Genomic DNA, 67853 nt, shown 5'->3' with positions numbered 1-67853 from the left:
GCCCTGCCACCTGCGGGGTGAGGATACACCGATGGCCATCGCGGCTCTGCCAGGATGGGGACACCGAGGGGAGACCCCTCACGATGTCCCCACCGCGGCCACGGCGAGGTGTGAGAGTCCCCCCCACGTACCCACGTGTCTGGGGGTGGCGGCGGTGGAAAGGCTCGTTGATGACACCCAGCACGGGGCGACCGCTGCTGCGTTCATAGGCACCGATGAGCACCAGCGCCGAGCAGAGCCCCGACGGCGCGATGCCATCCTGGGGGACAACATCCTCCCGCCCCACGATGTACTCGTTGGTGGAATCTGCACACACAGCGCCGTCACCATCACCGCACAGCCGCGGCGTGCAGGGGGATCGCAGCCCGACTCGGTGCCCCCTCACCGATGGGATCGATCCAGACGGCCACATCCCCGGGGTCGATGCTGACGGTGACGCCATCCAGCGCCGCGTCCCCGACTGCCACCTCCCGGTGCGCCGCGGCCGCCAGCAGCTCCGCCGCCTCCCGTTCGGGGTGCAGCACGGAGCCCAGCAGCGCTGCCGTTTCACTCACCGTGCCGCACACCCGCACCGCCACCGTGTCCCCTGAACGGCACCGTGCTGTCAGCGCCATCCCCGAGACCGGGGGGGGGAAGGGCTCCGTGCCCACCTCCTCCCCACGCCCCCCAGCCTCACTCACCGTTGGCGTTGGTGAACTCGTTGGACTCTTCGCCGCCGATGTGGCCGCGCAGCTCAGGGAACTGCAGGGACGGCATCGCTCAGCAGTGCTCCCCAAATTCGGGGACAGCTCTTAGAGCAGAGACCCCCAAATTTGGGCTCCTTTACCCCCAGCCAACCCTCACCTTGGCGCCCAGGTCGTGCCGGATGACCTCCTGGATGAGGACATCTGCCAGAGTCTTGAAGTCGTGGGAGAAGCGCTGGTTCCGATCCGCTCCGGTTTTCTCAGCCACCAGCAGTCGGAAGAGCGGCTCTGCGTCCCGGCACAGCCGTGCGATCTCAGCTGCCTTCTCCGAGGCGCCCAGAACGGCCTTCAGCAGCGCGGCCATGGCTGGAGACACTGCTCAGTATCGCCCCGGAGCCCCCGGCCCCTCACTGCAGGGTGTGTGGGGATGAGAGCGGCCCGGCCCCATTGTGCGTCCCTGGGGTGGGGGGTGGGGTGGGGGGTGCAAGCAGCAGGGACGGCCCAGATGTGGGAACAGAGATGGCCCAGATGTGGGGAGGGGGATGGCATAGCAATGGGAATAGGAACAGCCCAGATGTGGGGATAGGAATGGTCTAGATGTGGGAACAAATCTGGCCCAGATGTGGGGATGGGGAGGCACAGATATGGGGATAGGGATGGTCAAGACGTGAGGACAGGAGCAGCCCAGATGTGGGGATAGGAAAGGTACAGATGTGAGGACAGAGATGGTCCAGATGTGGGGATGGGGAGGCACAGGTATAGGGATAGGAATGGTCCAGGTGTGGGGAAAGGAACAACTCAGATGTGGGGACAGGAATGGTCTAGTGTGGGTACAGAGACAGCATAGATTTGGGGACAGAGATTGCCCAGATGTGGGGATAGGGATGGTCCAGATGTGGGGACTGGGATGGCCCAGATGTGGGGATGGGGATGGTCCAGATGTAGGGACAGAAATGGCACAGGTATGGAGATGGGGATGCTCCAGGTGTGGGAACAGAGACAGCACAGACATTGGGACAGGGATGGCCTAGGTATGGGGATGGGGTCTGTTCAGATGTGGGGACAGGGATGGCCAAAATGTGAGTAGAGGGATGGCCCAGATGTGGGGACAGAGATGGGGTCAGGGATGGGGCTGGAGATGCAAATGGATGTGAATGAAAACATGGCCATGAATGGGAAGAGGGACGGGGCTGGGGACAAGGAAAGGGACGTGAATGGGGACGTGGCCACGGACGGGGGCAAGAATGTAGGTAGGGACAGGGATGTGGATATGGGGAGGGACACGAGGGGGTGTAGCTTTAGATAACAGGGAGGCGGACAAGGATGTGAATGAGGCCGTGGCCACGGACGGGGATGAGGACACGCGTGGGGACAGTGCTGGGGATGGGGACGCAAATGGGGCCACGGTGATGGATGAGGACAGTGCTGGGGACGTGGACAGGAACGCGAGCAGGGACAGGAATGGGGACGTGGCCGTGGACGTGGCTGGGGACGTGGCCGGGGGCTTTTCTCCTCCCACCACATCCACGCTGCCCCACGGCCGCGGGCTGAGCTCAGCCCCCCCTCATCCAGCACAGCAAACCCCGGGATCCCCGCTGGGGGGGCACCGGGACACCCCCCGACCCCCTCAGACCCCTCAGCCACCTCCCCCTCTCCCCCTCCCCCCCCACAACCAACCCCGGAGTCTCCCTTGGGGGGCTCAACACCACCCTCCCCAACCCAGGCCCCACGGGCGCCGTCCCACCGCCGTTACCGGGCTCGGGGCCGCTCACACCTTCGCGGGAGGGGGGGGCTCCGCTCGGCGGCGCCGCGGGGCGGGGCGGAGCCACCGGGATACGTCACGGCGGAGCTTTAACCCCCGCCTCCCCGCGCCGCTCCCGGAGCCGGAGGGGTCCGCTGCCTCCTACCCCCCTCTGTCCGCCCCCCGCCCCCCCCCCCCCCGCGGTGCTTCACCTCCCGCTGCTCTTCCGCTCCTACCGGACGATGGCGTCACGCGTGACGTCACCACCTCGGGGAAAACCCCGGGTTCGTCTCCCCGGTTCGGTAATAACGGAATTCCCCGGGACGCCCCCCGGAAAGCCGCGGTTCCCCCCCGGAGCCGCGCGGTGGCACTCTGCGCTCAGATCTGAGAATCGCTCCGGTATTACCGGCGCCGATGTAAACGCGGTCGCTTCGGAGCGACTCCGCCGCGCCCTCTGCTGGGGTCCGCCCGCACCGCTGTGGGATCTCTCCCGGGGCCGGGACCGAACCCCGGTGCGGCGCAGCGCGGGGGCAGCGCGGGGGGGGGAACGGATCTGCCACCCCGTTCCCTCTCCATGGTTCTGATGGGGGCGGCAGCGGCGCCGGACCCCCCCCCGCTCCCCCCCTTCCGAGGGGTCCCGCTGCCACCGGGTGGGGAGAAACCGACCGGGAACGGCCGCCCCGCACCGTCGGTGCCCTCTCGAGGTGGGACGCGGCACCGGGAATGGGACCCCGGGGGGGCGGCTGAGGACACAGAGCGGGCGGGGCTGCCCCGGGGGTGCTCCCAACTCCCGCACGTGGGTACGGCGGGGCCGGGCGGGGCGGCACCGTGAGCGGTGCGGGCGGTGTGCGGGGCCGTGCCCGGTGCGCGGAGGGCCGGCGGCGGCGGCTCGCTGGTGCCAAGCCCCTGCCAGAACCTCTTTTGTGCGCCCGCAGCCAATCAAGGCCGCTGACGACACACTTCACTTGGGATATAAAACCCCGGGGCCGCCGCCGACGCTTTTTCCCCCCCCCCCCCCATCCCCGGCCCCTCTCCGCCCGCCCCGCTCCGCGCCCCGCAGCCTCCACCGCCGCTCCCCGCTCCGTTCCCCGCGCGTCGCCGGGGTGGGGGCCGGCGGGGGAAGGCCCCCGGGATGGCCCCGGTGCTGCTGTGGCTGTTGGCTTTGGTGGCGGGGGGCCCGGCGGGAGCTCAACCCCCCCTCCCCGCCGCTTCGGAGCCCGCGTGCCCCGTGTGCGTGTGGCGGAGGCACAGCAAAGAGCTGCGGCTGGAGAGCATCAAGTCGCAGATCCTCAGCAAGCTGCGGCTGAAGGAAGCGCCCAACATCACCCGCGAGGTGGTGAAGCAGCTGCTGCCCAAAGCGCCGCCGCTGCAGCAGATCCTCGACCTGCACGACTTCCAGGGGGACTCGCTGCAGCACGACGAGTACCTGGAGGAGGACGAGTACCACGCCACCACCGAGACCGTCATCAGCATGGCCCAGGAAAGTCAGTGCCGCCTTTGTTCCGGACGCAAAGTTCGCCCTCTCCCTCCCCCGAGCCCTTCCCGGTCCCCGGGTCCGATGGCCGCGGTCGCAACTTTCCCTTCTCGGGGCTCCCCCGGGCTCCTCGCCTTCCCTCGGTTCCTCCCGGTGCTCCCCCCTCTTTCCCCCCCGCCCTCGACCTCCCGTTCCTCCGCGTTTCCCTTCGGTCCCCGCACTCCCGGTCCCCCGCGGTCGCGCACGGTGCCTCGCGGGGCAGCTCTAAACGGAGCTTCGGGTATCGACCCACGGCCCCCGGCCCACCGGGACCGGCACCGGGACTGGGACTGGGACCGGGCAGCTTTGCGCTAAACCCGGAGGGGACGCGGTGCTCTGCACCGTGGGGAGATCTGGGGACGGGGGATGTGGGGACTTGGAGACATCATAGGGACGTGGGGACCCGGAAACATCGGGATCCAGGGACACAGGGACACGGGGATACAGGTATATGGGGACGGGACAGTGCAGCCCGCGGCTGGTTCAAGGCACCAGCACCGGGATCAGAGGTTGGGAACAGCCGTGGAGCACTGGGACTCTGCACTGAGCGCTGGTGCTGAGAGTGAGTTCTGGGTGCTGGGAACGGACGCTGGATTCTGTGAGCTGCTCTGGACAGGGCACAGGGAACGGCTGTAGGGCGCTGGGAGCGGGCGCTGTGTGCTGGGAGCCAGCAGTGACACCAGTGTGTCGTGAGATTGGGCACCGGGTGCCGGCAGCAGGTCCCAGGACCCAACGCTGAGACCAGCACTTGGTACTGGGAGCCAGAACTGGGACCCAGCAGCGGCTACTGGGAGCTGTCAGAGGGCTCTGGGAATGAGCACTGGGTTCTGGGACCTGGCTGTGTTGTGGGACTGGGCAATGAGTGCTGGCAGCATGTCCTAGGACCCAGCAGTGGCATCAGCACTGAGTACTGGGACAATAATGGGACGTGGGATGTGGCACTGGGACCCAATACTTGGTACTGGGCCGTGGCGCCGGGCACCAGTGCATAGTGCTGAGACCAGTGCTGGTGCAGGGACTGTCCTCAGGGCATTGGGGACAGGATGATGTGGTCCCTCCCCGGGGACACCCCCAGTGCCTGCTGTCCCCATTGCCAGCAGTGACACGGTGACATCCCACCCCGCAGGTCCTGCAGGGCTCTGGGTGCCAGCAGCATCCTTCTTGCCTCAGTATGTGACAGCAGGGTGACGGCAGGGCGTGCTGATGGCACTGAGGGGTCCCCACGGTGCCCTGGGGACAGGACGGGGTGCGGGGGGGGCTCTGCTTCGCCATGACATTGCTCCATCCGTCCGTATGTCCCCGTGTCCGTGCGTCCACCCACAGGGCTGCGGGTCGAATGGGACGCATTGAGAGGGGCTCTCGTCCTCTCTCCACCTGCTGATACCACCTGGGACCCCCAGGCCCCCCCTTCCCATCCCTGGGTTGGGGTGTGAAGGCCGAGCGGAAGGGCTGGAAGTGTGAGGCGCTCCCCCTCCTTCCCTCCCCCTCCCTGACGAATTTCCTTCCCGGGCATTAATAGACTTCGGGCGGCTTTGAAATTTTATTACCCATAAAATTGACGACACGCTGAGGTTTTCCTCCCTGCGCTGCCTTCACGCTCATTGCTTCCCCCCCCCCCCCCCCCCCAGCAGCCCCCCCCCTCCCTTCCTCCCCATTCCCACCTCGGGGGCCCCCAAAATAAGTGCTGGAGCCCCGAGCCCCCCTCGTGGTGCCGTGCAGAGGGGTCCCATCCCACAGCCGGATGCGCCGCAGGGGCTGCCCTGCTCTGCCTGCTGCCCCCCCCACCCCCCTCACCCCCCCAGGCCCTCAGTGCTGCTCTGTTATTATTATGATTTTTTTTTTCCCTCCCCATGGCAATTGTGTGGGTTTTTATGGTTCCTGAACAGAAGGAGGGAAAAGGGCTTTATAGGCGGCAGAGCCATAAAGCTCTCGGGTTCCTCTCACTGCCCCCCCCTCCGTGTTTAATCCAAAGCCTCCACACCCCTCACACACCCCCCCCATTTTTTTTTTTTTTTTTTTTTTAACCCGGGAAGGTTAATTGGGTCCTAAAACCATTTATGGGCTACCCCTGACCCCCGCGACCTTTGGGGTGGAGGTGGTTTAATGAGGGGTGGGGGGGCGGGGGGGGGGGCAGGGGGGAGCACAGGGGTGGATTGGTAGAGGGTGGAGGACATGGGGGGGGGGGAGGAGGGGGGTCCGCGGCACCTCTGCTGCGCTCAAGGTCAGTGGGGAGCGTGGGATGTGGGATGGGGACACGGAGGCCACGGGGTGCCCTGCAGCAGGCAAAGGGTTAATGGGACAAACCGGGGAGCCCCGAATTCAACCGGGTTCCTCCACTATGGGAACAAAGCAGAGATCGGAGGGGTTGGAGATGGGGGGGTGGGGGGGGGGTCGGAGCCGCCCCCCTCCTGGCACATACTCAGCTGTGACCGATGTCCCGGTAACCTTTATCCCCCGTTGCCACAGCGACGGGCCGAGCATCCTGGCACCGCCGAGCCCCGTGCCAGGAGCAGCGCCGCGTGGCAGAGCCGGCACCGCGCCCCCTTTGGGCTCCGTGGGTTCCGGCGGTGCCCCTCACCTGCAAACCCCACACAAATAACTCCATCCGACCCTGTAAATCCATCGGGGCGTCAGCGAGGGGACACTGAGCCCGTCGGGGTGGTGCGTTGGGGGGGGACGACGTGGCACAGCGTGGGGACGGCGTGGCAAAGGAAGGGCAAGGGGTTGATTGGGGGGGGGGGGGGGGGAGGGAAAGAGCTCGGGGTTGGTCCCAGTGGAGCGTGGGTTTAATAGGGGGCTTGTGCACAGCAAATTGCTGGGAGGGGTCTGGGCGGCCCCCTCCAGCCGCTGTCACTTTGGTTTATGTGTGGCTCGGCGGAGGGTGGGGGGGGGGGAGCCCGCAGACCACATGGTGGATGGATGGATGGATGGATGGATGGATGGATGGATGGATGGATGGATGGCATTCCCGGGGCTGCGGCCGGTGTCGTGACCCCGATGTGTTCGGGGAGGGCCCCGTGTGCAGCAAATGGCCCCGTGCTGCAGCTGGGTGCTATTAAACCTGACCGGTGCGTGGCAGGAGGAGGGGGGCTCGCGGGGATGAGGGGGGGGTTGTGGAGGGGGGGGGGGGGGGGGGACATTCCCAGCTCAATTTGACACAGATGTGTGTGAGAGCAGGGAGGGCTGCACAGGGCCAGGTGCTGCCATAGGGCTGGGGGAGGGCGGGTGCATCTTTGGGGTGTAGAGGATCGGGGGGTACCCTTGGATGGGGGTACTCATGGGTGGGGGTCCCCAGGGCGGCCTCCCCACTGCATCACCCCAGGGTGAAGCGGCCTCACCCACAGCTCCAGGGTGCCAGCACTACATTTAGGGGGAGCTCAGCACTGTGCACCCTTCCCAGTGCTCTGCTGCGTGCTGTCTGTGGGAGGGGGCATGCGGTGGGGCGGGGGGCTGCTGGGGGTCTCCGTGCAGGGGATGCGTTTGGCCAGGGACGATGCAGGTCTCCACCCCCGGGGTCGCTCCCTGTATCTGGTTGAAAATGCTGAAGGTCTCCATGCAGGGGTTGCTGTGGGTCTCCAGTTGAGGATGCTGTGGGTCTCTGTCTGGGAAATACACCGGGCCTCTGGTTGGGAACGCTGTGGGTCTCCACCCAAGAGATGCTGTGGGTCCCCGGCTGCAGGCAGCGGGAGGGTGAGGGCTGCCCCATCCCAACCACGCGCTCTGCAGGTGCTCTGGCCCCGCTCCCCCATCCCTGCAGCCCTGCAGGGGATCATGAATCCGCGGTGACACGGGGTCAGGGGGCAGCACCCGGACCTTATTGTGGACGGAGGGGCGATGACCCCTGGGACGGCCTCTGCCCCGACCTTCACCTCCTAACGATCGAGGAGGAGCGTTGTGCAAGAGATGGGGGGCACGGGGATTCCTGGTGGGGTGCAGCCCCTAACTCATCCTTCCTTCCACAGCCGATCCCGTGGTGCAGATCGAGGGCAACCCCCACTGCTGCTTCTTCAACTTCAGCCCCAAGATCATGTTCACCAAAGTGGTGAAGGCTCAGCTGTGGGTGTACCTGCGCCCGGTGCAGCACACCTCCACCGTCTACCTGCAAATCCTCCGCCTCAAGCCGGTGACGGAGGAAGGCAGCCGTCACATCCGCATCCGCTCGCTCAAAATCGACCTCAACTCCCGCATCGGGCACTGGCAGAGCATCGACTTCAAGCACGTGTTGCAGAACTGGTTCAAGCAACCTCAGAACAACTGGGGCATCGAGATCAACGCCTTCGACCCAAACGGCAACGACCTGGCGGTCACTTCGTTGGGACCCGGAGCTGAAGGGCTGGTGGGTGCCCGGGGGGGAGTAGGGAAGGGGAGTGTAGGTGGGAAGGGCAGCTCTATGGGATGGGGGTGGGGATGAGGATAGCTCTGTGGGACTGGTGATAGAGTGATGGAGGTGATGGGAGCTCCGTAGGGCTGGTTCTGAATCCAGAGGATTGGTCCCAAATCCATGGGGATGGTTCTGGATCCGGGGGATTGCCCTGGATCCGTAGGGAGATGATTCTGGCTCCATGGGGATGGCTCTGGATCCATAGGATAGGTCCTGGATCCATGGGGATGGTTCTGCACCCACAGAGAAACGGTTCTGGCTCCATGGGGATGATTCTAGATCCATGGGGATGGTTCTGAATCCATGGATGACAGCTCCTTGGAAGAGCTTAGCCCATTACTGCAGCTATGTGAGCAGTCTCTATGGGACCAGTGACGATCTCATGGGGTTGGTCCTGGTTCATGGGGACAGCAACAGTAGCACAGGGACAAGTACAGCACCGTGGGGTTCAGTGGGATCCAGGCAATAGGAGCAGTGAGGTCCAGAGCCATAGGGGGCTGTGGAGGGCCATGGAGGGCCATGAGATGCCATGGAAGGGCATGGAGTGCCATGAGGGGCCATGGAAGGCCATGGGGAGCTATGGTGGGCCATGAGGGGCCATGGAAAGCTATGGGGCGGCCATGGGGGGACATGGAGGATCATGAAAGTCCGTGGGGGGCCATGGAGGGCCATGGAGGATAATGGAAGGCCATGGAGAGTCATGGCGAGCCATGGAGGTCCATGGAGGGCCATAGGGGGCTGTGGGGGGCCATGGGAGGCCATGGAAGGCCATGGGGAGCCATGGTGGGCCATGAGGGCCTATGGGGAGCCATGAGGAGCCATGGAAAACTATGGGGGAACATGAGTGGCCGTGGAGGATCATGGAGGTCCATGGGGGGCCATGGAGGGCCATAGAGGATAATGGAAGGCCATGGAGAGACATGGCGAGCCATGGAGGCCCATGGAGGGCCATAGGGGGCTGTGGGGAGCCATTGAGGGCCATGGAGGGCCATGAGGGGCCATGCAAGGCCATGGGAAGCCATAGGGAGCCATGGAGATCCATGGAGAGCCATAGGGGGCCGTGGGGGGCCATTGAGAACCATGGAGGTCCATGGAGGGCCATGGGGGGCTATGGGGGGCCATGAGGTGTCATGGGGGGCCATAGAAGGCCATGGGAAGCCATAGGGAGCCATGGAGGTGCATGGAGAGCCATGGGGGGGGTCATTGAGGTCCATGGAGGTCCGTGCAGGGCCATGGGGGGCTGTGGGGGAGCCATGAGGGGTCATGGGGGGCCGTGTAAGGCCATGGAAAGCTATTGGAAGCCATAGGGAGCCATGGATGCCCATGGAGAGCCATGTGGAGCTGTGGGGGGCCATTGAGGGCCATGGAGATCCATGGAAGGTCATGGGGGGCTGTGGGGGGCCATGAGGGGTCATGGAGGTCCACGGAAGGCCATGGGGGGGCTGTGGGGGCCATGAGGGATCATAGGGGGCCATGGAACGTCATGGAAGGCTATTGGAAGCCATAGGGAGCCATGGAGGTCCAGGGAGAGCCATGGGGGCTGTGGGGGGCCATGGAGATCCACGGAAGGCCATGGGGGGCTGTGGGGGGCCATCGAGGGCCATGGAGGTCCACGGAAGGCCATGGGGGGGCTGTGGGGGTCCATGAGGGATCATAGGGGGCCATGGAAGGCCATGAAAAGCTATTGGAAGCCATAGGGAGCCATGGAGGTCCAGGGAGAGCCATGGGGGCTGTGGGGGCCATCGGGGGCCATGGAGATCCATGGGGCTGTGGGGGGTGGTGGGCCCATGGGTGCATTGCTGACGCTGCTCTCCCCCCCTCCAGCACCCCTTCATGGAGCTGCGGGTGCTGGAGAACAACAAACGCTCGCGGAGGAACCTGGGCTTGGACTGCGACGAACATTCCACCGAATCGCGCTGCTGCCGCTACCCGCTGACCGTCGACTTCGAGGCGTTCGGGTGGGACTGGATCATCGCCCCCAAGAGGTACAAAGCCAACTACTGCTCGGGGCAGTGCGAGTATATGTTCATGCAGAAATACCCGCACACCCATCTGGTGCAGCAAGCAAACCCACGCGGCTCGGCCGGGCCGTGCTGCACGCCCACCAAGATGTCCCCCATCAACATGCTCTACTTCAACGACAAGCAGCAGATCATCTACGGCAAGATCCCGGGCATGGTGGTGGATCGCTGCGGCTGCTCGTAGAGCTGTGCCTCCGCCTGAAGGACGGATTCCTCCTCTGCTATTTTTTTTTCTTTTTCTTTTTTGGTTGTCGTTTTTTTTTTTTTTTTTTTTTCCTGATTTTTTTTCGATTTTTTTTTTTTTTTTTTTTTTTTTTTTTTTGGGTGGGGGGGTGGGGGGGAGGTTGGGGTGGGGAAGGGAAGAAAAAAAGATTACCAAGAACGAGCGTCGAAATGCCGATGAATGTTGGGGAAGGAGAGAATGACAAAAAAAAAAACCGCAAAAAAAAAAAAAAAAAAACAAACAAAAAACCACACACACACAAAAAAAAAACCCACAAAAAAAGGAAAAATCCTGCACCGAAACCCCGCGCTTCGACACGCATTGTGCAATAAGCGGACGGACGGAGGAGGGAGCGGCGGCCACCGGCACCGAACCGGCACCGCGTCGGCACCGAAGCGGCCCCCAAGCGACGCCACGCAGCGCCCCCCCCCCCACACACCGAACCCCCCTCCAACCCTGGGGAAGGCAGTGGTGATCGGGACGGTGATGCTCAATGCCAACGGTGCCCATCCCGGAGCAAAGACTGCAGGATCTCATCCCCGGGACCACCCTGGACCCCCCCCCTTCCCCCCCCCCACCCCGGGGACCCCATGGGCGCAGGTGGGGCAGGCCCGGCCTGGAGGAACCCGGCTCCCTCCTTTAATTTATTTATTTATTACGGACCCTCCCGGCTGGCGCGTGCCTCCACCGCAGCCCTGGCGGTTTCCCCCCCCCCCCTCGGCTCCGTGTCCCCCCCACCCCCAGAGCAGATCTGTCCCCTGTGGGTCAGCCCCAGTCTGGGGTTATCCGGAGGCGGTGGCGGTCAGAGTGGGACGGACGGAGGCTCCGGCAGGGGAGAAATTCTGCTTATGTGGCACATCTGCCTCCCCCCCCCCCCCCCCCACCCCTTTCCCCACCCCCCCATCCCAATGTTTGGATTATTTTTTTGCATGAGAACGGGATCCGGCATTCTCCAGAGTTCATCTGCTCCGCCGTGATGCAACCAACCCCGGCGCCAGGCGGTCGCCGGCCCCACACAGCTCCCCCCCCCCAACCCCAACCCCAATGTGCTCCATGCGCTCCCCAGACCCTCAAAACCTCCGGACAACCCCATGTCCCCGGACCCCCACATCCCCCAGACTTGGGGGGTGCACACAGAAGACCCCGTCCCCAGTCCCTAGCACTTATCTGCAGCACTTAGGGACAGCGAGGACGGAGCGGGGGGATGCATGGGATACGTAGCACTTCTCCCCCCCTCTCCAAGCGCTCACCAGGACAAGATCCCTCCCAACCCCGGAGCCTCCCCCCCCCAGCACTTAGGGCCCAGCAGCACGAGGGGGGGACGCGGCCCCGCAGCCCTTCTCCTGCTCTTCAGTGCCTTTTGGGGGCTGCTGCCGCCTCTGGAGCCGGTGGGGAGGGCAGTGTCCTGCTTGGTGTGTGTGTATGGGGGGGGGACTGCGTGGGGCTCATCCCGGAGGTGCCACTCTCCTGTTGTGATGTCCCTGTCGCGGTGGTCCCCATTGTGTCGCTCCCCATCGCAGTGGCCATCCGTGCAGAACACCTCTGGATGCTGCCATCCATCCACCCATCCGTCCATCCATCCGTCCATCCATCCATCCAACCATCCTTTTGTCCATCCCTCCCTCCCTCCCTCCCTCCCTCCCTCCACCCCTTCTTCCATCCATCCATCCATCCCTCCATCCATCCATCCGTCCATCCATCTCTTTTCCATCCATCCATCTCTTCTCCTTCCATCCTTCCATCCATCCATCGATCCATCCATCCATCCATCCATCCCTCCATCCATCCATCCCTCCATCCATCCATCCATCCATCCATCCGTTTGTCCACCCACCCATCCACCCACCCGTGCTTTTGTCCGTCCTTCCATCCCTCCACCCATCCCCCACCCATCCATCCCTTTGTCCACCCCCTCACCCACCCACCCACCCGCCGGGGATGCGTTGGGGCAGAGACCAGCGGCACCCAGTAGAAACACAAAGGCACCCGAATCCAACGGGGGAGCGCATTGGGATGGGCTCCGTGTGGCTCTGCACGGCCACGTGGCGCCATCGCCTCCGGTGACCAAACCCTGTGCCATGGGTGGGGGCCAGGACCCAAAACCCACCCCGATCCCGAGAAGAAGGGATGGGGACAGCGTTGGGCGCCGGGAGCGGAGAGCTGTGACTGACACTGTGCACGTCCCCGTGTTCCGTCCGAGGCTATGTCTGTTTGTTCGTCGTTTTCATTCTGTTTTTTAATTGGGGACGGGGGGGGGACGGTGGCTCAGGACCACGGGGAGGGATTGGGGGAGTGGAGGGAGGGAGTGTGTGGGGGGGGGGGGGGTCAGCATCGCGTCACCCGAAGGCCATCGGTTTGTGGTTGGTTTTGGGATGAGGGGGTTGGTTGGGGAGGGGGGGGGTTGTGTTTTTTTTTTTGTTGTTGTTGTTGTTGTTTGTTTGTTTGTTTGTTTGAATCCAATGGACCAAACACAGCACTTGAACATCGGAGAAAAAAAAAAAAAAAAAAAGGTTAAAAAAAAAAAAAAGGAAAAAAAAAGAAAAATAAATTAAAAATAAATTTTAAAATATTTAAAAGAGGAAAGCGATATCCGAGTGCTCCGTGCTTTCTGCTGCCATCCCACCCCATCCTCATCCTCATCCTCATCCTCATCCCCATCCCCATCCCCATCCCCATTCCTATTCCCATCCCCATCCCATCCCCATTCCATCCCATCTCATCCCCATTCCCATCCCATCCCCATCCCATCTCCATCCCATCCCCATCCCATCCCATCCCATCCCATCCCATCCCATCCCATCCCATCCTGTGCTGAGGGTCCCAACCCCACACTTGGGGGTCACTGCTGTGTCCCCAGCACCCAACCCATGGGCTCCCCACAGCCACAGCCCCATTTGCACTATGGAAGGGTGAAGAAATATCAGAGCGGGACCCCCTGTGCCACAGAGCTCAGGTCTCCAAAGGGATCCATCCCATGGCTGTGCTCCTGCATGTCCCCATGTCACCAAATGCCCCGGAATGGGGACAGCATGGACCCCCCCCCCCAGTAGCACCACAGGGATTTGGGGCACGGCACCCCTTTGCCGTGTGGCTCATTGCTCACAGCCTCATCTGGGGGCTCCTGATGGGGCGATGCTCCATCCCTGCTCTGGGAGAAGCACAACAGAACAGAGCACAGGAGCTCTTTGGGATGGGAAAAGGAGCTCAGAGACGGCCTCCCTTCTGTGCTGCACAAACCACGCTGCCTCCGTACCGCATCCACCCCCTGCCTGCATCCCTGCCACATCCTTTGCAGCCCCTTCTGCCCCTCTTCCATCCTTCTTTTCTCTTTTTTTCTTTTGCACTTTTTGTGGGGTACAATGAACTCCATCACCAAAGAAAGAAAAAAAAAAAAAAAAAAAAAAGGGGGGGGGGGGGGAAAGGGGGAAAAAGGGGAGAAAAAAAAAAAGCACTGATGGACTTTTGGTTCGAGCTGCCGTCCTGCCAGCTCCCATGCTGTGTCCCTGCGTCACCGCGGCCCCAAGGCCATCCCAAAGGGCTGCAGCTCTTGGAAACACTTCCTCTCATCCTCTCATTTTTCCCACGCTCCCTTCCCTCTGCTGGGGACCAAATCCCCCCCCCGCTGCCTGCACCGCTCTCCTTGGGCCGCCCCGAATCTCTGCTTTGGATCTTAGGATCCGGTACCCAAAGATGTGCCAAGAAGCAGAGCAGGGCAACGTCACCCCAAACGTTGTGGCACCTCCCCGTGACCATCCCCATCCCCACTCCTCAGTGCCTTCGCCCCATGGAGGGATGCAACCCCAAGGGGATGCAGAGCGCATGGGCACAGGGATGGGAAACCCAACGCAATGGGGCAAAACCACCCGAAAAGATGCCCAGAACCAACAGGACCGGCCCAGGCCGCCCCCATCGCCTCCCCGCTCCTCAGTGGCTCCGCCCCACGGAGGGGAACAGCCGATGTTGAGGGACCCCAACCCTCACCCCGCACCGCAACACTGGGATTTACACGCGGCTGGAGGAGCCAAGCGGGGCAGCCTTTATGGAGCCTCATTAGGGGCTGCAGAATGCCGGGAATGCCGTAGCTAATTACAGCGGGGCTCAGGGGACGGGGCCACGCGGACGGGGAGCTCAGGGGTCGCTGCCCGCAGGGTCGGATTGGAGCTGTGGGATTTTTGGCACGAGCGGAGCAGGGCGCGAGGGATCGGATCCAGCACAGCAGTGGGGTCATACGGTTCCCGGCCCTCCTGTGCTGCGTCCCGGAGCTGAGGTCCCATCCCCAGGGCCCCACTGTGCGCCCCGACCTCCACGCTGCTCCGTTTTGGCTCTGCTCAGCGACTCCTGAACTCGGCTTTGGAGCAGCAGCTCTGAGGCTGTGGCTGCTCTGCATGCGGCTTTCCCTCAGTGAAGCTCCCATAGGGCTCCAGTGTCTGCATGATGGCAGCTGGACCAAAGCAGAACCTGCGGCACGGCACTGCATGGCACAAAATGGCATGGCACAGCATGGCACAGCATGGCACAGCATGGCATCACACAGCATGGCATCACACAGCATGGCATCACACAGCATGGCACAGCATGGCACAAAATGGCATGGCACAGCATGGCATAACACAGCATAACACAGCATGGCACCACACAGCATGGCACAGCATGGCACAAAATGGCATGGCACAGCATGGCACAGCATGGCACAGCATGGCACACAATGGCATCACACTGCATGGCATCACACAGCATGGCACAGCTCAACACGACATGGCATGGCCTGATGTGGCACAGCACAGATTTCAATGGCACTGCATGGCATGGCATGGCACAGCGTGACATAACATGGCAAGGTCTGATGTGGCACAGCACAGATTTTAAAGGCACAGCACAGTGTGGCATGGCATGACATGGCAAATCCTGACGTGACAAGGCATGCTCTGATATGGCACAGTATGGATTCCGATGGCACAGCACAGATTTGGGTGGCACAGCACAGGTTTTGGTGGCACAGCACAGGTTCTGGTGGCACAGCACAGATTTGGGTGGCACAGCACAGATTCTGATGGCACAGCACAGGTTTTGGTGGCACAGTACAGATTTGGGTGGCACAGCACAGATTCTGATGGCACAGCACAGGTTTTGGTGGCACAGTACAGATTTGGGTGGCACAGCACAGATTCTGATGGCACAGCACAGGTTTTGGTGGCACAGCACAGATTCTGATGGCACAGCACAGGTTCTGGTGGCACAGCACAGATTCTGATGGCACAGCACAGGTTCTGGTGGCACAGCACAGGTTTTGGTGGCACAGCACAGCACGGCCCGGCACTGCTGGACATGCTATGGTGTAGCACAGCACGGTGTGATGCGGCACAGCATGGCCCGGCACGCTCCGTCCCCTCACTGCAGGGCTGATATCAGTTCTGTGAGAGCAGACATTGTCCTGCTCACATCTCCCGGCCGCACCCCACGACGTCCCAGTCCCCCATTGACCTAATTCTGAAACCCAGGGCAGGACGGGCGGGAGGGGGACAAATTAGGACAGGGATCGACCACCCACGGTCGCACCATGACATAATATGGCTCCGTCCTTCCCCTCCGCTGCCTAACGAGTGCCCCAGTGGTAATTAAAGCACCAACAGGAGCTCGGCTGGGATCCACAGCCTCGCCGCGTCCCGTTGCTGCCTGGGTGCCACAGAGTCGTCAGCCCCATGGTGTTTGGGGATGGCACTGCGGCACCTCCGTGTGCAGGGAGTTGATGCACCTCTGGAGCTGCTCGGCTGCAGGGAGAACCTGGAGGGCAACAGCCAGCCCACCTCTGGCCAAAGGATGGAGGAACCTTCAGGGAAGGGCAGCGCTGGGGTTCCTTGGACACGGTGAGTTTGGAGAGGGCTTTGCACGGGATGGGATCCGGATCTCCCTTCACCCGATGCCACATCCAACAGCAGCCATGGGTGGCGATGGTCCCGGCGCTCGGCCTCACGCACATCCAAGGCTCTGCTCTCCTGTCTCCTTTCCCCCCCTTCAAACCGACGTCCTTCCCATCCCACCCAGGGGCGACCGTGGGGGGCCGGCACCGCTCCCCCCAAACCCGCTGTGCCCCCCATCACCCCCTCTACCCCCCGTCTCCTCCCCACCCCCTCATCTTGACCTCATCCTGCTCACATTTGCAGCCCAAGCGTTGGCTGTGAAAGGTGCCTTCATGCTGAATTTGGGCGCTGCGCAGCGTTAGCAGCTCTCACGCCGCACTCCCCGGCCCTCCTTTTCTTTCGCTCTCTTTCCCACACTTTCCCCCGCTCATTGTGCTCCCGCTGCTTTTTTTCTTCTCCTATTCAACCCAAATTAGTCACGAGCAGCCCCCGGCTCGGAGAGGAAAAATAAATTAGGTGGTGTTTGAAACGCAGAGCCATCGGAACGGTTCTCCCCTGCGCCCAGGAGGGGAAGGCCGCAGGGTGGAGGATGAGGAGCCGCTCTGCGGGTGGGTCCGTGGGCTGGGGCCACGAGGGGAGCGCAGCCCCAAAGGGGAGGGGGTGACGGGGAGAAGGCAACAGGGAGGAGGCAATGGGAGGAGGGGGACGCAGCCCCAGGGTGTGGGAAGGAGCAGGGCGCAGGGCTGGGGGCTGCCCCACATCCCACTCTGCCTCTGGAAGGGGAGGCACCGGGAGCCCCGGGCTCAGTCCTCAGCTGGAGAAGGGACAGGAGATGAGACCGCAGGTGCTGAGGCTCAGCTTTCCCTGAGCGCCACTGGAGATGTGCGGCACGGAGCAGCCCGACCTTCCTCCCCATCCCGAGGGCTCAGGATCCGACCACCTCCAGCCCGCGGCTCCCGGAGCAGCAGCAGCGCTGTGACGTTCAACCCATCCCAGCAGCAGCTGAAAGGCAGCAAAAACAGCCACGAAGCTTCAGGTACCGAAAGCATCCGTCCTTCCCCATCGGCTCCCCTGGGGCCCACGAGGAGAGCTGGCAGCACTGTGAGGGAGCCACCAGCCACCCCAGGAGCTGCGGGGCCACGGAGGGACGGGCGACAGCGGGGCCAAAGCTGCAGGGCGTGCAGTCGTCCCCGAGGCCGTCGGCCCTGCGCCGTGCCAGGGCTCCATCTGCTGCGGCCCCGGCCCTGAGCTGCTCCATACATCAAAGTGACAGAGCCTGGGTTTTTGCCTTGGAGGAGCACTTTTTATTATGAAACCGAGAATGAAATGCAGCGTTCGCCCTGGCGCACTACAAAACGTTCCAAGCGAAGAACCGGCAAGAAGGAGCACGAGGCGAATAGAAAATACGTCTTACAAAATCCCACATACAAAAAAAAACCAACCATTAATAACAATAATCCGAGTACGGTTATTACACGAAACCAGGAAAGCGTGGGGCAGCGTCGGTTCATTTGGACATCGCTCGCCCCACAGAGGCCGGAGCTGTGGGTCACAGCCGCCCTGCGGGGTGGGGATGGACGTCACAGGTATTGCTCAGAGCTGCGGACGGCGCTGTGGAATGGGAGCAGTTTGAGGAGGCTGGTATGAAACTGTAGACACGTATTGCTTACTGAGGGCCGAGCGCGGCCTCTGCAAAGCTCCGCGTGTGCGCGTCCGCGGGACCCGAAGGAACCGAGCGAGGGTGGTGTCACCAGCTTTGTGATGAAAGAAATACAAATCCCGCACCTTCAGCGGGCCGCCAGGCAGCACGAGGACTTCAGGCATGGGACGGAGCTGCGCTGAGTGCAGCAGGAGCGGATTGCTGCGGGGAGCAGGGCGGCAGGCAGAGCTCACGGTTGGCCCGGCTCCCTTTGGAGCAGAGGCGCCTCTGCAGCGCCGAGCTGGGCAGCAGCCGGTTCCGAAGCACAGAGGGGGCAACGTGAAGCCCAGAGCACACGGCTGGGAGGAGCAGCTGTGTTTCAGGAGAGAAACGCGCTGCCGACCTGAAGGAAGGGCTGTGCAGGACCTAAAGGAGCCACGGCAATGGGCTCCGTTTGCGAACGCACGGCTACTTTTTGCTCCTCGTTTTAGGACACCGATCTTGATTTAAGGTTAATTGGCAATTCTGGCTGTGACAGTTCCCATTAGCTTCACCCCGCTGAGGCAGGCAGTGAGAGCTGCTCTGCCTGCTGCATTCTCCCATCCTTAAAAACAAGGAGGAGAGAGGACCCAGGGGTGGGACGGCAGCCACGGCTGCAGCAGCTCCTTGCCGAGCAGCAGATGTGAACTTCCACTCCAGAAAGGCAACCAGCGAGGGCTCCGCGAGCCCAGCAGCGCACAGGGAGGGCAGCAGCTCCCAGCTCAGGGCTCCGGGCTGACAAAACGCAGTGACAACAGCTCCTTCTTTTTGCCCTACTTGTTCTTTTTCTCTTAAAACTTAGCGAGTCGAAAGAGTTAAGTAACGCAATCGTACAACTAGGGGGGGTTCCCTACCTACGCAACGCTAAAACCCGAGGAACAGAGGTGAGAGGAAGTGGGGAAGAGGGAAGGATTCACGCACTCCGGATGCACGCTGCCAAGGGAGCAGCTGGAAGGGGCCGGCATCAGACGATCCCGAAGCGCTCTGCTCTTTTCCTCTTCTTTGCCTGCAAGAAATGAAGCAGACGTGAGAGAATTCAGGGCCGAGAGGAGCAAACCTCGCGTAATCCGATGGAGAATTTGCTGAGGGTTTGCCATCCATACTCCAGCACGGCGGCTCCAGCTCCTTCCAGAGCGCACCGACGCAGAGCCAGCCTGAAGGAAAAGGCTCTGAAGGTTTTCTTCTGCCCCCCCCGGCACAAAGAGCCCCAAATCCAGGAGCAGAAATATACAGTGCCTGAGATACAGTGCTGCTGGAGTCACCGCATTGTGCTGGCAAGGCGCTACAAAGGAGCTGAGCCGGGAACAATGAGTACTTCAGAGGCCTCGAAACCCTTCCAGGCAGTGGGGAGGTGGGAAATGTAAAAGGGCAAAGGGTTAACACTCTGCTATTCATGGAAAAGGTGAGAGGGACACACTAAAATGCATTAAATATACTATTGCGTCTCTCGGATCTGCCTTTAAGCTGCTCCACGAGAGGCGTATAAATCTTAATTTTTAGCAGGATAAATAGCCCCGGGGCAACAGAAGCCCTAATCAAGAATCTCCAGGGGAAAGGTGCATTTGAGTGCACACAATACCGCTCAAAAGCCCTTTTTGTTCCAGGCACAATCTCAGAGTGACCTAACGGAAAAGCAGGGACTCCCTCGGCCCTCGCCGTGGGGCTCGCTCTCCCATGCTTGGGGTTGCAAATAAATCCCCCCCCCCCCCCCCCCATGCTCCACCTGAATGCTGCAGTCCCCTTCTGGGCAGCTCCAGTCCCTGTGTGGGGACCCATCTGGTTGCAGCAGCTCACCCTGCGTTGCTTTGCTCGTTAGTTAACGAGCGGCTCTCCCCAGCCCAAAGGGTCCCTTTGTCCGTAGGTGGGTGCCGTGGATGCAGTTTGGGGCCCCGCAGCTGCACCGACCCCACATCGAGCCAGGAGCTGCACAATGTGCACCAAGAGTGGGACGAATCCAGGGCACAAAAACGGAGGAAAAAGGACAGGAGTGCCCCGAGGAGGTGACGGATTTAAAAGATGGGTCAGATACACAGAGGACCGAAGCGTCGAGGGGCGGAGAGGGAGGAAAGCTGGAAATAGGGTCAGCACCGCAACCTTCATTACGTTACGGGGTCTGCGGGGATTTGCTCCTGCAGGCCTGGAACGCAGCGCCCAAAGGGAAGCAGGAGGTTCAGGGGCAGCCAGGACAAGGAACTGCGGAGCACGAGGAAGGGGAGAGCACAGATCTGGTCCACGCAGGCACGGAATGAGGCTGCAGTGCTGACGGCCGTGGGGCTGACAGGGCAGCGGTTCAGTGGGAGCCCAATGGCAGCAGAGGGGTCCCCACGGCTGCCGTCCGCCTCTTGGGCCTTTACCTCTGTGTCCTCTGTGGCTCCAGCCCCGGCTGAACTCGTCACGATGCCAAACCGCTCCTTCCTCTTCTTCAGTTTCTCGTCTTCTTCGCTCTGGCACAGAGAATGGAGCAGATTTAATCCCGGGGACAAAGCCCTGGGGGTTCGTTTGGTGGCAAAGCACATCCCCCCTCCCCTCACCCATCACCAGGAGCTGCAGCAGGCGAGGCCACCCCCTGCGACACGCTGAATTTCCAGCAAACCCCTGCAGACATTTCCCAGAGCCCTCAGCTCTCCGTTTCTCAGCATTCTCCAGCAAAAACCGGAGGCTTTTTTACCTCTGCTGCCATCATCCACGCTGATGTCCTGATCACAGCTAATAGCCAAAGCCATCATTGCCTGTAAAAGCCTCAGAGCATCCATTTTCTGTGGATTTATTCCTGGCTCCGGCTGTTTTCGTGCCTCTTTCAGCCCATTTCTCCAGGCTGCCTAATTGCTTTGCAGCGCTGCTACAATTTCCCCTATCATTAAGGGCACTTCGCAGCTCTCAGCCCCCCCCGGCTGCATCCCACTGCTGCAGGTGACGCTGAAACCCACAAGGGCACCGTTTCTAAACAGCATCTTTACAAAGAAGAGCCCGCTCCCAATCCCAGCTCCCCCCCCACTCATCCACAGGGTCAAAACCAGCTCCCCAAAGCCATTCCCACCACAGAGCCAAGGGCCGCAGCTTTAACGGGGCTGCCGGACTGCGTGGGGTTTCTTTCTTTTTTTGGGAAGCCCACCACAACCCCCCCTGCTTCCAGCACTGCCCCGCAGGGAAAGCAGTGTGCAACCATCGTCCTAAATCAACACGGCCCTAATGATCCGGCTCACTTGACCCCGTAGCACAACAGTGTCAGATGCAAACACACGTACAATAAACTTCACTCCATCTCTGGCTTCTCGCTGACAGGTTTTGATTCATGGGGTGCTGAAACCCAGCCGAGGAAAATTACCTCTATCAAAACGCTGCTATCTCCGTATCTATCAACCCCTGGCAGTGCCCCCAGGCCGTGCTCCGGCGTGCAAATGGGTGCACCAGCATCTGTGGGGAAAGCTGACCTTTCTGGCAGGGTGTCAGATTTATTTTCTAACCTCTCTATTCCTCGGCTCCGTCCCTCTGCACTCAGTTATTTTGTAGTTTGTCTAAAATAAGAGGGGGGGGGGGGGGGAGGAAGAGGAGGAGAGCTTGAGCCAAGGACAAAGCGAACGGCTCTGCTGAGCCCTGGTGAAGAGGAAGGAAGGGAGAACCCAAATATCTGCGCTGTGCTCAGTGCTGTGTCCATCCTGAGCCCTGGGTCTCATTGCAGACCCCCAGGCTGGAAGCGGTGAGCACAGAGATGGGGGCTGCAGAGCTCCAGGATGGACCTTAGCACTGCTAAGCCCAGGCTCGGTGCTCGTCCTTACACTCCTTGTTCCCAAAAAGCTGGAAGGAAATGCTTGAAAATGGGCTCGCTTCTCTCCTGGGAGAATCGCAGCCCCTGCTGCTGGAAGACTTAAAGCCAAAAGGCATTAATTAATGGTTACCATGGCACAGGGAGCAGCTCTGGCACTCGCTGCTGCCCTGTGGATGGAGCAGATCGCCGGGCAGGGAGCACAGCTGGATACCTGCAATGGGAGCTGGAGCTGCCAGCAGCGGCCCAGCAGAGGTGCAGTGGGATTCGTGGGGATGCTCAGCTCCAATCTTCTCCAACACCCGAACCTCAGCAGAGGGGAAACCCTCCCTGGGTCCCCGCTGCCCACAGCCACAGCTCAGCATCCAGGCTGCAGGCACGTGGATGAGCAGCAGCAGCTCCACGTGTGTGCTTTGAGATGAAGCTCATTGCGGGTGAGGAGCAACGAAGCCCGGCTCTGGGGACAACACGCAGGAGGTGCTCCACGTGTCCGACTTCCTCTCCTCGAGGCCACAGCGCCTCTTCCTCAACAGATTAAAAGCATCCCGGGGAGGAAACGGTTCTGAACCTTCATGTGAAGCCCAGAGAATCCTCACCATAAATGGGGAAGGGGAGCTTGAGGCTCCATGAGGACAGCGCAGGCCCTTCTGCTCACCCTCCTGCATCCCACAGCAGCATGACGGATGGGGGGGATGAAAAGCAGAGCCCCGGGGCATTCAGGCGACGGTAGATTAATGATGACACGGCCTTGACCTCCAAAAGGTAAAGGTTATGAAACACTCAAGGGTAACTGGGCTTCCAATTTCATACCCAGAGGGTGAATGACAGCAACCGATGGTTTTATTCCCAGCAACACTCCAACCCGGGGATGTGCAGCTGTCGCCCGGCACCTTTTTGAGATTTGTTTCTATGTATGCATTTCTCCTGCTTGTTTCTCTGCGCAGGCTCCATCCTGCAGGAGCCACGTGGGGCAGGAAGGTGTGGGACCCCCACTGCAGCCCACAGGACAATCCGGGGTCCTAAGCACCATCCGGGCTCAGTGCAGCATCCACCTCCAGCTCCACACGGTGCAGCTCAGTTGGCTGGGCAGAGCCTTCCCCTCTCCAAAGAGTCTACTTGGATCAGGAACACACAGCAAAAGCCCTTATCGATGTCCTTACACCCCAACAAGAGGAGCCCTGATGTCACTGGTACACAGGGATGGCTCCTAAAAAGCACAGCTCGGACACAGCCACTCCAATGACACGGACTGAAGCACCTCAGTGCACATCAGCAGCGTTAAACACAGCTTTGCCCCACGGAAAGCAGATCCAGCACGGCTCCAAAGCGTCCCCCACCTCTACACCTCACCTCCATGCATCCCACAGCCACACCTGGCCGATCACAGGGATGCTCTGCACGCCCTCCACTGCCTTCCCTGGAAGGAACTGATCCACACAGGCACTTGAAGTGGAGGGAAAGCTTTGCCTGCCGCCCTCACTCCACCTGCAAACAGCTTTCTGGAGCTTCCCGGGACAGATTTAGGGCTGAAAGAGCTCTGTTAATAGGAGGTGGAAGAATTAAAGAGCTTCAGCTGTTGCAGACGTTGTGCCCAAAGCGGTTCCCCACCAGAGAGGCACACAACGTATCAATGAAAGAGAGCGGCACGGATCAACGCCTGCTGTTCTGATGGACCGACGCTCAGCGCCTTCGTCTCTTCCAGCTTCACACAGGGAAAGATGCAACCGCAGCGCCGTGCTGTGACCCCAGCACGGGTGGGGAGGGCAGAACAGAGATTCTCCCACGTCAGAACGCCGCCGTCTCACAGCCACAGCTTTATGCTCAGCCCCAAACGGGAGCAGCGGGGGAGGAGGGCCGAAAAGTCGCAGGCAAGTGCTAAGAGAGCACCTGCAGTTGAGTTGAAAAGCATTCTTTGGACGTCAGAGGTGGGGCTGACGTGGCAGGAATGCGGCTCAGGTGCAGCAAGAGGCAGAAGGCCCTGGGAGCGCTGCTCCATCTCTTGGCTCTCACTCCATGGCATCTCCAGCTGCTTGCAGATGCTCTCCCGTTATGAAGCTGGCTTGCTTGGGGCAGGAAGGCTTTGACACTGGGGCTGACAGTGGGAGCAGAGGCAGCGCTGACATCGCCTGGCACCATCCAGGTTTCACCACCCCCCCCCCAAAGAGTCCAGCTGTTATTAAAAAGGAGCAATCGGGCGATGCCTGAGCACCATTTGAATTGCACATTAGCCCCAGATTAAAAAAAAAAAAAAAGAAGAAGAAGAAGAAAAAGAAAATCTCTTCTATTCAAAGGCAACAGGCACAAAAACGGCAACGCACCGCTGCTGTGTTAACCCTTCCCTGCACACCACGGGGCAGCAGGATGCTGACAGCCACATCCCCAGCCCAGGGGATGCTCCCGGATCCATGCCAGTGCCTCACAGCTGCAGGGAGCCTCTCCAAAAGGAGAGGAATGCTCCCACAGAAAGGTTATGCAGTCGGCTACACGTGTGCCCAAGGGTGGGCAGAGGGATGGTAACCAGAGAGTGGCACTTCTGGCCCTCAGGGAGCTGATTCCGGTCCGTTTGCAGGCTTTACAGGCCTGGGCAGCCAGGTGCATGCTCACTAACCCCAGGGGTGAAAGGTTCTATAGGAATAAGTGAAATATGGGTTTGGAGAGAGACCAAGGGCATTGCGGCGGGGACGCAGAGCAGCCCCCACTTTACCCTGAGCCTCTCTTTGCCCCGAGACCCATTTTACCCTGAGCCTCCCTTTGCCCTGAGCCCCACTTTACCCTGAGCTCCACTTTACCCTGAGCCCCACTTTACCCTGAGCCCCACTTTACCCTGAGCCTCTCTTTACCCTGAGCCCCACTTTACCCTGAGCCCCTCTTTGCCCTGAGCCCCACTTTACCCTGAGCTCCACTTTACCCTGAGCCCCACTTTACCCTGAGCTTCTCTTTGTCCTGAGCCCCATTTTACCCTGAGCCTCTCTTTGCCCTGAGCTCCACTTTACCCTGAGCCCCACTTTACCCTGAGCTTCTCTTTACCCTGAGCCCCTCTTTGCCCTGAGCCCCACCTTGCCCTGAGCCCACTGCTGGCTCCAGGAGCAGAGCACACAGCTGAAGCTGTGCTGCATGGAGAGGTGAGGATGGAGCACTGCAGAGATGTTCCGTGTCCCAGGGTTGGATTTGGGGTGCTCAGCCACCCTGCAGGAATGGCACTGAGCACCCAGAGCACCCCAAGCCTACAGCAGGGTCATCTCCCTCCGCAAAGTGCCAGGAAAACAAACTGCAGAGGTTTGAGCACAGCTGAGCAGTGGGAACACACAGCCTTCACCCAGAGGAACCTGCAGGATGCTCAGCACCTCCACATGCTACAAAGTCTCCGGACCTCTTTCAAGCAGAAGAGATAAAAGGCAGGGGCTGAAGGCCCTCCAGAAGTACCTTATGTTTGATCTTTTATGGTCACTTAATTTGGTTTCTCCGTTGCTGCTAAAAGCTGGAGGTGCTCAGAGAGTCCAGGGGGAATCCGGAGAAAGAGCAGCTGCTCTGCAAAGATTTGGCTCCAGCAGATCCCCAAAATCCGCTCCAGCCGTGCCCCAAAACACAGCAGCGGCCCAGAAGCTCCACTCACACCTCCACCACAACTCCATAGAAACACCCCAACGCTTTTATGCCCTGAAACAACAGCAGCTCAGGACGAGGTGCACCAGCCCCTAAGCAACCTGCAGCTCAGCTCCAAGCACTGCTCAGAAGCACCCAGCCTGCTCAGTGCCTGCGTCCCCATGCTGCAAAGCAGGGAACCGTCAGCTCTGCTGTGACCGGAGAGGGTTTGCAAACAAGTCAGCTCAATCAGTGAGATCAGGGATGCTTTTTAGTGCACCGACTGCTTGCATACACCCACATTTCTCTGCTGCTCCTACAAGTGCCACATCCCCACCGAAAGCCACCGAGGGTCAGTGCTGCAGCTCCACTGAGCGCCCAACAGCAGAAGGAGCTGCCCAAGTGATCCTAATTAAATGGATTAAACGCGAAGGAGGGGATCCTCAGCAAAACCTCCCCGAGTTGAATTCAGCACAAACATTCCTCAGGGCCCTCCTTCTCCCCCTCTGCGCGCAGCACGGGGCGCTGGGGTTGCTTTTACTTTTGTCCTCTGCAGCCCAGAGGGGTTCAGGGCAATGTGACTTTGCTCCTCTTGCTGAGCTCCCAGCACATTCGGAGGGCCGGGAGCGGAGCGGTGCTGCCATTCTTCCCGGGCTGCTCCTCCAAATTCCTGCAGCCAAATGGTTCAAGAGCCACTGAATGGCACACATAATGACATCATTGATTGAACCATAATAGAAGGGGAAAGGGGGGGTGGGGAAAAGATGTATTTGTGTTACAGACAAAAGCTAAGTTCTGTTTCACAGCAGGGACCAATGAAGAACCAGATGACTGGACAGAGTGAGGTCAGAGAGTCCCCCCCAGCATTGTCTTCCCTTGGAGCGAGCCCTTCGCCACTCCCTAAAGGTTTGTTAGGGACGCAAATCCTTTTCAGGCAGCACCGGGGATAAATACGGGATCAGGAGTCCTGCTGACCCCTCGCAGCTCTCTCGTCATTTGTTTTTAAAAATGACATCGTGGCTGTGTGTCAGTGCGAGCAAAGGGCTGGGGGGGAGCTGAGAAAGGGGTAATTGCAAACACCAAATTACTGCCGAGTCGGCAGAAGACGGAGGTGAGGGCAGCTGGGTGCTGCGCTTGGTGGGTTTGGGCTTTCACAACAGCTCTTCCCTCAGAGCTGGGGTTGGGGAATGGTCCTGCAGGGCCACGGGGAGCTGGGGGGGCACCGCGTGCCAAAACCACGCTCCTATGGGGAGTCGAGCAAAGGGCGTCTCTGAGGGCTGCGTTATCGTCCTGCCTGGGGCAAGGGCAGAGAAAACAGCACGTGGTGCTGTGTGAGCACTGAGGAGATAACAGAAACCACAGAGCTACCAGCTGTGCAAGGGCACGAGATGTTCTGCCGGGAGCAAGCAACCCAAATCTCCACTAAAAGGCAACAGGAGAGCACAGGCCCTGCAACAGGCTGGGGAAATGCTGGGCGTGCAAAGGCTCCGAGGAGCCACACAGCCCCACACAGCACCCAGCTCTGCCCCTTCCCACAGCACTGCGCCTTCAGGACTTCACTCAGAGATGGTGAAGCTCTGGAACAGGTTGCACAAGGAGGCTGCGGATGCCCCAGACCTGGAGGCATTCAAGGCCAGGCTGGACGTGGCTCTGGGCAGCCTGGTTGCTGACCCTGCGCATAGCAGGGGGTTGGAACTCAATGGTCTTCGAGGTCCTTTTCAACACAGGCCATTCTATGATTCCATGGCTCGGCCACGCGTGCTCCTGTGGCACCAGGAATTGAGCACCGCCCAACACAAGGGCAGCACCACCTCTGTCTGATGCATGGGGAAGCCAGCAAGAACACTGCACAATGCTGCTCTGCAGAGCCAGGAGCTCCAGGATTCAGATGTCTGACAGATAAAGAACAAAACCAAGAGCAGAACAGGACACCGAGTGCAACAGAATGGAGGCAGCAGAACACTGGGAGCTGTGGGGAGGCACGGGGCAGCTCAGCACAGCCCCACGGGCACAGCCAACCTGGAACTGCCCCACTATTTCTCCCACCTGGAAAGCATTGCTGGTAGCTTCCCACCACACACCTGAGTGTCACACCTTCATCTCACTACTTCCTATTAGCCCGAGCCATTCACCAAAACAGGAGCAACGCACGATGATCCGTGAGGCTCCTCCCAAACCATCCCATGGTTCTGTGACCTCTAGCTCAATAGCACTGCACCGTGCTTCTTCCTTCTAGCAACAAACCCACTGTGTTATTATTTTCTCCCCTGCGTACCAGCTTGGTGTTATTGGAAATCCACAGGGGAATACGCCTTCTAGGAAAGAGAGCTTCCTTCTCTTGCACAATGCCACAGGCTGGACCACAGGGCCCAGGGGCTGGAAGCCACAATGCACCCCTGCTCCCGGGGGGGGTTATTGCACTGCCTTGGCCAGAGGTCACTGTGCCAGCAGAGAAGGCGCCACAGCCTCTCCTGGGGAAACGGTTGCTTCGTCTTTAAAATAAAAACCCACAAAAAGACCAAAAATAACATCTGCCCCATCTCTGCGTTCGCCTCTCCATCTCAGATCTTACTTCCCCCGGGATCACAGCCTAGGGCAGCGTCCTTTGGGTCTGCACTGCAGGCTCTGCTCAGCCCCCCGTCCCGCAGCCACATCCTCAGCGCGGCTCAGCTGCGGGACTTGGAGGCAGGAAGGGGCTGCACACCCACCGGCGGCACCAGGAGCGCGCGCAGCCCACGCCAGGACGCACAGCCTCCCCCCAGGGCACCCCAGGAGGGGGCAGGGGCCGCGCAGCACCCTCGCACCACGACGCCCCCGGCCGCCAGCACTATTCTTCACCTTGTCACTTCCCATTATCTTAGCCCGGCAGGCCGCATTCAGCTGCTCTGCTCGGGGTGACATCGCCGTGCAGGGCCGGGGGGAAGCAGAGGCAGTGAGATCAGCACGGTGAGGGCACGCGGTGCTGCACGCAGCCAAAGCCCCCCAGCAGCCTGGGAGCCTTCCAAGGCTCCCCATCAATCCTCACATGGAAGTTGCCAGCGTTTACCTGCAGAAGCACGGCAGCTGGGATGACCCCGCGCCGCTCCGTCCCTCGAAGACCGAAGCTTCCCTTCCTACCTACACCCTTCCCAGCCACTTGTTCAGCACAAGTGATGCCAAAAGGCACTGAACACCTCGGAGCCATCTGCTCCAGAAGCATTCCTGCAGTTTGCAGGGGCTGCTGTCAGCCTGCAGCACGCTCCTTGCGAGGGCCGCTGCGTTGCACTGGGACAGTTCTGACTTTGCTCACACACATTCTGGCTGCATTCTTTTATTCTGACCTAGTTTCTGCTTCCTGCTGAAAAGTTTTTCTAACGTGCAAATGCATGCAATGTGTTTTAGTTCTTTAAAAAGTGAAACGAAGGCAATTTTCAACCCTCCCCTCCCCCCCCCCTCTAAATGCAGCTGCCTTAGTTACGACTGGTCCAGCTCAGAGGGAGAGAGAAAACCCTCTGAAAATTACCTAAAGTAGCTCTTAAGATGCCCCAGATGCATTCAGAAGTGGAAGAGAAGTGCCTGGGTTCCAACCCAGGGAAGCAGGCTCTGCATCCCAGCGCAGAAGACGCAGAGCCAAGCAACACAAAGCCCGCAGCAGCCAGAAATAGAGAAGTGTGGGGAGAGGAAACTGCAGAGGGGTAGATGTGCCCCCTCAGGCCGAGCGGGAGAGACAGCAAGACTCATTTCTTGAGGACAAACCGACCGCAGGAATCAGTCGCGCTGCTCAGAGCTGCCGGCGCACGGCACCACGGACTGCGCTGGCCCTGGTGTCAACCAGAAGCAATCCTCTTCTCCCACCGATCCCTTTCCTCTCTGCCAACATCAGCACTTCTCCCCACCGCCTCCTCCCTGCTTCCCCGGCGGTTGTTTCCCCTCCAGAGGTTGGCAGGGGTTGTTTGGAAAGATGGCAGGCAGAAAAAACTCTCCAGGAAAAGGATTCCTCTCCTCAGCACGTTACCGCAAAGCTCGCTGGAAGCCAAACAATTCAGCCAACTGTTTTCTCTCCCTCTCTCATTTCAGTATTTTGTATACACACAACTTTCCCTGCTCTCCTGCCCCCTGCTCTCCCCCATCCCCACGCCGACGTCAGGCAGCAGCAGGCCAGCTCTCCTCGGCTAATAGCAGGCAGCGCGCACAGCGGTTCTCAGCTGCCGCATGAGAAATAAGCTCTCATTAACGAGAATTAAAGCAGTGTTAACCTACAGCCGTGACTGATGGACGCATTAAAACGTTAACTCTTCCCAGCCATCGTCTCGCTGCTGCTCACAGCCCCGTGTTGCTGCACTCCAGCAGCAAAATGGAAGGCTAACAGCTCTGCGAACGCAACTGAAGTTCCCCAAGGGGGTCCGTAGCCAATAAGGGCGCCGCTGAGGGCAGCCCTCAGCACAGAACCCCCCGTCCTACCCAAAAAGTCACCCAGGGACGGTGAGAACGGGGCTGGCAGCGTACATCCCCCCCGGGATCCTTTGTTCCCTGCAGCCCAGGGATGCCCTCCGGACTCCCAACGACCCCCCCAGCCTCACCTCCCCGCGCCCGGCCTCGAACAGAGGAGGGTTAATCAGCTAATTGCTGCGCGAGGCAGTTTGAGACCTCGGCGTCAAGGAGGAGATAGAAAAGCCAATTATTTTGGTCATCTGTTCGGATCCAGGAAGGTATTTGATAATGTCACACAAAGGTGGCAAACAGAGCTTTTATGCTCTCCCGGGGGCTCTCGCGATCCATTTGGTGCCAGCGCTTCCTCAGCGGGAGACTTATGAGACTATTTTATACATAAAGAGCAAAGCATCCCCTCGGAGAGATGCTTCTGAACCACGGCCGCAGCGTGGGCAACCCCCTCTGCAGCATCCAACCCTGCATATAAAACACGAAGCTCCACATCCCTCCCCTGGGGAGCGGAGCCGAGCGGCACAGGGAGCAGCTGCCGCAGAGAGGGAACATTTACAAGTGTGGGGGGTTAAGTACAGCTAACAGGAGTCAAGGGATGGGAGCCGTGGGTCAGAAGAGCGTGCGCTTTAACAGGAGGCCTCGGAGGGGAGAGTCAGTGCTACGGGGAGATAAACGCTTGCTTGATTTATTTTAGAAATTAATTTGATGGCCCTGCGCTGCCTTGAGACAAATGAGCACCTGCCTCTCTTGCTCCCATGCAGCCCAGCTCCCTGCCCTGCTCCAGCGCCGCGCTCTCGCTTCCCCCTTTGGGCAGAGAGGAAGAGGATTTTCAACTTGAAAGATTTCTACCCCAGAGGGCTAACAGAGGGGGAAGGGGGGGGTTCAAAGCTACAGATGAGTTCACAGCCACTAACGCAGCGCTGCATTTGCTCCCTGCTCACAGCGGGGCTGAAATCCCCCCTTAGTTACGATTCTCCCCCTCGCATCCCTACCCCTCCCCAAACCAATTTGAATGGGAAATGAAGTGTGGCTCCGCAGAGACAATGGTTTATTGTAAAGTTGGGGGGGTTTTTTGTTGTTGTTTTTCTTTTGTTGGCTTTTTTTCTTTTTTTTTTTTTGTGCTGCAACGCAGGGTATAAAAACCTGCCAAGACACATGTAAACATTCGCCACCACCAGGCTCCCCCGTAATGAAAAGCTATAAAGAACACCCAGGTGGGAAGCACAATGCTACCAGCTAATTAAAGTAACCAATAATCTTCCTCCCAGGAATGCGAGTGTGTTCCGCTCAGTGGGAGAAGCCGCTTCTAAGCCCGTGAACTCGACTTCCTGGTGGAGCAAACCCCCCCCCCCAAAAAAAAATAAATAGGAATAAAAGGACACAGCGCAGCGAGGTGGGCACAAAGGCCGAGTGGGGAAGCTGCAGGGAGAGCTGGTGAGCCGCTGTGGCCCTGGGCACGGCACTGCCCTGCTGCTGAGCCTCCATCCGTGCAGGAGCAGCTCAGCAGCACGCAGAGCTCAGGGAGCCCCCGCTTTGTGCCCTGGGGTTTGGGGTTTTCGCTCCCCGCTGCCCCGCTGTTGAGTTGTGGACACGCAGGCCTGCCCAGAGAAGGCCACGGCCGTAAAACATTGACAAGGCATATATTCCTCCTGAAAAATGGGAGCTCCTGGTGACAGGGTTAATGATGTTTGAGCAGCCTCTCACCCTGAGCTCCATGTATCCCGGCTTTAATGCACTGCCCTCCTTCCCCCACCCCCAAAGGGACAGGGGAGGGAAGGAGGGAGGGGGGCGGGTGGGGGGGTGCTGGGAAACAGCGACCTCCAATGCCAGATATTTTCTACATCAGTGAATTCCCAGGGCCGGTGGAATAAAGCGGAACGCTCATACATAGAGAAACAGGCAGCAAAAAAGGTCAACTCCATCCCCCCGAGGAGGAGAGGGGCTCATTTCGCAGGGATGAAGGAAGATCAACCTCCCCAAGCTCTTACCCTTTCCAGATCGAGAGGAGAAGTCTCCATGCCAACATCACCCAGCTGTTATCACTGGACAATTCGCTTTCATTCCCCACTATTTCCAAGCAGTGCTGCAGCACGAGGGCTGCTAAAAGCCAGCAGAGGAACGGGGCCGTTTCCATTCAGGAGGCACGCAGGACGCCACTCTCATCTCACTGCATGTTTTATCCTTCCTCCCGTTTTACCCAAACGGGCCGCACTCACCTCATCCTGGCTCATCAGGGAATGATCACAGCCACGTGCCCCCCCAGCACGCCCTGCTGCCTGCCCCTCAGCCCCCTGCCCAACACACAAAGCTATCAACGAAACCAGCTGCTACACACAAGGACTGGAGGGAGACCACGCTCAGAAGCTTGGCGGTATTTCTCCAAAGCTTCCAGACCGAATTCATCCCCCTCCAAAATTCACCTCATTTGTACTTCAAAGAGGTACCAGGGAGCTCTTCAGAGAGCTCATTACCTTGCTCTTTACAGACCTGGCTTCTACCCCCAATCAGAAATGTGCACTTACACAGAAACACCCGAAAACAAACCAAATTACGCAGCCTGCTACACGGCCTCCCTTCCCACGTCCAAACCAGACCGATAACCTTAAAATTCAACACCTCTGTTCACCCGTCACAACTTTCTCCACACCATATTAAGCCTCACACAAAACAAACAGAGGGAAAGATGAAGGAAACGATGTTGACATGAGTCTCCCGGGGCCCGGAGCCCACACTGCTGCATTAATAACACGACGTAAAAGCTCCAGCAGCGAGGAGGCTTTGAACTGTGCGCTATGAGCCCTGGGCTCCTCCGGAGGTGCAAAGTGTGTCCTGGAGGCCAATGCACCTTACCTTCTTGGAGAGCGAGGAGACATTCAAACCAAACCTCTGAGCCCTTTCCTTTAATTTATCCATGTTTACCTACAAAGACACAGGAAACTGATTTTTAAATCGCCGTCGCTCGCACCGCAGGGAAAAGGCTCTGCCAGGAGAAACCGTGCGCTGCAGCCCCCAGAATGAAACCCCGGTGCTGCGCTCCCCCAGAACTCAGCCGGTGCTGTTGGGAAGCTGGGCCTGAAGGCAGAACCCAGACGGAGCAGCCCCGCATTGCTCACAACAACCAAAGGGCAAACGCAGTGCTGCCTGTCCTCTCCTGAAGGGCCGGCAGATTCAGGCTGCTCCTGTGAGCTCCCTGCTCCTGCTGCACCCGACAGCTCCCTGCCGGACCCGACAGCGGCCCTGAAGCAGCACAGCCTCCACCACCAGCAAACAAAGCTCCTCGGGCAATCCTGCCAGTGCTCCTGCACTCGTCACTGCTCTCTGCCTGCTGCAGGTTAAGGAGCTGCTGCCGCACCCTCTCTCTTCCAAAACTCATCACATCTGCTGCCATGACCAAGCACAGCACCCAGCCTGCCTGCGATTTTCCTGCCAAACACTGTAGAGGGACGGGAGCCTACGAAGTCGATGCAAGCACAACATCCAGGTAGGCAACTTCATCAGCTGCCACTCTACAGATGTTGTTCTTGGACCATTTTGATGGCTCGGTTTATTCCCACAGGCAGGAACTTCTTTGCACAAATGACAAGCCACATTAAGAGCCTGAGCAGAGGAAATTTAGGAACAAGAAGCATCTCTTACCGTAGGTTTGCTGTCTGCAGAGAGGCCTGAGATGAGAAGAAAACAGAAAACTCCATTAGAGAACAAACATCTGGAACAGTAAATTATCTGAAAAGAGGAGCAGTGAAGTCACAGCACCGCTGGAAGCACGCGCCAGTCTGAGCAGCAACTGGTGAAGAACTGCTGCCCCATTTCTCCCAGTTTCTGTATCATTCACTCAAGGGCAAGTCACCAAATTTCATCCCCAAGTCAGCTTTTCCCACCCGTAAGGTTTTACCCACGCTTCTCATCCCAACTCTGCAATTTCTGCTCAGAAACCCTGGGTGTGGACAGACGGTAAAACAAAGACAGCCTCACCAGCGACTTTTTCTTTCCCAGGAATAAATAAATATTTGCAGTAAGGTCACTCCATTAATTGGTTCTGCTTCACCTTCTCACCTTTTGTCGAAACTGTGGCCAAACCAAACCTGCAGAAAGTAAATAGAGCTCAGTGAGACCCAAGCAAACACGAGGTGGGTATCTGACGCATCAAGGCTTCAGCAAGCACAACACAAATTCCTCCTCCAAAGGCTTTTCTTAAGCGTACCTCAGTGAAACCCATTGAGATGAGCTGGGAATTACTGGCTAATGGAACCACCACAGAAACTCCTGTGTGCCAACAGCAATTCCTCACTTATTCCCAAGGAGAAAGAGCCAGGTTGTGGCAGCAACACAACTGCTGCCTGCGCCAGGTGAGAACGGGGCACTCACCGAGCCGCGCGCGCTGCCTTCTTGCTCTCCAGGCTCACGGGGACGTTGAAGCGCTCGGCCCTCTTCTGCATTCTCTGGAGGTGGGAGGAAAAAGAATCCAGAGAAGGAGAGTGAGGACTCGAAGTCTACGGAAAGGAAACGGAAAGAGGCACACAGACTGAACGCAGGATGGGCGAACGCCTCCATGCGCACGTGCCTGAGACACGGAGAGGCTTGGGAATGTCAGAAGCACCAAAAAACATCCAAATCCCCTCAAAGGCCGAAAGGAAATATCTCACATTTTCTTGTTACACAAGGGCCCAGAAATGCGTTTGGTGTTTTAGAGGTTAGAGAAACAGATAGGATTTTCAGGGAAACATTTCCTTTGGCCAAAAGCTCAGCGAGGAGCGCAATAAACATCTGCATCAAAACATAAACGTTTGGAACAGATGGAGTAGGAACGGCTCCCCTCATGGCGTCGGCACCGAAGCTGAGAAGTCACTTGAAAGACAGCTCAAAGCACGCTTCCTTATCCACGCTCTTTGATGGATATCCAAAAGAAATACGCGATAGTGGGCGGCCACACAAAGGCCCTGTTGGATCAACAGCCCAAAAGCAGGCGGTGGCAGCACAGCTCAGGTCACCCCACCAAGAAAGAACCCCCCTGACCTTCCACCAACGAATGAAGTCTTTCAATATTCAGCTATTGCTGAGAACAGGTAAACCAAACCCAGTTAACGTTCAGTTAATCGTATCAGTGCCTAAATGCAGACCTTCTCCTGGCAATCCCAGGGGTTCTGATGTTTAGAAGCATTAAATGTGTGTGGCACAGCAACAGCCTCAACAAGAGCAGGCTTGGCGACTGGCAAAGATTGGTTGGGCTTCCCTGCCAGTGATGGATGAAATGGTCCATATTTCCTGCACTATTTCCTCATTATTTCCTGGAGCAGCTGACCTCCGATAATCCACAGTGCACTGTAGGGAAAAACAACTCTCTGCCCTCTTCTAAAAGATCTCAGTGATGCTGAAAGGCACCCAATCCATACGCAGCCTCACAAGAAGTGGCTTTCCTGTGAATTGGCTCTATGGAATTTGAGGGGAAAAAACCCCAAAGGATGAGAGTGTAACGTCAGCAGATCTGTTAATGAGCTCTTTAAGCAGCTACGGCCAAGGGCAGCCCCAAATCACAGGGGAGCATCGATCCTCCACCAGGTACCACATTTCTCTTCATTACTCCTTCAGCTGAGGTCATAATCCTCTGCTTGCGACATGGCCCTGGTTGCTGTGGAAATGATCCTGTCCCAAACAGGAGATTAGAGCTCCAAAGCAGCAGCGAACAGCAGGAAGACAAGAATCATGTTTTCATACTGACTGCTTTCTTACGGAGCATGAGTGGGAAACTAAAATGGGGGGGGGGTGATTAGAGAACCAGAGCGAGATTCCTGAAACTCCAAGTTTCACAAAGCTTTCCCAGAGGAATCAGTGGCTTCTAAGAGTGTTTGTTTGAAGTAAGCCCAGCAAATACAAGTGGCAAAGCTACAGAAGATAAAGATGAGATACTCTGTTAGTGCTTCCCAAACCGAATACTCCCTGAAGGATGAAGGATAACCTCAGCAAAGCTTTGTAGTTTCGTGTTTGAAGCAAGCAGGCTTGCAGCAAGCCCCAAGGGACAGAGATGGGCATCTCTGCAGGGAACGCTGCGTGCTCCCAGCAGCAGGAAGGGAAGCACAATTTAGACAGTGAAGTTACAACAGGACAATGCAAATCCATCAGGCTAAGTCATGTCTGCAATGGAAGGACGCACCAGGAGCAGCTCAGCTCGTCTCTACGTTGAAAAGATTGCTGTAGGGTCAGCTGGCTGGGGGCAGATAGAAATGGCAGCGAGGAGGAATGCAGCTCCAGACAGCTGAGAGAAGCACTCCGTCAGACCACAGCAAAACGGAACGTGCTGGGGGTCAGCAGGCTGCTAGCTCAGCCTGGTCATTAATAACCAACTAATTAACCAAGCCAAAACAATGGTTTGCAACGGAAACACAGCCTCAGCAACGTACAAAAGAGATTCTGAACGAAGCAACAAGCCAAGCGATAGCTGGGGGATGAGGGTGAAGTAGCAGAAGGAAGCTTACCTCCATCTGTGAGATTTCTGATGTTATTTTCACTACTTTCTTTTCCGTGCTCCTACGGGTGTTGGAAAAGAGAAACATCAGTCAGAATTCCCAACAGCTTCACATCACACCTGAGCGGGAGGCAGACCGGGGCTCCCCTCCTCAACCCCACCTCTGGGGAACCCCAGCCTCAAGTGAGGCTCTGCTCTCAGGAGGACAGCAGCCCCAAGCCAGCATCCCTGTTACAGCAGCAGGCTGAGAGCCCTCATAGTGATGCTGGAGTCTGAAGCCTGTGAAGCTCGCAAGTCAAGTCTGAGGTGTGCAGGGAAACAAAGGAGCTGGTGAAGACGCAGCCACCAGTTCTCCTCCTAGCTCAGCAACTGCCTTCAGCACCCCTGAGCTCCTTTAGTGAAGATGGGAGACAAGCTGGAGGCCCCAGAAGACCACAAACCACAAGATCCACCCTCAGCACTCACATCTGCTCTCCACAAAGGCTTGGAGAGAGAAATGAACCCAGTTTAAGGCACGAGGAACGCCCTGCAATTTCAGTGGGGTGCTGCAGGAGCACACGGGTTGGGTTTAATACAGCAAGAGGCCGTGGATCCGCAACCCAGGAACAATCTCCTGCACATCTTAAAGCTCTTAAGGGCAACATTCAGCTCCTGTTAGCAGCCCAAAGTCTCAACTGCATGCCCTGAGAAGCTTTATTCCTTTATGGCCCTGAAATACAAAGGATCATTCTGTTCTAGTTCATGGGACAGCCCCAGGCAGCTCTCCCCAGGTCAGCACCAGCGTCCCGGGCTCAGGCTCCATTTCAAACACACACTTCCTGAACAATGTGCAGCTGACAACAGCAGGACCAGTAAAAAGACCGAACAAAAATATAATGGAGTGGGCGTGCTCTAAAGTTTATGCTCAGAAAACAGAGCTCAGGCTCGAGGGGGGGAAAACAAAGGAGGAAGAGACAAAGTTCGGAAGTTCCCAGGCTAAACGAAATAGCATCATCCTCCTCTAAAAAACTCCCATAAAACAGTAGGTCACAGCCAGCCTCATTAAGGTCTCCCATTTAGAAAAACGCGCTGCTTTTGTTCCAGATTCCTGGACAGGTTTCTCATTTTATGCCCTGAAAGGTAGTAATGGTTTAATGACACTTTCACAGGAAGCAATTTGGCTGGGGCCAGGCACGCTCCCCACGCTCAGGGCTCTCACACAGCTCCCCCAGCAAAGCCATCAGGCCACAGAACTCCAGCTCCCCTTGCTGCAGCCCCTCCAGCCACAGGACTGTCTCACCGAGCCCTGAAAAGAGCCTGCAAGTGTCTGGGGCAGGCAGAGCTCTGCCCTGCCGTGCACCTCTCGTGTGACAGCGCTCCCCACGGGTTTTGCTTTGGATTGAGCAGAAAGGATAGTTACACATCAGGCGATTTTACAGGAGGCTCTTCCACTTTGGTGGGTGGCTCCGCCGGTTTCTGCTCTTCTTCCTGCAAAGCAACGAGTTGGGAGGAGGTCAGAGAGCATCCCAGCCAGCTGAGCAGCAGCAAAGCGTCACAGCAAGGGCAGCGCCAGGTCTTCTGGGTTCTCGGAGGCCATATGCTGCAGTTCAGCCTGACCATACCCTTAGGTTTCTGAATTTCATGCTACCGCAGCTGCTGAGACCACACGTCACCAAGGAACCCAAGCAGCTGTGCCTCCCCATGCTGCTGTCTCCCACTTGAAGGGCTCCTGTGCTTGAAATCTCCTCTCCTCCCCCCCAGTGGGGTCTGACTGCCCAATAAGGCAAAACGTGCAGTGAGAAGCAACATTAGGTGCTGACAGCCTTCATCTACCAGCATATGAGCAATCCTATGGACATTAATTGCTTGTTCCCTTTTTTTTCTTCTCTTTTTGACCCCTAAAGACTCACCAAAAAGATTGGCATTAACAGGCTTAGGAAATTATCCCAACTGAGACATTCTCAAGCCCACAAGCAGAACCAGCAAAGAGCATCAGAACCCGACAGTGCTCGCGCTCCGTGTCTGCTGCTCCTCTGGTAAGGCCCTTTCACTTCTCCCACCAACAACTTCACAGACAACAGGACAAAGCTCCCATACGCTGCACACATCCCTGCAGAGCTGTGTGCTGAGGAGCAGAGCTGCTTTCTGCAGGTGCTTTGAGCACAGACAACTCTTCCAGCCAGGATCTCTGCACTGCCCAGAACATAAAGCTTCGGTTTTGAGGCTCACTCCCTCCTACAGGCCAGCTCAGCCAACATGCAGGGCACCAATTTGGTGTTAGGGCCTCCTTGCTAAGAGCACAGCACGCCCCAACTGACATTTGCTGTTAACAGCAAACACAGAACAACAGCATGACTCCTGAAAAGAGGCAGAATTCCCCCTCCTGAAACAGCAGCCACGCACCACGACCACAGACTCTTCCAGAAACTTTGGAGCAGCTCTCCTAGGGAATTGGGTTTGTTTAGCTTGGAGAAGAGAAGGCTGTGGGGAGACTTCATGGTGGCCTTCCAGCATGAGAAGGGAGCGGATAAACAGGAGGGGGAACGGCTGTTTGTGAGGGTGGGTGGTGATGGGACAAGGGGAATGGTTTTAAAGTGAGCCAGGGAGGTTTAGGTTGGATATAAGGAGGAAGTTTTTCACACAGGGTGGTGAGGCACTGGAACAGGCTGCCCAAGGAGGCTGTGGATGCCCCATCCCTGCAGGCATTCAAGGCCAGGCTGGATGTGGCTCTGGGCAGCCTGGGCTGCTGGTTGGCGACCTGTGCACAGCAGGGGGTTGGAACTGATGATCACTGTGGTCCTTTTCAACCCAGGCCATTCTATGATGATTCTATGAAACCCCCACACCACCACACACTCCATGCAAACAGGGCAGCACGGATCCTCCAGCACCAAAGCCGGCCGGTTCAGATCCAACAGCGAAGCTCAGCCGTGCTTCGAACACAGCGGAGCTCCTGCGCTGCCGCGGCTCTCTGCACCGCTCTCTCCATGCCCAACACAGCCACCCAGAGGCCAAATGCTGCCAACGCAACAGCCCGTCCCGCAGCTTTACCTCTATTTCTTCTCCCAGAACATCCTCTTCGTTTGCTTCTTCTTCAGCTAAAGAAGAAAACAATGCATCAATCGCCGACACAAATCACTCAGCGATACTTTCGGCTTCTCGGATCAAGCCTTGCTGATAAAACGGGGAGCTGAGAAGCCACGCCGCAGCAAAGCACTCCCACCAGCACTCCCACACAACAGCTGAAGCCTGGGGGCTCTCTCAGCACGCAAACTGCCCACGGGGGGTGGGGGGGTGGAAATCCCAGCGCTCTGGGTACCCACCGTGCTCCTCCAGGTAGGCCTGCAGCCTGTTGATCAGATCCTGCTTGTTGCCCTTCGCCTCCAGCCCGCGGGCGAGGCACTCCTGCTTCAGCTCGGCCAACTGCGGGGAAGGAGAGCAGCCCGTCAGCACGCGTGATTCGCTCCCAGGCACAAACACCGCGAGGAACACGAGGTGCGATAACACACCGCAAAGCCACCGCTTGTTCATCCCCTTTGTAAGGAGCTCTTCTAGCTCCTTCCTCCTCCTTCCTCACTCACGGGGCCAGGCCCAGGGTCACCCACCGGCGCCCGCAGACGGGGACCGAAGCCTCGCGAAGGGCACCGGGTCGAACCGAGGCCGAGCAGAGCGCGGTCCCGCGGCCACAGGGCGGAACCGGAGCGCCTCCAAGGCCCGACCTCCCCCACAGCCCCGTTACCGGCGACAGCCCCGGGACCTGAGCGCGTTGGGAGCCAAGGCCCAGATACAGCAAAGCCCTCCGGGCGTGGGAAGCGATGCCCGAGCCGCAGGGCTGCCGTTAGGAGCGGAGCAGCCGCCGCTACCTTCAACTTGTGGAGCTCCACGGTCTCCGCCGCCATCTTGTCGCCCCCACAGCCCGCTGCCGGCCCCACCCCCGCCGGCAGCTCACAGCCCAATCACAGCTGCGCTTTCTGAACGGGTGATTTCAAACCGCGGGTCAACATCGCTCCTTGCGATTGGTCGGTTCTCGCTGACTCCTCGCGCTCGCTATTGCTCCGCCGGTGGGCGCGGGGCGGGGAGGTACTGAAGGACAGGCACAGCGACCAATGGAAGCGGAGAAAAGTCACTGAGCAGCCAATGGTGGCAGCGGGTCGGGAGTGAGGTGACTTCCTGGAGACGGGCCCGGGGCGGGCAGGGTCCTGGCAACGGTGTCTGCGGAGCCGGAGGTAAACGGCTGGGAACGGGTCTGTGCCGGGGGACCGGGATCGAAGGGAGCGGGACTGAGGGAACGGAGGGATGCGGCCAGGGCCGAGAGCCAGTGGGATTTAGGGCTGCTTTCCGGCCCTACGGCCTCCCTGATGGAGGGAAGTAGGAGGCCGGGCCCAACGTCTGGCGGTGCCGCTCCGTGGGTTGTGCCGGGATCGGGGCCGTGGAGCGGGGCTGTGCTGTGCTGAGAAGCGCGGGGGTCTCCTTCCCAACTCGGAATTCCACGCAGCGCTGCAGGCTCAGGGCTGAGCGGTCAGATGAGTGTGAAGAGGAAATGGACCTGGGGTGCTGGTTGGTGCTCGGCTGAACAGGAGCCAGCAGTGAGCAGGAGGCCAAGAGGGCCAACGGCATCCTGGCCTGCGTTAGAAACAGTTGGGCAGCAGGAGCAGGGAGGGAAGCGTCCCCTGTACTCAGCTCTGGTGAGGCCGCACTTTAAGTGCTGTGCCCAGTTTTGGGCTCCTCACTACAGGAAAGACATTGAGGAGTGTGTCCAGAGAAGGGCAACGAAACTGGTGAGTGGTCTGGAGCACAAGGCTGATGAGGAGTGGCTGAGGGAGCTGGGGTTGTTCAGTGTGGAGAAGAGGAGCTCAGGGGAGGCCTCCCTGCGCTCTGCAGCTTCCTGAAGGGAGGCTGTGGTGAGGAGGGGTTTGGCCTCTTCTCCCAGGCAACAAACAGGATCCGAGGAAACGGCCGCAGGTTGTACCGGAGGAGGTTTGGGTTGGACATGAGGAAGAACTTTTTCTCTCAGTGGTCAGGCACTGCAATGGCTGCTCAGGGAGGTGGTGGAGTCGCCGTTCCTGGCAGCGCTCAAGGGGATCAGGAGCTGCAAGACACGGCTTAGTGCTTGTGGCAGCGGTGGTGACAGGAGAATGGTTGGCCTGGATGATCTTGGAGGCCCTTTCCACCCTTGTGATTCTATGATTCTATGAATTCTCTATGATTCTGCGTGGGGCGACCACTGAGGCCCAGAAGCCTTTGGTTCTTTGTAGGATGAACGTCGGCGTGGCACACAGCGAGGTGAACCCCAACACGCGGGTGATGAGCAGCCGTGGGATCTGGCTGGCCTACGTCATCTCGGTGGCGGTGCTTCACATCATCCTGCTCAGCATCCCCTTCTTCAGCATCCCTGTGGTGTGGACGCTCACCAACGTCATCCACAACCTGGTGAGTCACGGCTCAGCTGCTCCCTCACAGGGCCACAGTGCAGCTGATGTTTGTCAGCTGTGTCACAGAGTCACAGAACAGTTGGAAGGGTTGGAACAGAACTTGGTTGGAAGGGACCCAAGGATCACGGAGCTCCAATCCCCACCAATGCAGGGCCACCAACCTCCACATTTCAGAGCTGCCAGGCTGCCCAGGGCCCCATCCAGCCTCCAACACCTCCAGGGATGGACGGGGCATCGCAGCCTCTCTGGACAGCTGTTCTGCCCCTCACCGCTCTCACAGCACACAACTTCCCTGACATCCAACCTCCATCTGCCGTTCCTCAACTTCATTTCTCCTTGTCCTGCTCTCATCTCCCCTTTCAGCACTGCTGTGCTGGGCGCTGCGCCTTGTCCCCAGGTATGGGAAGTGCTGGGGCTCAACGAATGCTTCCAGACCCAGTTCTGTGGAGAACCATTGCTGACAGAGGTTCCTTGGTCTGGGAAACAACTGTGAGAGCACACAGCACATTTCTGTCCCATGGCTTGTCTCTGCACAGAGCTCTCAGCTCTCTCTGCCTTTCCTCCAGTCCCATGTGCTGCTGTTGCCTTCTCACCTCTTGCTGAGACACAGGCCAGGCTGCTTTGCCTCCGCCTTGCTCTCCTGGAGCAAAAACTGAGTGCAGCCCCATCTGAAGCTCTGTGCATCCCGGAGCTGCCCAGCTCCGTCTCCTTGGCTCCGTCCCAGCGTTCCTGCTGCCTGTGTCCCCATCCTGCATTCACCTGCTGCCTCCTTTCACTTGAAACCCACAGGTCATGTATTTGCTGTTGCACACAGTGAAGGGAACGCCGTTTGAAACCCCGGACCAAGGCAAGGATCGCCTGCTGACGCACTGGGAGCAGATTGACTACGGGCTGCAGTGCACCTCCTCACGCAAGTTCCTCAGCATCTCCCCCGTGGTGCTGTGAGTGCCCTTTTGTGCTGAACGAGGCGTAGGGGAGCGAGGCAGTGCCCTAGGAGGGCTGCTGCTGGTGCATTCAGTGCATTCAGTGCATTCAGTGCATTCAGTGCATTCAGTGCATTCAGCGCACTCAGCCTTGGCCTAGACAGGTCCCGGAGTTTGGGAAGTTCTCTCAGCTGAGAGGTGCTGCGTTTTATACAGCAAACAGCAGCGATTCAGCCAGAACGGCTGGTTTGGGGAAGCGCAGGGTGGCGCAGAACTAACCTGCACCTCTCTCCCTCCCCAGTTATCTCCTCACCAGCTTCTACACCAAGTACGACCCCGCGCACTTCATGATCAACACCGCCTCCCTGCTCAGCGTCCTCCTGCCCAAGCTGCCCCAGTTCCATGGCGTGAGGGTCTTTGGCATCAACAAATACTGAGCCCACGCTCCCACCGTGCCGCGCAGAGCTTCCCACGGGATGGCAGAGCTGGAGGTGGGCGGCTGGGCAGAGCTGTGGGGAGGATGCAGGAGCAGGGCTGGGCGCGGGGCTGCCGTGCAGTTTGCATGCAGGTCTTTTTGCAAGGGCTTTTTTGGCAAAGTCCTGCGTCTCTTAGGAGTGCCTCACTGAGGCCTTCTCTCTTGGTGCTTTGGTGAAGAGGTGAGCGGTGGGGCTGCATGGAACGAGTGAGGCGTGTTGCATGCGTGCTTCCCTTGGGGTAAAGCCCTGCGTGGCAATGGGGAAGCACTCAGAAGGGGAGAACTGTTGACTGGTGGGAAGAGTAACCACTCCACGCCTCCTTTGTCTTCATGTTTTGTACATGTCCGTAATAAAGAACTCACAGAGCAGAGCAGCGTCCTCACATGAAGGGAAAGCAGCAGCCCAGTGCTTGCAGCACATCCTGCACGGCCCCCGTTGCCCTTCCGGACTCCTACGGTTCAGCTGGTTCCAGCAGTGCCACCGCCTATGGCACATCAGCTTAGAAGCTCCCTGATTACTTTTCAGTATATACATCCATTTAAAAAAGCAACAACAACAAAAGAAAAAACAACAAAAAATAGATTTTATTTGAAAGAAGAGCCCTTGTAGTGCCCAGCAGAGCACCATCGTCCCCGGCCAGGGAAAGTCCGTGAGTGCCGAGCCGGGCCTCCACGCGCAGCCCTGCACAGCTCAGCGCTGGAAGGGCCGGCGCACCTTCTTCCTCCTCTTGTGCTTGGTGTCACTCTTGGGGGCGGCCCCCTCGGTCCTTGTGGTCCCAGCTGTGGCCCCCTGGGGAGCTGTGGGGGCAGGGGGAGGCGGGAAGCCCCCAGGCACCTGTCCTGAGGTCCCTTGGAACACGCGGGTGAAGAAGTCCTGCAGGTCGGCGGCAGAGCTGGGGCTGCCCTTGGAAGTGCTCCTGCTGGTGGGAAGCAGAGCCGGGTGGGAATCCGGGGGTCCCAACGCAGCCCCGGTGCCCGCGCACAGAGCCCCCCGCTTTGCCCAGCCCCCGCGGTTCCCCATCCCGCTGCCAGCTCTCACCTCTGCCGCCCGCCCGCGCCAGAACTCCGCACCCCGAAGGAGATGTGGTAGGGGACACGGTGGGTGTCCGGGCAGATCCCCACGCGCTGACAGCCAGCCCACTCTGTGGGGAGACACGTGGCGTCGCGGGGGGCTCGCGCTCACCCTGCTGACGCCCAGGGACGCGATGCGCCCACCTGTGATGTCGTAGACCTTGCCGTCCATCACGGCAAAGTAGGTGATCTTCAGCCCCAGCAGGCTGGACTCAGCCCACAGGTCGCCCTCCTCGGCGGGGTGCAGCTGGCTGCATTCGGCGCAGTAGCGGGCGCTGAGCGGGTCGCGGTCCATCTCAAACCTCCTGCAACAGCAGCGCCATCTCAGCCCCCAGCGCGGCTCTTCAGGGACGGCCTGGAGCGCTGTGCCTGCAGCCGGAGCCCCGGGCCCTACCTGTGCTTGCCCTGGCACTTGCTGCACATCATGGTGTTCATGGCCTCCTTCAGGTCATCCTGCAGCCGGCTCAGGAACTCACTCACCGATCTGCTCAGCTCGCTCTCTGCCATCCTCTTGCTGTGGCCGCCGCAGGGACAGAGCCGTGGTCAGAGCCCTGCGTGGGGCCAGCAGCCAAAGCACCTCCGAGACGCGAGCTTTGGGGCAGGAACTGGAGCGGGCAGCCCCCCTTCTCCCAGCAACCCACCCCCACAGCAGCACACTCACATCTCGTACTCCTTCCTCTTCTCGGGGCTGCTGACGATGTCCCACGCCGCTCGCAGCACCTTGAAAGCCTCCTCAGCTCGCGGGTGCTCACTTTTATCCGGATGAACCTGGAAAGCACAGAGGACTCAGCGCTGCATCCCAGCGAGGCCGCGAGCAACGCGCAGCCACCACGCACCAGCACGGCCAGCCGGCGATAGGCCTTCCTCAGCTCCGCATCCGACGCCGTCATTTCCACTCCCAGCACCTGGAAGGGGTTCAGCTCCTCCTCGGGCACCTCGGCCATGGCCAGCAGCCGGGACACCTCCTCCGCGGAGCTGCCGGGAGCTCCCACGTCGCAGCCGGGCACGGCATCCCCCGTCCCGCAGCCCGCCCGCAGCTCCTCGGGTGCGCTTCGCCACCTCCGCCAACGGGCCCAGAGGCGCCACCAAGTCCCATTCACCCCGAGGAACCCGCGCGTCCGGCGGAGGACGGCGGAATCGAGCAGCTCCGCCAGCCGGGTCCTGCCCAGCGCGCTCACGCCGGCGGCCAACAGACGCCAGCAGAGCCGCAGCGCGCCCAGCAGCAGCACGAGGAGCAGCAGCAGCAGCGCGCACAGCATCCACAGCAGCCGCAGCGCCAGCTCGCCGCCCGCCCGCAGCCCCCGGGCCGCCCTCAGGCCGACTCGCCGCGTCCATCCGCGCACGCCGCCCGGTGCCGTCCCTCCTATCCCGGCGCTCAGGCAGGAGCACAGCGGGCTCAGCGCCGCTTCCAGCAACGCCTTCAACCGGGCCCCGCCGCCCCGCCGCCCCCGGCCGCTCTCCTCCTTCTCCTTCGGGGCGGAACGCGGCCGCTGTCTCCTCCGAAGCCTCCGGGTCGCCCTCCCCGGGTCCTCGTCGCCCTCCTCGGGGCCGGGCTCGGTACGCCGGCGGCAGCCCAGAGCGCAGGATCCGTCCCGGGGCGGGGGAGCCCGGGGCGCGGCTCGCTCCCCCCGGCAGCCGCAAGGAGCGGGCCCGTCGGGGGCCGAAGCGCCGTCCCCGTCTCCTTCCTCGTTGCCGTCGTCTTCGGGCGGTTCCGGCCCGCAGTCCCCGTTCCAGGCGGCGCTGCGCGGGGGGCTCCGGGCTGAACGCTCCCGGCCGCCGCCGCCGCCCCCCGCGGCCTCCGGTGGGGGCTGAGCCATGGCGGCGGCCCGGGCCCTACGTCACCGCCATCGTCCCCGTTCCTGCAACCGGGAGCGGGCTCAGCGCCGCGGGATCGCCGCCAGGGTTGGGATCCGAGCCGGGGAGGCCGGCGGGCACGGGGGAGAGGAACGGCGGCCGCCTACGGCGGTCGGGGGACGAAGCGGAGGCTCCGCGGTGCCGCCGCCCGCCGGGGCCGTTCTCACCGGTGCCGGCGCGGGGGGGGGTCCGCCACCGCCTCCCGCCCCCCCCCGGGTCCCTCACGCTCCTCACTTCCGCCTTCCGCCCGCCCGCCGCAGCCACCGAGCTCACTTCCGGGGGCGTGGCCCGACGTCGTGCGTCACCTCCCTCGCCACGCCTGCTAACGGCCCCGCCCCTTTAACCCCTTCGTTGCCGGTCTCGGAGCCCGCCCGGTGCCCCCCGTGCGTCTCGGGACGCCCCGAGGCGCCCTGGGAGACCCGCAGCGCTCCGTGCGACGCCTCGGAGGACTCCGCGGAACCCAAACCGAGCCCTAGAGCACCTCGGGGTGCTCCTCGAGTTCCTCAGCGTGCTCTGCGGGGTGCCCTAGAGGACTCCATGCACCCCCCCGTGCACCCTAGGGCATCCCAGAATATTCCCCGAGCTCCTCAGTGCCCTTTGGGGCGCCCTAGAGGACTCTAAACACAACCCCCCGTATTCCTTAAGGCATCCCAGAATACTCCCCGAGCCCCTCAGTGCTCCGTAGGACACCCTAGAGGTCCCCAACATCCCCCTGTGCGCACCCGCGCATCCCATAATACTCCCAGAGCTCCTCGGTGTGCTCTAAGGGGCACCCAAAGGCTCCGCACTGCGCTCTGTGCGACTCTGAGCACCCTCCCGATTTACTGCAGGGCTCCCCCAAAGCTCCCAGTTACGCCCTATGGCCCCACACAGCCCCCCCCGGTGGGGTCCTCCGCCGGCCCCCCTGCGACGTGGCTGCGATGCGGCATTCGGGCACCGGGCGGCGGCCGTGAGCCGAGCGGAGACCCGTCCCGAGGTCGGTCTCCGAGTGTCGGGGCACGGGGATGAAGGGATGGAGGGAGAGATGGAGAGATGGAGGGATGGAGGGGTGGAGGGATGGAGAAATGGAGGGATGGAGGGATGAAGGGATGAAGGGATGGAAGGATGGACGGATGGACGGATGGACGGATGGACGGATGGACAGATCGAAGGATGGAGGAATGGAAGGATATAGAGGGATGGAGGGATGGAGGGATGTGGGGCACTGGAGCGCGGTTCCCTTGAGAGAGGGTTTAAGGCAGGGGGTGGTCAGGGGGCACTGTTTTCAAACAAAAGAAAGACTTTAGGGTAAGATCCATAGAGCACAGGGAGGCAGATGTATGTACACTATATACAGAGGCACAGGTGGCATTGAGACCCCCCTGCCCGCCATCCCTCCTCTTCTCTCATCCATTGGAAATGATGGCAGGTGGAGATGTGTCACCAAGGAGGGTGGGGGTGAGGGCAAAGGCATCGAGGGGGACAACAAAAACGTGGGGTCGGGGGGGGAGGGGTTGCCTGCAGAGATGGGGGGGTGGAACTCTTTGGTTTCGACACTGTGGCTGCACAGGTCTGCTGTGTCACACCCAGCAATACCCTCCCACCCCTCCGGAGGAGCACGGCACCCCCAGACCAAGGAGGGCTGTGTGGTGCGTCCCCCCTCCCCCCCCAGGCCACACACCTGTGTTAGGTGGGGGACCCCCACACCTCTCCCCAAAGGCACTCTGGCCCCACACATCCCGCCTGCACGCCGGGTGCTCCTCCCCCTTCCCCCCCCCTCCAAACTCAAGAGAGGGAGTTGAGGAAGTGGCTCTCCCCAGCCAAGGTGCTCAGCATGGAGCTCATGTCACCCACAGCCATGTTGGCACCGCCGGGTGCCGGCAACAGGAGACCCCCAGTGGGGCTGGGGGGGCCGGGCAGGAGCGTGGAGCTCTCTGCATCCTCCACAATGGCAGCGAAGTCCAGGTGAGTGTTCTCCAGGTCCAGCGAGTCCAGGCTGTTGAATGCCTGCTGCCCCGAGTCTGGGTAGAAGCAAGAGCTGCCTTTGTTGCCCCCCAGGCTCCCAGTGCAGTGCCCGGGACCCCCACAGCTTGCAGCGGACGGACCCTGAAGCTTGTGGCTGCCTTTGCCCACCTGGCCCGGGTAGCAGAGCAGCGTGTCACCGGGCACCTCGGGGGCAGGGTGGACGGGGGGCAGACGCAGCCCGCGCTGGGGGTTGGCACCTGCTGCCTCATAGGAGGGGTTGGGCTCTGCCAGGTTGCCCCCATAGCCCACGCTGTTCTGGTGTCCCGGTGGCTTGGCACCGCTGGGGGGATGCGGCATCATTTCAGGGTTAAAGCACGGGGGGCTCAGGAGGTGGGGGTTCTCCAGCAGCCCCTGCAGGTGATTCGTTTTGGGCTGGTAACCGGAGTATTTGGGGCCCAGGTAGGGCGGTGCGCGCGTGCCCTGGTACTGCCCAGACTCACCGCCCAGCCCCATGCCGGCCTCGCCAGCCCCGGGGGGCTCCCCCCACATCAGAGCCTGCTGCGCCTGCACGTAGCTGCGGACCATCACCTCTTTGGCCTGCAAAGTGGGGGTGTGGGCTCTCCTCCCCCGCGAGCTCAGCACAGCCACGTAGCTGCTGGGTGTCTGCTCCTCGGCCCGGTACCCGCTCACGGTTTGGCCGAACGTGGGCTGTTGTGCGGCTTTGGCATTCTGGCACGGAGTGAGGGCCGGGGCCGGCGCCGAGTACCGCTGCTCAGATTTGATCTGCAGGCAGTTCAAGCGGTGCCCATCAGAAAAGCCGCCATCCTGGCACGCGCTCATCAGCCTTGGGTGCTGCACACAGTGGCTGGGCGGTGGGTACGGAGCGGTGTGACGGTGGCAGTGCGTCTCAGCCATGGCACCGACTCCCGGCTGCCCAGAGCTCAGCTCCAGATGACCGCTTGGTTGGGGTTCCTCCCACTGGGGCAGCACGGCCCCGCTGCCAGCTCGCAGGCCGGGGAAGTGCTGGTTCATCTGGCACTGCGGCAGGGAGAACTCGGGCTGCAGCAGTGCCTCCTCCATCTCTCCGTGCCCACCCGGGTTCAGCTGCATTCCCCCACCCGGGGTCCGCGGAGCGCTGCCGTACAGACCCCCACACTGCAGCTGCACGTTGGCCCCCTGGCACGGGAAGCTTTCCTCAGGGTAGTTCAAGAACGGGTCCATTTCCAGCAAGCCGGACTCCGCGCCAGGTGCGGGGCCGTCGGCGTTCACGCTCTCCAGGTAAACATTCTCACTGATGCTGGGGGGGCGCGGGGAGAAGACTCGGAGCTGGAGGGCGGCGTCGGAAGCAGGCAGGGGCTGCAGGGCAGCTCTGCTCCCTCCCGGCGCGCTCACGTTCCCCGCGCTTTTAAAACGCTGCACTTTGGGCACAGCGTGGCACTGAGGGTCGGCGGCGGTCCGGGCCGGGTCGCTGGCCCTCCTCGCCCCGTTCCCAGGCACCAGATGAGGGTGAAGGCTGCTCACGTAGCGCTCGTTGGAGCTGTGCCTCCGCAGCAAACCGTTCGTAAAGAAGGGGGGCACGGCCGGCTCGAGGCAGTCCCCGGGCAAGCCGCCGTGGCCGCCCGTGGGCAGCGGCTCCACGCTGGGCAGCGGGGTCGGGGGCGGCCCGCCCGTAGCCGCGGCGTATTTGGCTCTGAGGCGGTAGCGCTGGGCCGGGCTGAGGCCGCCGACACCGGGCAGCGCTCCGCAGGGGTTGGCGCTGCCGGAGCGCCGCGGCTCATCCGGAGAGACCCGCTCGTAGCCATCCGAGCATCCCGGCATCGTCCCCGCCTCGCCGGCCGGGTTTGGCCCCATCAGGTACGGGGACGCGGCGGAGGAGCGGCGGCTGACGGTGTAGGCTGAGCTGACGGTGCTGGTGGCGCTGCTGCGGCGCTCGCTCGGTGGAACGGCCAGCTCTGCCGCCGACAGATCCGCGATGCGGCGCTGCGATGCGGCCGGCGGCACGCAGAGCCCGGGCCCGTCTCCGGGCGGACCTGGAAGAGAAGGGCAGTTACGCCTCCAGGGCCACCGCACGGCCGGTGCCTGCGTGACCCCGAGCTGAGCGGCGCGCCCGACGCACTGGGAGGAAGGGAAGCCGTCCAGAGGGAGCCGGACGGGCTGGAGAAGTGGGGCCACGAAGAGCTGATGGGGTTCAGTAGGGCCAAGAGCGGGTGCTGCGTTTGGGTCGGGGCAAAGCCAGGTGTTGCTGCAGACTGGGGGAAGAGCTCGAGAGCAGCCAAGGGAGGAAGGGCAGCTGTGTTCCGGGCTGCTTTAAAAGAGGGGCGGCCAGCAGGGACAGGGAGGTGATCGTCCCCTCTGCTCGGCTCTTGTGAAGCCCCATCTGCAGCGCTGCGTCCAGGCCTGGGGCCCCCAGCACAGGAAGGACGTGGAGCTCTGGGAGCGGGTCCAGAGGAGGCACTGAGATGAGCAGAGGGCTGGAGCAGCTCTCCTGTGAGGAAAGGTTGAGGGAACTGGGCTTGGAGAAGATAAGGCTGTGGGGAGACCTCATGGTGGCCTTCCAGTGCTTGAAGGGAGCCTATAAACAGGAGGGGGAACAGCTGTTTGTGAGGGTGGGTGGTGATGGGACAAGGGGAATGGTTTTAAAGTGAGCCAGGGAAGGTTCAGGTGGGATATGAGGAGGAAGTTTTTCACACAGGGTGGTGAGGCACTGGCACAGGTTGCCCAAGGAGGCTGTGGATGCCCAATGCCTGCAGGCATTCAAGGCCAGGCTGGATGTGGCTCTGGGCAGCCTGGTCTGGTGGCTGGCGACCTGCGCACAGCAGGGGGTTGGACCTCGGTCCTTTTCAACCCAGGCCATTCTATGATTCTATGAAATGATTCTATAGGATTGAAGTAAAAAACAGGGCACAGCTCCCAGTGTGTGCGCCAGCAGCTCCCTGCTGCACACCGCATCCAGGAGGTCTCACCGGCTCCAGGGATGGCCGGCAGATTCAGGCCCTTGGTAGCCGACGGCTTCCTCATCTGCTTCAGCTTGTCAATGCGAAGGTTCTCAAGCTTCTGGAGGGCCATCAGCCCCGAGGTGCCCATGGGCTCCCCGGGCACCACCTCCTCCAGCGTGGACAGGTCCTCGTAGCTGCCCCCCGTGTTGCCCGTCATCTCCACGCCGCTGTCGTTGTTGGTGGTGCTGCCGAGGGGCGAGCGGTCACTGCTGCACGATGACTGCCCACCAGGGCTGGGCTGTGGCTTCTGGGGGCGGACCAAAGGAAAAAGAAGGGTCAGACAACCATTAATGCAAACCGGGATGCAAACCGACTTCACCACCGCCAGCAGCCCCTGGCTCCTCACCGAGGCGAAGTCAGGCACCAGCAGCTTGCTGTCATCCTTGCGGATCTCAGCAGGGCCGTTGGTGTTTTTCTCCTGCTTCATGTCCTGCGGTGCCCCGGAGGCAGGCAGCGTGTGGCCAGGCACCGCACTGCCCCGGTGCTTCTTGGTGACGTGGGCATCGGGGCCGTGCACCGTCTTCACGTGTTTGCGCAGGGAGCTGGGATCCGTGTAGCGCTTGGTGCAGCCCGGGATCTTGCAGATGTACGGCTTCTGTGGGGGGAAAAAGGTGCAAGGAGGGGTTAGGAGTGGTTGGACGTGATCCTTGAAGGTCCCTTCCGGTGGAACCGCTGCGTTTCATTCCATTCCAAACTCCTTCCAACGAAGGACCAGAATCCCCTCCTCATCCTCTCCAGTAGATCTGGGAGCTGAGGAAACAGAGGGTGGGAAGGACAGAGACCGGATCCCTTTGTGGGGTGTTAGAGGTCATAAAGAGGAAGAATATAAGGACAGAGTGTCCCTGCATGGCGCGGGGATAAAGGGATCCTGGTGGGTAACCTCGGAAGAAGGGAACCTGGGGATCTATTACAGTGGGCAAGAAGGGAATCAAAGAATCATAGAATGTCTTGGGTTTCAAGAGACCCCAAGGATCATCAAGCTCCAATCCCCTGCCACATGCAGGGCCACCAACCTCCACATCTCATGAGAAAAAGTCCCAGGGACCAACAGCAGCCCAAGGGGAACCCAGAGGGCGGCAGCCCCAGATGTACCTCATTGGAGTGGGTGCGGTTTTGGTGCTTGGCCCGGTCGGAAGCGTTGGAGAAGGCTTTGTTACAACCCTCGTGTTCGCACACGTAGGGTTTCTCACCCGTGTGGGAGCGCAGATGTGTCTTGAGGTTCTCCAGACGGGAGTACGCTTTGTTACAGCCCTCAAACTGCAGGGGAGAGCGGAGCAAAACACAGCTCAACCTTAAACAGACCCTGCATGACCACAGCGCGCTGCCCGCAGCCCCTTCGCCCTCCTGACCCGTGCCACGCTGCACCCCCACCCGCCACGCACGCCTTGGCTCCAGGCGCAGCTGTGCCACCACCGAGCACAGGGCTCTGGGCTTCGGACCAAATTGCTCCGCGTGCCACCAGGCTGCCGACCAAGCCGCCTCATTCTCCAGCCCCGAGTCCCCCGCAGTGCCACACGCCGCCCTCAGCTCTGCGAAAAACCCCGTCCCATCTCACCGTGCACTTGTGAGGCTTCTCGCCCGTGTGACGCCTCATGTGCACCACCAGCATGTACTGCGCCTTGAAGGGCCGCTGCTCCCGCGAGCACGCTGCCCAGTGGCACACGAACTCCTTCTTCTCCCCGTGGATGTGCTCGTTGTTGATGTGCTGGGGAGAAGAGGGAATCACGAGGGGCACGGGGGAGGGCACAGAATGTCAGGGGCAAATTAAGACGAGACGTGGGAAAACGCGGATATGGAGGGAGAGGGACGGGTGGGGGAAACGCTGGGGGAATAGAGAGAGGTCAGATGGCGTGTGGAGGAAGCGGAGGGCACTGGAAGTGGCTGGGGGCTAACTGGGGGTGGCCAAGAGAAGATATGGGGGTCATGGAGCGACTGAAGGGAGGCACGGAGAAGAAAGCAGGGAGTTTGGATGCACCAGAGCTTCGGGAGAGCTGGCTCAGGGGTGAGGAAGGGCAGGCTGGGTGGCGTCCCTTGGCACACAGTATGGGAAGATCACAAAGAACTTGCCCAGGTGAAGAGGAGGATGCATCTCCCTCCCTTCCAACACCGCTCACCCGTGTGGTGAGTTCTAGAAGTGGTGGGGAGAGCCGCAGGTTCAGCCCAAGACAGGGCAGTCTGAGCAGGAGCGAGGGGTTGACACAGCGGCACGTCAGCCAGTGGCCCGAGCACAGGGTCGGGGACGTGGGGCGCCAGGTAGGACCTAACTTACATGCACCAGCTGCTCCTGCGTGTCAAACTCCTTGGCACAGCCATCCCAGTAGCAGTTCGTTTCATAGATGGTCTCAAATTCGGGTTTCCCATCCTCCTTCTCCAGATCTTCCCGAACGCTGAGCATCCCCAGCAAGGGGTCCTGGAGGAGCGCGGCTGGGTGAGAACTCCAAGGCGGGATTCTGTGTCCTCCCTGCTCCTGGGAGCGGCACAGGGGAGAGCGTGGAGCTGTTGGGAGCAGGGGAGTCCAAAGGCCTGGGGAGTACCTGTGTGCCTGCAGAGGCTGGACTGGAGATGTCACCCTCAGATTTCTCCTCTGCGTATTTGGCTGTCAGAGGGCTACTCAGGCTCCTCTCCAACTTCAGCTGCTGCAGTGGCAGGGGGAAATTGCAAAGCAGTCAGCAGCAGGACGCCCACCCGTTACGTGGGATGCACAGCATCCCTGCAGCCCTGTACCTGGCAGTGTTTGAGGGGCCCACGAGCCGGGGTGTGATGGAGGAGCCCCGGGCGGGACGACAGGGTTTCGTGGGAGCTGCACGGTGGCAGGGGTGGAGTGTGGCTGAACAGTTGCCCTTGGCCCTTCTGCTGCCCCGGAGGGTTCTGGTACCCCAACGATGGACTGCAAAGAGCAAAAGGGATATGCAGGCGACACCAGCACAGGACAGGAGTTTGGGCAGGGATCTGAGCTCCCAGCAACTCCTGCCCTAGCACACCAGCCTCATTGCCCTCCCACTCTGGGATAACTGCTCCCAGTTTGGCCCCTGGCATTCCCCAAGCTTGGCAACAGCACTCAGGTTCCTGCACTCAGAGGCTGTCTGCATGCCCGTGAGTCGAAGTCCGGCGCCCACCTGATGCTGCTGATGGAGAGGTGACCATAGGAGCCACTGGCGGAGGCGCAACGGGAGTTGATGAAGGCAACTAGGGAGTTGGGCGAGGTGCGGATCACCGTCTGCAGGTCAACGCTGGAGTCTGACAGGGGTGAGATGGACAGTGCCCGCTTCTTGCCCAGCTTGCCGGCACCACGGGGCGTTGAGAACCGCGAGCCTGGGACAGTGGCAGAGAGTGGAGGGCACCGCTCTTAGGATTGGTCCTGGAAGGCTGAAGCAACTGAAGCGACCCCCAAGGACACAAGCCCAGTGCTTTGGAGCCTGCAGGAGCACCCGGAGCTTGCTGGGTGCTGGGTCCAGACTGTGGCAAAGCTCAGAAGCATCCCTCCTCCCAGTCACAAACCCTAAGAGGTATCTGAAGATCTGAAGCCCTTGACACGCACCGACTCCTTTCTACAACCTAGACCAGCCCAAAATAAGTGCCCAGTCCTTTTGGCCGACAGCAGCCCCTGCCTGAGCCGACACAGATTTCCCTATTGATAGCAACAACTCTGTCGCAGGAGGGATCCCTGAAGCCCCAGCAGCTTCAGCCCTCTCAGCTCTGCCGGAGGCGCCCAAACCCCTCATCAACCCCTCACTTGGAGCACGGACTCACCATCAGCACCACCCGGATGCTCGGTGCCGGGCACCAGCCCATAGCCATGGTGACTGCTGGCGAGGCTGGGCGGATGGCACACCGAGAAATCGAGTCCTGGGGGGGAGGGAGGGAAAGGAAGGGTGAAGGGTGTGAGAGGGAGACGCCGAGCCTCCCGCTGAAGGCACGCGTCCATCCCTGGCACCGCGCATGCTGGGGGAGCTGTGACCGACCTTGCAGCGCCGCTGTGCCCGCAGAGGCTCCGTGCAGCGGCCGCGGGCAGCAGTGCTCAGCGTAGCCGGGGCCCTGAGGCGTAACGGGGTTGAACATGGCACAGCGGGGCCTGCCCGGCCTTCAGGGCCGCGTCTGCTCCTCGCCGAGGGGCCGGCGCCGGTCGAGGCCTGCGGAGAGCAAAGCCCCGGCCTCGCGTAGGCTCGGTGCCCGCAGGGGGCGCCGCGGCGCCGCGCAGGCAACGCCCGGGCCTCGGGGCCGCACGGGCCGCTTCCCGAGCAGGCCGCAGCGCCCCGCAGGCCGAGGCCTTCCCACTCTGCCCACACACAGCCCTGTGTGCCCGGCCAAAAGGCCCGGAGCTTGGGAGAGCAGCCCCGGGGTTGGGGAGCAGCCAACCTAACCCTAACCCTGCGTCCCACAGCTTGGCGCACTCAGGATCCCGGGCAGAAAAGTGCACTCAGTGGAACCTCACCACAGACCCATCAGATGTGGGACTCCTGTCTGCCCGCCCAGCTGCCCCTCATAGGGCATCCTGCTGCTGCCCATCTGCGAGCAGACATCAGTTCTGCACTATGAGAGCGGTGAGGGGCTGAAGAGCTGCCCAGAGAGGCTGCGATGCCCCGTCCATCCCTGGAGGTGTTGGAGGTTGGGTTGGATGGGGCCCTGGGCAGCCTGGGCTGCTGTGAAATGGGGAGGTTGGTGGCCCTGCATGGCACAGGGGGGTTGGAGCTCTGTGATCCTTGAGCTCCCTTCCAACCCAACCGTGCTGTGGTTCTGTGAGCCCCTCACTCTGAGGACTCCCCTCCTCCCCAGGACCAGGGCAGCTTTCTGGACGGGGCACAGCTGTGAAGCACGGCTGGGGCTCATGGTGTGCGCCTGGAGGGGAGCAGGGGCTGCTGCCAGGGGAGGGCAGCACGCAGAGCCCGCATCCCTCTGTTTCTGGTACAGATTTAGATGAAAAATGGCCTTAAAAACGATCCAGTTTCCAGCCTGTAAAAATTGCAAGCCCTGACAGCCGCAACAAGAATGGAAGGCACAGACGGATGGAGCCGCTCTTGGCCGACGGACCCAGGCTGGCATCACGGTTGCAGATCACTCCCAGCCCTGCCCTGCCCGCGGCTCCCCGCCCTGCCTGCGGGCCAAACCCTGCCCCGTCCCACCTACGCAGCCCACGGGGCTCAGCCCTGCCTGGAGCCCGGGCCCCGTTTCCACCCACGGCCTCGGCACCAGCTCCCAGCCCACGGCTCTGCCCCCACCGTCCTGCCCCAGGACCCCCATGGGTTTGCGAGAGAACCAAGGAGCGGGAGAACGGGCGCACGTGGGTGGCACTGCTTCCAAGGCCCCCTCCGCCTCCCCCGCGGAGGAATTGCCCCAAAGAAGGGGGCTGGGGGAGCGGGAGCCCCTCACCCTGCTGGGAAAGAGCTGGGTTGAGTTGGGAGCACAGGGGTGAGGGGGGCAGCGATTCTTCCGCATGAGTTGCCCCTTTGAAAGCTTGTCTAGGGGCTTTGTGAGAGTGTCAGGCAGGAAGAATGGAGGGGGGGCCAGCAGGGCAGCACGGTGGTGGGGCTGGGGGCAGCAAAGGGAAAGACAGGAGGAGGAGATGGAGGAGATGGAGGGGAGGACGGGGGGCTCTTACCTGTGTGCTGCGCCCGCGCCGTGCAGCACGGATGGGGGGAGCAGCTCCAAGGGACGCCCCTCATGTTGCCTCTACCCCAGGTGCAGCATCTGGCAAAGACAGGGTGGGAGTTCCTCAAAAAAACGTTGTTCTGTGGAGTCAGGCACAGCTTCCTGCAGTACACGGCTGTGCAGACATGTGCGGGGGCATGAACACGCTTGCACATACACACACATACGTGTAGTCGCCTGCACGCGTGAGCATGCGCACACCTGTGTGCAGACACAAACTGCGTGCTCACATGGGTGCGCAGATCTCTGCGTGCACGCCAGCACGCTCACACGTGAGCGCAAACACATTTGCACGCATACATACATGTACACACGTGTGTCACCGTGGTTGCTGGGCTTCTGTCTGCATGCAGAGCACTCGGGTCTCGTCAGGGTGCAGCGGCGCTGGATCCGTGCACCTGGGGTGGGGGGACACAGGGTGAGGCGCTCAGCGTGCTTTGCTTCCCCTGCTGCAGCTCAGGGGGGCTCATGAGACCCCCTCAGGCCGCCCCCCAAGGGGAACTGGGGGAACGTGGTGTTCAACCGAGTGTGACACGTGTGTGTGTGTCACATCATGTGCGACACGTGCGCGGCCCCCAGCACCTCTTGACCTGCAAAGCACGCGTGCAACAGCACACAGCATGCACACGGGATCTGCACGCGTGTGCACGCTTTGCACGAGCACAAGGGCACACGGGGTGCACGCGGCATATCACATCCCTGCCGCCCCATAAGTGCCGCCCCATAAGCACCAGCATCGTGTGCCACGTGCCGCATGGAGGGCCGGGAGCAGCGCAGTGGGTCCCCACTGCTCCCCCCACCCCGTGGGTACAGCGGGGGGTCACAGAACGCCGCCGGCGGTGAAGGCTTTGGAGCACCAACCAACGGGGGGCAATGGGGGCCCCGGCTGCGCGATGCTCCCCGTGGGGTTTGGGGGGGCGTCCCGCACCCCAGCAGCCTCCAGACTGAGGAATCCGGAGCGGGGCCGGGGGACGCGGGGAGCCGATGGGATCCATGCCGTCATTCCCTCCCTCCCCCCCCACCATCGCGCTCCCCTCCCCAGCGCCGCCGCCGCCGCCGCCGCGGCCCACCCAAGTCGCAGCCCATGGGCATAAATCTGAGAGCAGGGCGCAGGCGGGATGGAGGGAATCTTCCCCGGCCGCCTCTTGCCAAGAAACTCAAACTGAAACACATTCCTCCTCCTCTCTGCCAAGAAAACACGGATCGCAGCCAGCAGCCGGAGCAGGGCTGGCTCCGGGCGCAGCAGCGCCGCGCAGAAGGGGATTGGGACCGGTGTCCCCCCCCGCCCCCTTCCCCCTTCTGCTTTTTTCCTTTTTTTTTTTCCTGCAAACACGTCTGATCGCCGTCATCTGGCTCCAGTTTGTGGAGGACAGGAGAAACGGGGGGGGAGAGAAAAAGGGGGCAAAGGGGCACCGCGGCCCACAGCGCTGAGGGATGGGAAAGGGATGGGAGGCAGAGGAACGGGCGCAGAGGCCCGTAGGAGAAGGGCAGAGCTGCACCCACCGCAGCCGAACCTGCAGGAGGGACGATTTGGGGAGGGGGCTCGGCAGCATCCCCAGCACCCCCAGCCCCGGCGCAGCCCTGGCAGGGTTAACAACCCCGGAGCCCCACGGCGGAGGAATGCGATGTCAGGGCTGGATTAGCGCAGCGCTCCCATCCCGGCGGAGCTGTGTGTGGCACAATCCATCACAGCGCCCGGCGTGGGGGGTCCGGGGGAGGGACCCTGCGTGCGCTGCTGCCTGCGTGTGTGAGCCCACCCTCGGCCGTGTGTGTGTGTGGTGCGTGTGCACGTGTGTGCCGGGGGACTTTTTTGGGGGGGGGGGGGGGGGAGAGAGGTTGGCGTGCAAACACCCGCACGTGTCTGCGTTTGCACGAGTGCTCGTGCACATCCACGAGTGTGTGCGCTGAAGGGGTGATGCTGCGCCACCCACCCCAAACTGCCGCGGGGTGAAGGAACGAGGTGGGGCTCAGAGCCGGGGACCCCCGCCGCACGTTGTCGTTCCTCCCCCTCCCGCCCCAGTGCAGAGGCTGGGACCCCCCCCCCACCCCCCCGCCCAAGGCACCCCCAGCCCTGGACAGGCAGAGCCCCGCACTCGGCACAGCGCGGATCCCGCAGCCCTGGTGCTGCGACCCCGGGTCAGCTGTGCGCCCGATTGGTTTCACCCTGCGCGGCCGAACGCGGCCATCTGCCCCCCCCCCACACACACACACACAGAGCGGCTCTGCGGACACAGAGCTGCGGGGCCGGGGGGGCGGCCGTGGGGGCGACGCTCCACTGTGCCGGTGGGATCCCAGCACCAGGGGTTGTGTCCAAGTCCCCGCAGAGCCTCCACCCCCCTCCCCCCCCCGCCGCCCATCCCCCCTGGAAGCGGCTCCTCCTGCATCGATTCCTCCTCCATCCCCGGCAAAGGCACCGCTCACAGCCCCACACCGACCCCGCTGCTGCGCCCTCAAAGCTCATCGCTTCGGGTTCAGGGGCTCTGAAAGGGGACGGTGGGGGGTCACGATCCCGGGCGGGTGGGTGTGCGATGCAGAGCTCATCCCACGGTGGTCCCCGGCCTGGAGCCAGTGGCAGAAGTTCCCAGCAGGACGCACATCCCCACTCCTTTTTCCTCCTCCAGCCTTTGGCGCGCCGATCCCACACCAAAATCCTCCTCTGCCGCATGCATCGCTTTACCACGAGGGGCCTGAGGCGTTCCCCCCCCCCCCCATCCCCGAGCAACCCACGGGACCCCCCACCCCAACACCACGTCCCCATCTTCCCCATCCCTCACTCCCACGTGCATCCACACCCACGGGGGGCCGTGCAGCGACACGCTCACACCAGCTCACACGCGTGTGCGCACACTGCAGGTGACCCGAGGGCAGGGGGGCTGCGGGGGGGGGGGGGGGGGGGGGGGGGGAGGCTCACAGCTCTGTGCCCCCTGTGGGGCAGCCCGAGCAGCGATGCTCAATAGGTGGTCCCTGTTTGCTTTGGCCCCACACGTCCCAGCCCTGCACGCTGCTCCCATAGAGCCGCATCCCTGCCCCGGGATGGGGTCCACAGGAGGGGTTGGGGAAGGGGGCAGGGGGGGGCTGGGGAGGTTTTGGGGTGAGGAGAGCACAGACACAGCGGTGGCTGTTGGAGGAATTTTTATATTTCCCCCTTCACGGCGCTGGAGGGAAACGGCGCAATGGAACATGTGGGAGCCATAAACGTCCAGCCCTGAGTCGTGGGGCAGCCCCTCCCCACGGCATCGCCCCCCACCCGGACACCCCCGGAGCAGGAGGTGGGGCGGCGGGTGACGTGTGTCCTTAGGTCACCCTGAGCCGTCCCCACCGCACGGCTCCATCCTAAAGGACTCCTTGGGGTTGGGGTCCAAGGATGCTCAGCACCCGGGAGTGGAGGGGGGATCGTTAAAGCATTAAAGGTGCTGCCCTGCAATGCGTAGAGCCGCCCTCACCGTCCGCCCCATCAGCCACGGCCGTGCTTCCCTGCACCGGGAGTGGAGGTCTGGGGGGGATGAGGGTCTGCACCCCACATCTGGGGCGCTCACGCAGCCCTGCCCCATCCTCAGCCCCGGAAGCTGAAACCTGAAGCTGTTTTTGCTGCTGTTTCCCACTCCACGGCAGCTATTTTATCAGCTGTTCCCGCTGCTGTTCTGCAGCTTCTGCAGGGCCGTGGTGCAGCACGAGGACCCACGGTGCTCACCGAGAACCCCTGCAACCTTTGCTATGTGTCACATCCCCTCTGCACAGCTGGAGGAGATAGCAGGGGAAACTGAGGCACGTGGGCCCAGGAACACAAGGGTGGACGGCTGTGCAATGCACGCAGGTACGAGCGCACACACGTGGCTTCACACGTGCACCCAGGGCTGCTTTGGGTGCAGATTGCTGCTGCTCAGACCGACCACCGCCCCCCACATCAGCACCGACGGAGGGCAGGACGGGGGGCACGGAGGAAGGCAAAAAGCAGTCCCAGCATCCTTTGGTGACGGTCAGGAACGGGCTGATTCTGCCCCACAGACCCTCAGTGCTCTGGGAATGCCCAGGGAAAGGCGTGGAGCGACACAGCTGGAGCGCTGCAGAGACCCCATAACGTCCCACAGCAGCACGGGGGGGTGGGGGGACACAGCAGTGCTCTGCCACCCCCCGCCCCACAGACTGCAGGCAGAGCTGCTCCTGGATCTGTGTTTCTGGAGGAGAAGCTCCATCCATCCACTTCCTCCTCCCTTCCCTCTGCTGCCCCACACCGAACCCACAATGCAGCCACTTCCACCTCTCCTTGCTCCACATGTGTGCCATTGCCCCACTCCTGCTGCTGCCCCACATCCCAGCTCAGGACCTCCTGCTACCCCTCCCCCCCGCAGTTCATGCAGGGCCCAACGTTGGGCGCTTCAGCACAGGGGGCACAATTCCGTGGAAAAACATTTCCTGAGCATCCCTGAGCACGGGGGTAGCAGCGTCCTTAAGCCCTGACCCCCAATTGGGGCTGACGGGAGCCACAACCCCAACCCGGAACTCCTTGGGGGTGGGGGGACAAAAGGGAGGCAGCAGTGGGGGCACAGCAGGCGTCGGGGCCTTTGCCAGCGGCTGCTCAGAGTGATGGGGGGCTCGGGGGTGCCCCCATTCAATGCGCCCCCAGAAGGGAGGGTCGACCCCCGGCCGAGTGCTAAGTGATGTGGGTGGGGAAGCAGCTCTGCCCTCCCGCAGACTGGGGAGGGGGGGGGGTCCCGGCACAGACGTTTCTATGGCCCTGCTGTGTTCTGCATTGGAGGGGGGAGCAGCGCAGCCACCCGGGGAACCCCTCTGTGCCATCACCGACCCCCCGGCCCGGGCGATGCTCGGGGCTGTGGAGCTCGAGGCGCGGTACCGTGCGCTGCTGAAGTGACCCAAAGTGACCCAAAGGAGTCCAAAAGAGTGAAGGGTGGGGAGGGGGGGGGTCGGGACCCCGCAGCAGCCCCGCGTTCAGCTCGAGGAGCCCCGGGACCGGGCGCTGCGTCACCGGGGGGCCGAGGCAGCGCCTGCTCCTCTCCGGTACCGGGGATGAGAAACGGCCCGGAGCCGGACCGCCCCGACCGCCCCATCCCTGCCCCAGCCCCGTGGGGGGGCACGGCGCTGCCCACCCCCCCGAAACCGCGAGGGCGTGGGAGCCCCGCACGGCCCGAGCCCCGCTCGCAGTGCCCGCATCCCCACCTCCGGCCGGTGCTCCGCGCTCCGCTCCTCCCGGCGGCGGCGGTTCGGTCCCGGTGCGTCGCTGTGCGGTTCGGTTCGGTCCCGGTGCGGTTCGGTCCCCGGCGGGGCGGATCCCGGAGCTCAGGGTTAGACGGGACGGACGGCCCCTCTCCCCCCGAACCCCACCGGGCCCGGAATCGCGGTCCGCCCACACCGAACGCTGCGGGACCCCGCGGGGGCGGCGCGTCCCGGGGCAGAAAAGCGGCGGAGCTGCGGGATTCAACTTCGGGCGGCGGCGGCGGAGCGGAGCGGCGTTCGGGACCCCAACCGGGAGCGCCGCGGTCACTCCGAAAACCCGGGGTGGATCCGGCACGCGCGGCCCTGCACACGCGCGGGGCCATCCCACGTGTGTGAGCGTGAGCGTGAGTGTGAGTGTGAGCGTGAGTGTGAGTGTGAGTGTGAGTGTGAGCGTGAGTGTGAGTGTGAGTGTGAGCGTGAGTGTGAGTGTGAGTGTGTGCAGCGGGTCCGTGCAGCCGTGCACCGTTCCAGGTGTGCAAAGGATCCGGGCACGCTCACAGCGATCGCATCTGTGCAAAGGTGCACGCGGGGCGCACAAAGCACCGTGTGCCCGGGACCCCCGCACACGTGCACACGCGCGGCTTTGCACACATGCACGCACACGCACACGCGTGCACAGCGTGCCGGGTGCCGGCCCTGACCCCAAACCCTGGAAGGGATGAGACGCCCCCCCCCCCCCCCCCGGCTTTGCCCACACTGTCAGCCTGCGGCTGGGGCTCCGGGCCTGCAGCCCCTTCCTCTACACGGAGCACGGAGGTCCCGCAGCCCCCGTGCCACCCCCCCCCCGGTGGGGGCTGCGATGGCCCCGTGTGCCCCGCACCCCCCCCGTGTCACCGCGCATATGATGGAGGGGGTGGCTGCAGCGGCGGCAGCGCAGCGATGGGGGCTCGGTGGGGGAGCAGAGGTGGGGGTCGCCGGGTTGGGGAGGTGATTTCCCCACCTGGGGGGGCGCTTTCCCTTTGGGGCCGCGTCCCTTTGCTGTTTGTTTGCACTGCAGGTTGGTCCCCGCGCTGTCACGGCGGTGTCACAACGCCGTCCCGATGCGCAGCTATTTCGGGGAAGGCGCCCTTTGCCCCCCGCTCCCAGGCAGAACGTGACAGCGCGTGGCAGTGCCAGCAGGGCACAACGGGGGGGGGGGGACAGACAGCACGACTCCCCCCAGCCCCATTCCTCTTCCCCACAGCCCACCCTGAGCCCCACGCGCCCTTCTGGGGGGGTTGGCAGACTCCAAAGCCTCTCACGGCCCCCCCAGGTGGCGCCCAGCACGGCGCCGCGGCGATGCCCACTCGCACCCCGTGGCTCCCCGTCCCCACTGCGCTCTCGAAGGTGCCGGAGCTCCGCGCTGCTGCTGACCCCGCGGCCTCTGAGCGGGATTACCCTCCGCATTAGGGATCCTTGTCCTCCCCGTGTCCCCGTGTGTCGGCACGCACCGCTCTCCCCGCGCCGTATGGCACCCCTGCAGGACGCGCTGGCCATAACAGGGAGCCGCGCGCCTCGGTTTCCCTCTCCACTGCCGTCACCCGGGACCCGCCTGGATGTGGGGGGGGTCCCAGAGCTGCCCCCCAACAACCACACCGACGGTGCCCGCTGGGTGCGGGGGGTGGAGATCCCTCCTGCACCAAGGGAGGGCCGCCAGAGGGTCCCTGTGGGCTGCGGCCGATTGCCGCCCTCAGATCAGCCCCAACGGAGCGCCAAGGTGCTGGGTGCAGTGAGAGTGGCCCCCCCGTGCCGTTTCGTAATGCGCTTCAGGGGCTGAGCAGCTCTGCTCCTGAGCTGAGTGACCCCGCTTAAGCCAGCAGGAAAACCCCCCCTGCCCCGCGCACGGCGTGGGGCAGCGCTGCGCACCCCCTCCCCACCCCAAACCCCCCCGTCGCCCCTTCCCTTGGGGTGACGCGCGCCCACCAGAGCCGGGGCAGCCCGTATGCAGGGATGCGCGCACAGACCCCTCCCCGCCCCCCAGCCCCAGATAATCTCGCCCTCCCGTTTAGGAAAGTCAAAGCGGCTCAGAGCGGGGTGGGATGATCCACGAGGATTAGGGGCTGAGAGGTACCCCCAGCCCCGCGCTCACTGTGGGTCAGCATGTCAGTGTGTCAGTGAGTCAGCACCGGCTGTGCAGCATCCGCGCCTCAGGGCAAGGAAAAGCAGAGCCGGGCGGATGCTGGGATGCTGCAGGGTGGGAGCGAGGAGGCTGCGGATCCACGCGTGCCCGGCCCAAAGCCCAAAGCGTCTGCATCCCTGTCAGCACCTGCGCGGGGCGCCGCCCCGGTCTGCAGTGCGGGGTGGGAGCAGGGAGCGCGCGGATCTCTGCCTTCTGGCCCCAACCCCACACCTGCATCTCAGCACCTGCGTGGCGTTGCTTCATCGGCAGCGTGCACGTGTGCCCCAAAGGCCGAAGCATCGGAGAAGGGGGGAGGGAGGGGGTCAGCTCTGCCCCTTATAGGGTCATTTTGGGGAGCGTGCGCCGTGGCCGTGCTGCCCCACAGCCCTTGGGGGGCTGCCCGCAACGCGTGGCTGATGAAAGCTGCCCTTTGTCCGCCCCAGCGCGGGGCCAAGTGGGTTTGTTCCCAGATAAAACGGCCCCACGGTGAGCTTTGAGCGGCGCTTGCACAACGAGGACCCAGGGTGGCCCGGTGGCATCGTGCAGGGATGAGAGGAGGGCATCGCCTCCCACCCCAGGATCTCCCCAGCCTCACGCTGCCTGCGATGCTCCCCACCTCTTTGGGCGTCGCTGGACCGCGGTGGGGCGCTGTGGGGAGGAGGGGGGTCCCGGGATGATGAATGGGGAGCTGCGGGACTGGGGAGGTCAATGAGGGGTGGTGTGGAGGGGGGCTCTGCTATTTGTGGTGGAGTCCCGAGGTTTGGGGGATGGATTTGGGGTCGTCCTCCCCTCCTCGTGCGGGTGGTGTCAGGAGAAAGCAGAGAGACAGAGCCCGGGCGTCGCATCTCCACCCGTTTATTGGGGAAAGCTGCACCAAAGTGGGAAAATAAATTAAAAGCACGGAGCGCGTGGATGCATTGCACACATGAGCACCAGAAAGCGAAGGCAGAGTGTGGGTTCTGTGGTGGAGATGTGGGGGGCAGGGGGGAGAACAGAGCCCCGGGGGGGTCCCTATGGCTGCAGAAACCTCTGTGGGGAAGTGGGGATGGCTGCAAAACCGGAGGTGCAAAGCTTTGTGTCTTTTATCTCCACCTTTAGTGCGGCCTCAAAGGCAAAGTGTGAGCAGGAGCTCCGTTGGGAGGAGCTGGGCTGGGAGGGAGCTGAGATGGGGGGGTTCACACACAGACACACAGACACACAGACACACAGACACACAGACACACAGACACACACGTGGGGTTTACACACGTGGGGAATGGGGCTGGGAGGGGACAGAAACCCCACACGCAGCTCTGCATCCTCCTGGGGCTGAGGGCAGCGTCTCACCACTGCGCTTTTAGGGCTCCTGGCAGCATCTCCCCCTTCACCCTCAGCTTTTAGGGCCATGAGTGCATCGCTCCCTGACCCCAACCCCAGCCCGCATTTGCAGCAGTGGGGCAGAGGCGCAACAAAAGCCTTTCAGCCCCACTCCGGCGGAACGGAACCGCTCCCTCCCCGCTCCCTCCATCGCACCGCAGTCCGGGGGGGGGGGGGGGGGTTGGGGGTCTCCCCGTGGCAGTCCTGGATGTGGGGGGGCCCCAGAGCTGCCTCCATCAGCTGCACCCGCACGCGTCCACGATCATATCGGGGATGTCGGTTTTGACGATGTTGCTGTTGCGATCGAAGTAGAGGAGCGACAGGGGGCGGCGACGCGTGGGGACGCAGCACGAATGGGCGGCCGTGCGCACGTTGTTGGCTTTCACCAGGCTGAGCACGGCGCTGTGGAAGGACGAAGCCATACCGGGGCTGCCCGCAACGTGCAGCGGGCACTGCCCCACGCAGTAATTGAGCTGGTAACCCTCGGGGCTGATGATCCAGTCGTTCCAACCGATGGATCTGAAGTCCACGTAGTGATCCCGGCGGCAGCACAGAGAGGAGTCGCGGCTGCACCTCAGGCTGCGTTTGACCACGCGGTGCTCCGGGTCCCTCAACGACGCCGAGGCCACCAAGAAGGGCTGACGGGGCCGAGTGGCGTTGGAGGCGGTGACGAAACCTCCGCCGTCCCCGGAGCTCTGCAGGTGCAGCCGGAGGGTTCCGCGCTCCGCCCCGAAGGAGCCGCGCAAGGCGGGGAGGATGGAGAAGGTCCTCCAGCCGCTGCCCCGAGCGCTCAGCCGCCTTGCGCTCAGCAATACGCGGCGTTCCCCCCCGGTGTCACCGCGCCCCTCCAGCAGGGAGATGCTGAGGGTGACGTTGGTCACCGCGCCGCGAGGAACGCGCACGTAAAGCCACAGCTGGACCTGAACAACGCGCACGTCCTGATCCGGAGGGGGGGAGAGGTGGAAGCGCAGCACCGTGCCGGGGGAGGACGTGGGCTCTGCGGGGAGAGAGGGGAGGGGGTGAGCGGTGCACCCGCATCTCCCTTAGGGCTGAGATCCCACCTGCAACCGCCCCCCCCCCCCCCCCCGTCCTTCGGTCCGTCCCGCCCCTCCCCGAGGATGCTGCACTTTGCGCGCGTGTCCACGTGTTGCTTCAGAAGGGACCCGTCCCGCTCTGCCCAATGGAACGGGCACACAGGGGGACAGCGGGGACCGGGGGACGCCCTGACCCTGATCTTAACGCTGTCCCTCCCCGCGGCCAGCCCTGCAGCCCTGCTCTGGGGCACCGTTCCCGTCCCTGCAGCCCTTCATCCCCTTACAGCCCCCGTCCCCTTACAGCCCCCCACATCCCTTCAGCTCCAATCCCTGTGGCCCTCAACCATCTCTGTCCCCCCCACCCCCCCCGGCCACCATAAATCCAAGCCGAGGATTTTGTGCACATGAGAGTCCCTTCAGTCCCCTCCCCACTGCTGCTCTGTCCTCATCCATCGCGGGGGGGGGGGGACGGACACAGACAGACAGACATCACAGTGCCACAGCACAGGGACCCCCGAGGGAGGGAGAAGGGGAAGACGGGGTCCGTCTGTATCATTGAGCCCTCCCAGCAGCGCCGGGGGTCACGGACCGACGGTTCCATTCCAGTCCGGGCTCAGCCCTCCTGGACACCCCCACCCCACCGCGAGGATCCCGGGGGGAAAGGGGGGGGAGAGCAGCGCTGCGGTGCTCGGGGCTGCGCCTCCCGGGCCAGTAATGGGGTCCCGCACCCACAATGGGGTCCCGCACCCACAATGAGGTCCCGCACCCACCTTCCTCCGCGAAGCTGATGATCTCAAAGCGCCTCTCATCCTCGGGGGGGTCACTTCGTCGGGGCCCTTCCGCCTGCAGCCTCCGCAGCGCCCGAGCCACGGCAACGCGCGGCACCGCGTGGGCGATCCGCGGCCTTTCGCGGAGCCTCAGCCCGTCCAGCAGCTGCCGTTTGGCCGCCTCTTCCAACAGCCGCCGTTCCGTTTCGGCCCCGCACGACGGGCACCGTTCTGTCGCCCCGCACAGCACCGCAGCGGCGAGCAGCCACGGGAGCGCGCAGCGCGTCGCCATCGAACCGACGGCACGGACCGGAACGGAACGGGATCGCCGCGCCGCCGCCACCCGCTTTGGGCACCTGCGAACGGGGGCGGACCCGCAGCCCCCCCGCCATTGGACGGAGCACCGCCCGTCCCGTCGGGCACGGCCGGGGCGGGGGATTACCGGGATTAAACGCCCCCCCCGCGGTGAGGTTGGAAGGAGGCTCCGGGGAAGGGGCTCCGGGAGGGTTCACACGGCCCCCACCCCCCCCCCGCCGCCCCCATCCCGGGCTCCTCTGCTGTGTTCCTGCCGAGGGGGGGCAACGGCGCGCACGGGAGTGCACACGTGTGCGCGCTCATGGGGTGTCCGTGGAGAGCTGCGCACGTGGGGTTTGCATGCACGCGCACGCGCTGCGCGCTCCCAGCTCAGCATCTGCCTGGGGATGGAGATGGGGGGGAGGGG

At 61.6% G+C, this 67853-nt stretch overlaps 7 protein-coding genes across 8 annotated transcripts in view; 2 read left to right on the top strand and 5 right to left on the bottom strand.

Annotated features, from left to right (window-relative positions):
* INPP1 (inositol polyphosphate-1-phosphatase) overlaps positions 1–3000 on the bottom strand; it is a gene marked incomplete at both ends in the record, with an annotated part of 3486 nt that extends 486 nt beyond the window's left edge. The window contains 9 exon segments of the mRNA XM_079547718.1: positions 1–10; positions 132–306; positions 386–586; positions 681–741; positions 844–1049; positions 2661–2718; positions 2720–2755; positions 2757–2969; positions 2971–3000. The exon segment at positions 1–10 is cut by the window's left edge and continues 486 nt beyond it. Of these exon segments, the coding sequence (XP_079403844.1) occupies positions 1–10; positions 132–306; positions 386–586; positions 681–741; positions 844–1049; positions 2661–2718; positions 2720–2755; positions 2757–2969; positions 2971–3000 (990 nt within the window).
* A 556-nt stretch (positions 3001–3556) lies between these two features.
* On the top strand, positions 3557–10523 carry GDF11 (growth differentiation factor 11; the record flags this gene model as incomplete). The annotated part of the gene is made up of 3 exons (XM_079547759.1): positions 3557–3908; positions 7900–8273; positions 10143–10523. The coding sequence occupies 3 exons, from the start codon at positions 3557–3559 to the stop codon at positions 10521–10523; spliced, it is 1107 nt and encodes a 368-aa protein (XP_079403885.1).
* An 8539-nt stretch (positions 10524–19062) lies between these two features.
* On the bottom strand, positions 19063–40203 carry SARNP (SAP domain containing ribonucleoprotein; the record flags this gene model as incomplete). 2 transcript variants are annotated; one of them, XM_079547796.1, is made up of 11 exons in its annotated part: positions 19063–19104; positions 20453–20542; positions 32716–32784; positions 33502–33527; positions 33919–33947; positions 34231–34304; positions 36336–36387; positions 37725–37792; positions 39356–39402; positions 39628–39727; positions 40168–40203. In XM_079547796.1, 11 exons carry the CDS (start codon positions 40201–40203, stop codon positions 19063–19065), a joined length of 633 nt encoding a protein of 210 aa, XP_079403922.1. The 2 variants fall into 2 exon arrangements, with proteins under 2 accessions (XP_079403922.1, XP_079403923.1); XM_079547797.1 differs by lacking the exon at positions 32716–32784.
* Positions 40204–41560: 1357 nt separating this feature from the next.
* On the top strand, positions 41561–43096 carry ORMDL2 (ORMDL sphingolipid biosynthesis regulator 2; the record flags this gene model as incomplete). The annotated part of the gene is made up of 3 exons (XM_079547800.1): positions 41561–41734; positions 42526–42677; positions 42961–43096. 3 exons carry the CDS (start codon positions 41561–41563, stop codon positions 43094–43096), a joined length of 462 nt encoding a protein of 153 aa, XP_079403926.1.
* Positions 43097–43825: 729 nt separating this feature from the next.
* DNAJC14 (DnaJ heat shock protein family (Hsp40) member C14) lies at positions 43826–46022 on the bottom strand (the record flags this gene model as incomplete). Its single annotated transcript, XM_079547831.1, has 6 exons — positions 43826–44051; positions 44174–44276; positions 44350–44510; positions 44600–44719; positions 44867–44973; positions 45042–46022. The coding sequence occupies 6 exons, from the start codon at positions 46020–46022 to the stop codon at positions 43826–43828; spliced, it is 1698 nt and encodes a 565-aa protein (XP_079403957.1).
* A 1801-nt stretch (positions 46023–47823) lies between these two features.
* GLI1 (GLI family zinc finger 1) lies at positions 47824–55058 on the bottom strand (the record flags this gene model as incomplete). The annotated part of the gene is made up of 11 exons (XM_079547715.1): positions 47824–50033; positions 50967–51246; positions 51346–51594; positions 52092–52256; positions 52555–52704; positions 53269–53409; positions 53534–53635; positions 53724–53886; positions 54116–54311; positions 54750–54845; positions 54962–55058. 11 exons carry the CDS (start codon positions 55056–55058, stop codon positions 47824–47826), a joined length of 3849 nt encoding a protein of 1282 aa, XP_079403841.1.
* Positions 55059–65567: 10509 nt separating this feature from the next.
* Positions 65568–67424, bottom strand: INHBE (inhibin subunit beta E; the record flags this gene model as incomplete). The annotated part of the gene is made up of 2 exons (XM_079547799.1): positions 65568–66328; positions 67136–67424. The coding sequence occupies 2 exons, from the start codon at positions 67422–67424 to the stop codon at positions 65568–65570; spliced, it is 1050 nt and encodes a 349-aa protein (XP_079403925.1).
* Positions 67425–67853: the final 429 nt, after the last annotated feature.

This window comes from Tetrao urogallus, assembly GCF_951394365.1.
Source record: "Tetrao urogallus genome assembly, chromosome: 31".
Lineage (NCBI taxonomy): Eukaryota > Metazoa > Chordata > Aves > Galliformes > Phasianidae > Tetrao > Tetrao urogallus.
The sequence above is the reverse complement of the archived record's forward strand: the minus strand, read 5'-3'. Positions and strand labels throughout refer to the sequence as shown.